Raw genomic sequence first — 60,948 nt, forward strand, 5'->3', positions numbered from 1 at the left:
AACAACCAACTAGGGGAGGAGGCTGAAAAGATCTGCCCATCCTTGGTGATGGAGGAGCCCAGCATATTAGTGCAAAAGACAAAGCTGAAGCAAGCCAAATGGATGATCCATCTTGGTCTTCTCCAGAGTACCCCAGCATCACAGATGCCAGTCTTCTGCCAATTCAATTCATTCCACATGATATCAACAAATGGCAGAAGGCACTAGATAAAGCAAAGGCTACGGGTGCTAACATAGAATAAAGACATAGAAGCTTATAGCGTGGAAACAGCCATTGGGTCCAACTTGTACATGCTACCCAGTTTGAACTATTAAGCTAGTCCCAATTGTCCACATTTGGTCCACATGCCTCTCAATCACTCTTACCCATTTAACTGTCTAAATGCTTTTAAAAGACAAAATTGAACCTGCCTCTACTGCTACCTCTGGCAGCTTGTTCCAGACACTCACCATTCTCTTTGTGAAAAAAATTGCCCCTCTGGACACTTTTGTATCTCTCCTCTCTCACCTTAAACATATGCCCTCTAGCTTTAAGTTCCCCTACCTTTGGGAAAAGATGTTGACTGTCTAGTTTATCTATGCCGCTCATTATTTTAAAGACCTCTATAAGGTCACTTCCAAGGGCTCCACAGAGTAAAGTCTCAGTCTATCCAGCCTCCCCTTATAACTCAAACCATCAAATCCCGGTAGCATCCTAGTAAATCTTTTCTGCACTCTTTCTAGCTTAATAATATCCTTAGGGTGACCAAAACTGTGCACAGTATTCCAAGTGAGGCCTTACCAATGTCTTGTACAACTTCAACAAAACGTCCCAACTCCTATATTCAAAGTTCTGTCCAATGAAACCAAACATGCCAAATGCTTTCTTCACCACTCTGCCCACATGTGACTCCACTTACAAGGAGCTATGAACTTGTACCCCTCAATCTCTTTGTTCTATAATTCACCCCAACGCCTTACTATTAACTGAGTAAGTCCTGCCCTAGTTCAATTTACCAAAATGCATCACCTCACATTTATCTAAATTAAACTCCATCTGCCATTCATCAGCCCATTGGCTCAATTGATATAGAACCCATTGCAATCAACATAACCTTCTTCAATGTCCACTATGCCACAATCTTGGTGTCATCTGCAAACTTACTAACCAAGCCTCCTAAATCCTCATCCAAACCATTAATATAAATGACAAATAACAGTGGACCCAGCACCGATCCCTGAGGCACACCGCTGGTCACAGGCCTCCAGTTTGAAAACAACTCTCTATAACCACCCTCTGTCTTCTGTCTTCAAGCTAATTTTGTAACAACTGGCTACGTCACCTTGGATACAATGAGATTTAACCTTATGCAACAATCTACCTTGCGATACCTTGTCAAATGCCTTGCTAAAGCCCATGTAGACAACGTTGACTGCACTGTCCTCATCTACCTTCTTAGTTACTTCTTCAAAAAATTAAATCAAATTTGTGAGACATGATTTTCCATTCACAAAGCCATGCTGACTGTTTGTAATCAGTCTTTGCCTCTCTAAATGCCTGTAGATCCTGTCTCTCAAAATACCTTCTAATAGCCTACCCACTACAGATGTTAGGCTTACCGGCCTGTAGTTCCGAGGCTTTTCCCCGCAGCCCTTCTTTAAAAAAGGCACAATATTTGCCACCCTCCAATCTTCAGGCACGTCATTTGTAGCTGTCAATGCTCCAGAACCAGCTGTGCCCCGAGTCAAGCAATGGAAAATTGCCCAGGTATGTCCTGTCCATAAACAGCAGGCCAAATCCAACACAGCCGGTTACCATCCCAGCAGTCTATTTTCAATCATTAGCAAAGTGATGGAAGGGGTCATTGACAGTGTTTTCAAGCAGCACTTATGCTCCCACTCACCTGACGAAGGAGAAGCGCTCTGAAAGCTCGTGGCTTTTGCTACCACATAAATCTGTTGGGCTTTAATCTGGTGTTGTGAGACTTCTTATTGTGTTTACTCCAGTCCAACACCGGCATCTTCACATCATTTTTAGTTCTGCCAGCTCCTGATCTCATTTCAATCTTGGTCCAAACATGGACAAAAGACCTGAACTCAGAGTGAGTAAGAGTGATTGCCCTTGATATCAAGGCAGTATTTGACTGAGTGTGACATCAAGGAACCCTAGTCAAAGTGAAGTCAATGGGAATCGCAAAGTAACTCTTCACTAATTGGAGTCATATTGGAAAGAAAAATGGTTGTGGTTGTTGGAGGTCAATCATCTCAGTCCCAGGACTTTACAACAGAAATTCCTCAGGATAGTGTTCCAGGTTCAACAATCTTCAGCTATTTCATCAATTACCTTCCCTCCATCATGAGGTCAGATGTGCAGGTGTTTCGCTGATGATGTTCTTTGCACAATGTTCAGCACCATTTGCAACTCCTCAGATACTGAAGCAGTTCATGTCCAAGTACAGGAAGACCACGGACAACTGCCAAGAACATTCACACCACACAGATGCCAGGCAATAATCATAAGAACATAAGAACATAAGAAATAGGAGGAGTAGGCCATCTGGCCCTTCAAGCCTGCCCCGCCATTCAATAAGATCATGGCTGATCTGTCGTGGCTCAGTTCCACTTTCCCGCCCTCTCCCCATAACCCTTAATCCCCTCTCTTATCAAAAACCCATCAACCCGCTTCTTAAAAATATTTAGCGAAGCAGCCTCCACCACTTCAACGGGCAGAGAATTCCAGAGATTCACCACCCTTTGAGTGAAGAAGTTCCTCCTCAACTCCGTTCTAAACCGCCCCCCCTTTATCTTGAGGCAGTGCCCCCTAGTCCTACTGTCTTTTTTGAGCGGGAAGAGTCTCTCCACCTCTATCCTACCCATCCCATTCATCATCTTATACGTCTCAATGAGATCTCCCCTCATTCTTCTAAACTCTAACGAGTACAAGCCTAGTTTATTCAGCCTCTCCTCATAGCTCAACCCCCTCAACTCCGGTATCAGCCTAGTAAACCTCCTCTGCACTCCCTCCAAGGCCAAAATATCCTTGCGCAGGTGCGGCGCCCAAAACTGCACACAGTACTCCAGCTGCGGCCTCACCAATGCCCTATACAGCTGCAGCAAGACCTCCCTACTTTTATATTCAATCCCCCTCGCTATGAAGGCCAGCATCCCATTCGCCTTCCTGACCACCTGCTGCACCTGCAGGCTGGGTTTTTGCGACTCATGCACAAGGACCCCGAGGTCCCTCTGCACCGTCTCCTGCTGCAGTTTTTCGCCACGTAAGTAATAGTCCTTCCTAATCCAACCATCTTCCCATTACAGCATTAAATAGCATTGCCATTGCTGAATGGCCCAGAATCAACAGGCTGGGAATTACCATTGACCAGAAATTAAACTGGACCCGCTATAGAAATACCTTGGCTCTTTTTAATTTTACTTTTTAATGTAAATATGTAAAGAAAGTCTCAACCAGCCAATGCATCAAAATTGTCCACCTCCTGTTAAAATTCAACATTACTATTATCTTCACGTGGCTGAATTTTACAGCTCCCTGCCAGGCCTGTTTTCAGTGCAATGTAAAACACAACGGATGACAAACAATCTATCCTTTTACACATCTCACAGCTGTCCCCAAAGCATGGTAGCTGAGCGGGTACCGATCTTTTCGGCAATCTGCCTGCCATTTCTAATTAAATAATTAAGAGTTAATCGAGCTTGTTAACAAGCCTATCAACTTAGATAATACACTGCCTGTGCCACACTATGGTTGGTGTGGGCAGGTCAGTGGGAATGAGCCTGTAGATGGAGTTTTCCTCTCAAGGCTATGTATAGCTACTAAAGCTGATACAGAGACTCAAAATGCAGTGTACTGATTTTGAAGATGTGATTTTATTTAACCAAATGATCGAATGGGAGAATGATATGAGGAAGCCCTGCACTTAAGGTAAAGATTGCAGGCAGCCGGATATCAGTCTGGTAAACAATGCCCTTGTGAGGGCAATAATACATTTACCAAATTACTGGAAAGGTGGGCATTATCCAGTAAACTTTAACACAAATCAGTCAATGACATCCTGTCATTACTTCCAGCCAATAACAATACACATCCTGACCTCATGGGATTTCATTTGTCATTAGTTATGGATGATACCCCCCTTCAGTGAAATGGGAGAATGATTCCCACTGAATTGAACCCACGTGAACTTCATCCAACCCTGAGAAATTCCTTCCCTCTGCTCGCCACCTGAGTTACCTCTCGGAGTCGTATGACCGTATTCATAAAGCTAGCATCGGTAGCCATCTTGTTCCCGACCATTGCTGATAGCATTACTGTTTTCAGTGGATCTATTGTTTCTTTCCTGTTCCACCAGGGCCTGCTGTATTTTGTCACTGACTGAAGTTCCCAGCCACCTGACAAAGGGACAGCCTGTTCCGAAAGCTTGAGGCATTTGCTACAAATAAATTTGTTGGACGTTAAGCTGGTGTTGTGGGATTTCTTTCTATTTTACCCAAGTCCAATGCTGGCATCTCCACATCATGGCTGCTGGAACTTCCAGAAAGAAAAAACAGTTCACTCAGATTGGCTGGAAGCGTTCAAGGGTAAGACTTCATCCCATGAGCGGGCAGGAGTCCTACTCTTTCCTCATTTACCCTGTCCACAGTATGTTACCCACAATATGTTCTGCCTCAGAGGCAGACTTCTTGTGGCTGCATCAGCTGCTAGGTGACTTTCCTTTGAAAGGGGTTAACGGGCTACCCCATTGTTGTGTAAAATCCAGACTGATGATTTAAACTTTCCTTGTTCTTCTCCAAGGGATGCTGATTTAACAATTTCCTTCTGTGCTAGAAGTTCATTGTTCCCTCCAGTAAAATCCTTTTAACTGCTTTAAGAACCTCATTAAGGTTATTTAAAATATCTTGATACTCTTGTCAGCTCACTTTTTTTTTGTTTTCAGCCCTCCTACTTATCGGGAGCTTTGTTTAATTATTTTCTCACAAAAACAAAAGCTCTTCTTCATTCTGAAGTTTTAATTTGAGTTAAAAAAAATCGTCCCTTGTAGCTCCAAGATATCATTTTCAATTGTAACAGTCTCTCAAAGTTTCAAAGCAATTTTCCTTTGTTTCATCATTATCTTGGAGTGTTGCTGCTATCTGTTTTGACATCTCTTGCTCAGATTCAGTCTGCAGGCTTAATTCAGACAATTGTAATTCAAAGCCAGTTGCTAATAGCCATTTGTTGTCAGTCTGATGCTCTGATGCTTTGGTTACATCTTTTATTGAAACAATAAATTCCACTGTAGGCTCACAGAGAGAGTGATAGATTTCTGTATGTTTGATTTGATTTGACTTCTTTTGTGCATTTTCACTTTTAACAGCTTCAGGTCTTTTTTCAGAATTCACTGGAGACAGCAACACTTATTAATTTCCTAACATAAAATCAACATCTTTAAGGGTGACTTAGACACAATCCCACAAGTGCACTACTGAAAATTAAACCACAATTTAAATTAACTTCAAACAACCTGTATGAATACCTTACATTTCCAGAAGAAAATTTTCATCGCCTGCTACTACTAACAATTGAGCTCACATGATAGCTACAGGAACATTAATATGCTTGACATTGTACTGGCCTAAAATGGGAATACCTCATCCTGGAACACATGTTTTAAATAATCTTCTATGCTTTGAACTATTCCAACAGTAAATACATTCAAAGCTGTCAGTTTGTCATACGCTCCACCTGCTGGTACAGCATCACCTGCAGATTATATATTCCCATATATGCTTCAGTCTTCACTTGTAATTTCCATCACGCTGCCTTCACATGTCCTCTCCCTAACAAATTAACATGTCGGTCCTCTTGAATCGTACTTAGCTTCTATACTGTATTTTTCACAACTCTGAGAAGGATCTATATTTGTACTTCAGCTATCTTCTTCACTATAAGCAGTGTTCTGTTCATTATAAGATCTCTTATCTCCCATTTCTATCCAGGTTTGCAAACAAGGGTGTATTCCTTCTCAAAGGTCTGTGAAGCAATTCACAATTGTCAGTCATTACTGCGGCTGCCTTTAACTTAGAAACCTTCTAAGTGGAAGCTTTTGCCCAAAGGAACATTAGTTTTTAAATTTTTCTAAGATTCTAAGCTTTCTAAGATTTTCAAAATGTTGTTCAACTTACATCACCTATTCAATATTGCTTCCTTTTCTCAAGCAAACTCCAAAATGTGTGATTCTGCTTCTTCGCTACATTTGTATATCCTGCTTGAAAGCTTGCAGAACTAACTCATATGCATTGAGAACAGCAGTTTTCAGTGTAACATATGGGTGGCATGTCAGCACAGTGATTAGCACTGCTGCCTCACAGCTCCAGGGACCTGGGTTTGATTCCTGGCTTTGGTCAATGTCCATGTGCTCCGGTTTCCATCCACAGGACACTAAATTGCCTCTTAGTGTCCTGAGATGTGTAGGTTAGAGGGATTGGCAGGATAAATGTTTGGGGCGGAGGGGTAGGGGTATGATTGTTGTCGGTGCAGACTTGATAGGCCGAACGGCCTCCTTCTGCACTGTAGGGTTTCTATGATTCTACATTCACTAGACTGTGCAGGGAGTTTTCCTGTCCTGCCTGCCAAGGGAATCATGGAGAGCAGGGGACAGACCCTATAAAGGTCCGTTGACCTTAGGCAGAATTTTCTGGTAATGGGGAGAGCGCAGCTGGAAAATCCTACCTGTGTATCTAAAAGAGATGAGTACATCATTCTCTAACAATTTCCCCATAAATACATCTTGCAATAAAACCATCCAACTTACTTTTGGCAATTTCAATTCTGCAGCAATTTTCTCAAACAACACAACACACTCTTCTTTTCTGAATTTAGGCACTGAGTGAATATCCCTTGCCAGATCAAAACAAAGAGTTGAATCTAAGTCATCATCCAGCTATTCTGCCAACCTCTGTTCACATAATCAAGGCATTACTTTGCTGAGATCAAATTTTCTCATTTTTCTTTCCTCTCTGAAAATCAAGATCTTTCTATTCTAATTTTCCTTTCCTCCTTCCCATTCTCTGGAATTAAACGTTTTCCTGCTCATTTGCTCTTTGGAATTCAGGCTCAAATATTTGCATTCCCTTCCTTTTTTAAATTCAAACTTTTTTATTTCTGTTTTCTGAAATCAAGTTGCAACTGAAATCTAGCCAACTCAACTTGTATACAATTGAGATTACCTTTCACTTGTATAGGTTGGTGTTGAGCCAATGTTGCAATAATCTGTCTTTTTAGCCCCTATTTTTAAATCTGTTGTTAACTCATCTGCCTTGTGAACTGTTGCAAGGCACTCACAGTAAGATCCTCTCCCGCTAGAAATGTTTAAGCAATAGAAGTAACCAAACTGACTTTTAAATGAATAAGGCAGAAGAGATATTTAACCTCTGGCAAAGTCCACTGTACTCATTTCCAGCCTCCGCAAACATATCCCAGGCAAACCGCCAATTTGTTATGATCCCCATAAGTTTTGCAGGAGATTGATAACTTTTAGAAAGAGAATTGCCAGGTAGATGTCAGTGTTGTAGCTGTACTTTAACGGCTTGGCTGGGCATGCGGCAAGTTCTGGAGCACAAGTCTTCAGCATTATTGCTAGAATACTGTCAGAGCCTATAGCCTTTGCAGCATTCAGTACCTTCAGCCATTTGTTGATATTACATGGAGCGAATCAAACCAGCTGAAGACTGGCATTTGTGATGCTGGGGACTTTCGGAAGAGGCCAAGATAAATCATCCACTCAGCATTTCTGGCTGAAGATTGTTGTTAAAGTTTCAGCCTTATCATTTGCACAGATATGCTGGGCTCCTCCATCATTGAGGAAGGGGATATTTATGGAGCCTCCTCCTCTAGTTTTTAAATTGTCTACCACCATTCACAGCTGGATGTGGCAAAACTTAGATTTGATCCATTGCTTGTGGAATCGCATAGCTCTGTCCATTACTTGATGCTTAAGCTGTTTGGCAAGCAAGTAGTCCTGTGTTGTAGCTTGACCAGATTGACACCTTACTTTTAGGCATGCCTGGTACTGTTCCTGGCACGCTCTCCTGTACTTCCATTGAAACACGGTTGATATCCTGATTTGGTGGTAAGAGATATGCTGGGCCATGAGCTTACAGCTTGTAGTTGAGTACAATTCTGCTGCTGCTGATGGCTAACCAATAGTGCCTCATGCTTGCCTCGTCTTGAGTTGCTAGGTCTGTTGTAGGGTGTTAGCGTGGATAGAGGATTGGCTGTCAAATAGGAGGCAGAGAGTGGGGGTCAATGGGTGCTATTCGGATTGGCGGTTGGTGACTAGTGGAGTGCCCCAGGGGTTGGTGCTGGGGCCTCAGCTATTTACCATTTATATAGATGATCTGGAGGAGGGAACCGAGTGTATGGTGTCGAAATTTGCTGATGACACCAAGATTGGTGGAACGGCAAATTGCGCGGAGGGTGTGGAGAGTCTGCAGAAGGATCTAGATAGGCTGGGCGAATGGGCCAGGAACTGGCAAATGGAATTTAATGTTGGCAAGTGCAAGATGGTCCACTTTGGTAGGAATAATGGTAGGAAGGATTGTTACTTACTTGGCGAGAAACTGCAGCAGGCGACGGTGCAGAGGGACCTCGGGGTCCTTGTGCATGAGTCGCAAAAACCCAGCTTGCAGGTGCAGCAGGTGGTCAGGAAGGCGAATGGGATGCTGGCCTTCATAGCGAGGGGGATTGAATATAAAAGTAGGGAGGTCTTGCTGCAGCTATATAGGGCATTGGTGAGGCCGCAGCTGGAGTACTGTGTGCAGTTTTGGTCGCCGTACTTACGCAAGGATATTTTGGCCTTGGAGGGAGTGCAGAGGAGGTTTACTAGGCTGATACCGGAGTTGAGGGGGTTGAACTATGAGGAGAGGTGGAATAAACTAGGCTTGTACTCATTAGGGTTTAGAAGAATGAGGGGAGATCTCATTGAGACGTATAAGATGTTGAATGGGATGGATAGGATAGAGGTGGAGAGGCTCTTCCCGCTCAGAAAGGACAGTAGGACTAAAGGGCACAGCCTCAAGAAAAAGGGGGGGCAGTTTAGAACGGAGTTGAGGAGGAACTTCTTCACTCAAAGGGTGGTGAATCTCTGGAATTCTCTGTCCGTTGAAGTGGTGGAGGCTGCCTCGCTCAATATTTTTAAGACGCGGGTTGATAGGTTTTTGATGGGCAAGGGGATTAAGGGTTATGGGGAGAGGGCGGGATTGTGGAACTGAGCCACGACAGATCAGCCATGATCTTATTGAATGGCGGGGCAGGCTTGAGGGGCTAGATGGCCTACTCCTGCTCCTATTTCTTATGTTCTTAAAGTTTACATTCATACTCACACAATCTATCTGTATAAGTACAATAAATAACTATGTCATACTTGCTCACTAAATGCTCCTAGAAAAATGACCCCTGCACATACAGCATTTTACTTTCAGTACAAGTTTGGTACAGCACTTGTGGTGTGCATTATCCTTATTTCATATGGTTTTCAAAACATCCTTACTCTAAACTCATAAAAATAATCAAGAAGTTGTGGAAAGTATCTGAGTATCAGAAATATTTCTTTATAGTGAGCTGTATTACAGAAATGGTTCTAACATGTCATTACAAAACGTAAGGAAATATAACTTCATTGCATTGCAATGACGACACCTTGCATTCATAAACACGCTTTGCAGTAAGCATTACTGGACAATATTTATGAAGTAGAGAACTTATTTACTATAGATTATTTTCCTAATTTTCTGTTCTTCCTCTACCAAAGGCAATAATCTTTGCTTACTGTTCCTTGTTGCAGTCACTCTTCTGCAATCCTGCCAAGTTTTCATTTATGCGTGTCACAGACTACTTTTTTTAAAGTTTATTTATTTGTCACAAGTAAGGCTTACGCTAACACTGCAGTGAAGTTACTGTGAAATTCCCCTAGTTGCCACAGTCTGGCACCTGGTCGGGTCAATGCAACTAACCAGCACGTCTTTCAGAATGTGGGAAGAAGCCCACATAGACATGGGAGAAGGTGCAAACTCCACACAGATAGTGACCCAAGCTGGAAATCTAACCCAGGTCCCTGGTGCTGTGAAGCATCAGTGACAACCACTGTGCTACCGCGCTGCCTTTAACCAAAACTGATCCTGATCCTGCCCTACCTGGATTAATAATGGTATAACACTGCATTCACAATCAAATACAGGAACTTATCCCTGATTGTACCTTCTGACCTTGGATGATTGACAGCTGCATGAATTTCTTTCCTGTTACTTCCCCCACCCACCTGCCCTTCCTTACTGTTCATCTTCTTTGCTCCCTTCCAATTCATTCCATTCCATTTCCCTTCTTTTCTGCTTTTATCCTTTCCTCCCCTTTGCCTGACTGTCCCTTTCAGGATCACTGTCTCCTTGACACGGGGTGGGGTGGGGGGTGTTCAGGATCACTCTGGATCAAAGAGGGGGTTCAGGATCACTGGATCACACAGGGGTATTCAGAATCACTCTGGATCACACTGAAGGCTCAAGATTACACAGAGAGATTCAGGAACACTGGATCAAAGAGGGGATTCAGCATCTCTCTGGACCACACAAGGGAGTTCAGGATCACTGGATCACAAAGGAGGAATTTAGGATCACTCTGGATCACCGGGGGATTCAGGCTCATTGGATTACATAGTGGGAGATTCGGGATCACACGGCGGGGGGGGTCACTCTGGATCACCGCCTCTCTCACGTTCGCCATTTCGGGTTGTTGCTCCGCCCTCAAGTACGATTCCAGGAAGTCGGGGGGTTTCAGGACGCTGCTTGGCGGAGAGAGAGAGAGCTGGGGATCGGAGCTCCGGGCTTCCGCATCGAGCCGCCATCACTACCTGACCGACCCTCTGGAAGCTTCTGGAACGCTGCCGGCACCGCGCGGTGTATTGTTGGAAGCGGAAGCGGGGCACAGGGAGCCGCCCGCCCGGGGCTGGGGCTGGGGCACAGGGAGCCGCCCGGGGCCGGGGCAGAGGGAGCCGCCCGCCCGCCCGGGGCCGGGGCAGAGGGAGCCGCCCGTGGCCGGGGCAGAGGGAGCCGCCCGCCCGCCCGGGGCCGGGGCACAGGGAGCCGCCCGCCCGCCCGGGGCCGGGGCACAGGGAGCCGCCCGCCCGCCCGGGGCCGGGGCACAGGGAGCCGCCCGGGGCCGGGGCACAGGGAGCCGCCCGCCCGGGGCCATGGCTCCCCGGCGATCAGTCGGCATCTTCCTGCTGGTAATTTGTGTCGTTGGAGATCGGGGTTTGGAAATTCCGGGAAACTGTTCACAGCCGGTAAGGATCTGGGATTTTGACCGCGGTGCGAGCTTGATCCGGTTGTTAATCTGGAGCAGGTTTTGCTGTTTTATTCTGGCAGGGGATGTGGGCATCACTGGCGAGACCAGCATTTATTCCTCATTCCTAATTGCCCTTAAGTTGGGCCGTGAGCTGCCTCCTGTTTCTGTTGTTTTTGGGATGTAGGTACACCTGCAGTGCTGTTAGGGAGAGTTCCAGCATTTTGACCCAGATACGGTGAAGGGACAGTAATATATTTCCAAGTCAGGATGACTTGGAGGGAGCTTCGTGATGGTGGTGATATCTGCTGTTCTTGTCCTGCTAGATGGTAGTGGTCCTGGGTGCTTTTCTGGTCAGCAGTTGGTGACAAGCGGTTGCTGCAGGGATCGGTGCTGGGGCCTCAACTGTTTACCATAGATGATCTGGAGGAGGGGGCTGAGTGTAGGGTAACAAAGTTTGCTGATGACACGAAGATGAGTGGAAAAGCGAATTGTATGGAGGATGGGGAAAGTCTGCAGAGAGATTTGGATAGGCTGAGTGAGTGGGCGAGGACCTGGCAGATGGAGTATAACATTGGCAAATATGAGGTTATCCACTTTGGAAGAAATAGTAGTAGGATGGAATATTATTTAAATGGTGAAAAGTTGCAGCATGCTCCTGTGCAGAGGAACCTGGGGGTCCTTGTGCACGAATCGCAAAAACTCAGTCTGTAGGTGCAGCAGGTGATCAAGAAGGTGAGTGGAATGTTGGTCTTTATTGCGAGGGGGATAGAATATAAAAGCAGGGAGGTCTTGCTGCAACTGTACAAGGCATGGGTGAGGCCGTAACTAGAGTAATGTGTGCAATTTTGGTCTCCTTATTTGCGAAAGGATATATTGGCCTTGGAGGGAGTGCAGAAAACATTCATCAGGTTGATACTGGAGATGAGGGGCTTAGCTTATGAGGAGAGATTGAGTAGATTGGGCCTGTACTCATTGGAGTTTAGAAGGTTGAGAGGGGACCTTATAGAGACATATAAGATAATGAAGGGGCTAGATAGGGTAGAGGTAGAGAGATTCTTCCCACTTAGAAAGGATAGCAGGATTAGAGGGCACAGCCTCAAAATAAGGGGGGGAGAGTAGTTTAGATCAGAGCTGAGGAGGATCTTCTTCACTCAAAGGGTGGTGAATCTCTGGAATTATCTGCCCATTGAAGTGGTGGAGGCTACCTCGTTGAATATGTTTAAATCACGGGTAGATAGATTTCTGATCGATAAGGGAATTAAGGGTTATGGGGAGCAGGCGGGTAAGTGGAATTGATCCGATTCAAATCAGCCATGATCTTATTGAATGGCGGGGTAAGCTCGAGGGGGCTAGATGGCCTACTCCTGCTCTTATTTCTTATGTCCTGAGTTGTGTGTAAAGAATCTTAGTAATTTCCTGCAATGCGCCTTGTAGGTTTGGTATAGGTGGCTGCTACTGCACATGGGTGGTGAAGGGAGTGAACATTCATGGAAGGGGGTGAAAGTGAAGTGGGCTTTGTTCTGGATGGCATCAAACGTCTTGAGTGTTGTTGGAACTGTAATCATTAGACAAGTGGAGAGTATTCCATCACATTCCTGATATGTGCCTTGTAGATTTGAATCATTTTGAGGAGTTAGGATTCCAAGCCTCTGACCTGCTTGTATAGCCACTTTATTTATGTGGCTAGTCTGGCTCAGTTTCTGATCAGTGGTAACCCCAGGATTGTGATAGTGGGGTATTCAGCGATGGTAATGCCGTTGAATGTCAAGGGACAATGATTAGATACTCTCATGTTGGAGATGGCACTTGTGTGGTGCAAATGTTACTTGCCACTTGTACAGCCCAAACCTGGATATTGTTGAGGCCTTGCTGCATTTAGATGGCTTCAGTATCTGAGGTGTTGTGAATGGTACTGAACATTGTTCAATCATCAGCAAACATCCCCGCTTCTGACCATATAATGGAAGGAAGATCATTGATGAAGCAGTTGAAGATGGTTGAGCAAGAGATCACCCCCTGAGAAACTCCTGCATTGATGTCTTGGAACTGAGATGATTGACCTCCAACAACCAAAGCCATTTCCTTTGTGCTAAGTATAACTCCAATTAGCGGAGAGTTTTCCCCCTAATTCCCAGCAATTTCAGTTTTCCTAAGGGTCTCTTACGCCACACTCAGTTAAATGCTGCCTTTATGTCAAGGGCAGACATTCTCACCTCATCTCACCTTTTGAGTTCAGCCCTTTTGTTCATGTTTAGACCAAGGCTGTAATGAGGTCAGGAGCTGAGTGAACTGGCAGAACCTAAACTGTGTGTCAGAGAAAAGGCAATTGCTATGCAAGTGCCACTTGATAGCATTGTTAACGACCCTTTCCATCATTTTACTGATGACCAAGGTTAGATTGATAGGGTGGTAATTTGATTTGTCCTGGTTCTTGTGAACAAGACATACCTGAGTAACTTTCCATATTATTGAGTAGATGCTTGTGTTGTAACTCTACTGGAATAGCTTGACTTGCTCCTATTTCTTATGTTCTTAAGTCCTCCAGTTCTATTGCCGGCATATTGTCAGGGCCCAAAGCCTTTGCAATATTCAGAGCCTCAGCTATTTCTTGATATCATGTGAAGTAAATAAAATTAGCTGAAGACTGGCATCTGTGATGCTGGAGACCTCCAGAGGAAAACAAGATGGATCACCCACTTGGCAATTCTGGCTGAAGATTATAGCACATGCTTCAGCCTTATCTTTAGCATTCACATGCTCGACTCCCCCATTATTTAGGATGAGCGTATTCATGGAGGCTCCTCCTGTAGTGGATTATTTAATTGCCCACCACCATTTACAGCAGGATATGGCAGACTTTTTCCTTATTATTAAAGCCTGTGATACTGTGTGCTTTATCAACTGCTATCTCCAAATAGTCCTGTGACTTTCAATAACTAGTGCACATATATTGCTCATATCCTTCTGCTCCTGAACACAATTTAGAATTGTAACTTCATTTTTCTCTCCATGTTTATCCTAAAAAATGAATCACTTTACTGTTATCAGTATTGAATTTTGCCTGGCAGTTGTCTGCCCATTCCACCTGTCGAACAAATCTTGCTGAGTTGCTGCAGTGCATTTTACATACAGTTCAACTGCTGTCATTGGTTGGTGTTGGATGTAGTGACAGTCATGCATGCCTGCTCTGTTCGGAATTTGTTAAGCTTCTTGAATGTTGTTGGAGCCACACTTATGCAGACAAGTGGAGAGTATTCTATCACACTTCCTATTTTATGCCTTGTAGAAGGTGGACTGGCTGTGGAGAGTCAGGAGGTGAGTTACTCAGTGCAGAATTCTCAGCCTCTGACCTGCCTTGGTAGACACAGTATTTATAGAGTCATAGTCATGTGGTGCAGAAAAGGCCCTTTGACCAATCGCGCCTCCACCGACAATATCTACCGCTAAAGGTGCACTAATCCTACTTTCCTGCACTTGTCCCATGCCCTTGAATATTATGATATTTCAAGTGCTCATCCAAACATTATTTAAAGGTTGTAAAGTTTCTGGTCTCGCTACTTTCCCAGGCAATGCATTCCAGATTCTTTCAAACCTCTGAGTGAAAAAGTTTTTTCTCAAATCTCCTCCGAATCTCCTTACCCCAAAATTTTCAACCAAGGGGAACAGCTGCTCCCCACTCACCTGTTCATCTCCCCCATACAGCTTGTCCAGTTCAGTTTCTGGTTTGCAGTAACTCCCAGGGGATACTAATGATTGGAGATTGGTAATGCCTTTGAATGTCATGGGGAAATGGTTAGACTCTCTCTTGTTGGAGATGGTCATTGCCTGGCATTTATATGGTGCAAAACTCGCTAGTCACATATCAGCATGAATGTCATCTAGGTCTTTCTGCAGATGGACAAGGACAGTTTCAGTATGTGAGAAGTCACAAATTATACCAAACGTTTTACAATTGTCAGTGAACATCCCCACTTACTGACCTTATGATATACCAAGCAGATGAACTTGCGAAACTCCTGCAGTGATGTCTCAAGACTGAGATCGATATCTAACAACCACAACAATCTTTGTTTGTGCAAGGTATGACTCCAACCAGTGGAGAGTTTTGTCCGTGATTCACATGGATTTTAATCTAGCAAGGGCTCCTCTGTACCACATTTAAGAAAAATACTGCCTTGATGTTAAGGGCAGTCACTGGTGCCCCACTTCTTGAATTCTCTGCTCTTTTGTTTATGTTTGCAGCAAGATTGTAATAAGATCAGGAGGCAAGCGTCCCTTCTAAAGCTCAAGCTAACCGTCATGAACTGGTTATTTTTGTGTAACTTTACTTTATCACACTGTCGACAACACCTTCTACCACTTTGATCAAGAGTAGACTCATCATCTTCACTTTTCCGTCTGCATAAGAAGGTGGGCATGCAGCAAATGAAATCAACAGTGGGTGGAGTAGCTTCATACAATTTTTTTTATCTTTTGAACACTTTGAGAATGTAGATGGCCAGATGTTACAAAACTAACGATTAGACTTGGCCAGTTCCAGCTCATCCTTCTTCTTAATGGTATAAGAGTTGGAGGAACACTTAGCAGCATTGTTGAGCTCATCAGCCAGGCACTCTGCAATGGTTTTAATATTCCTGAATGCAGCCTTCCTGGCCCCAGTACACAGCAACCAGATAGCCTGGTTAACGCACCGCAGTGGGGACACATTGACAGCCTACCGCCTGACTGTACCAGTGCAGCCAATACGGGTGGAGTCTTCGCGGGGACCACGGTTGATGATGGCATTCACCAGTACCTGCAGTGGGTTCTCGCCGGTCAGTAGGTGGATGATCTCAAAGGTGTGCTTCACAATCCATACAGTCATCAGTTTCTTGCTGTTGTGCCCATGCAGCATCATGAAATTGGTCAGACGCTCGCCAGTGGGACACTGGGCCTTGCGGAAACGCTTGGCAGCATAGCACCCAGAACTGTGCGGGAGATACTTGGCATATTTCTCCTTGACAGCGACATAATCCTACAGCAGAATGTCATTGATCTGAACATCATTTGCCAAATAGCTTAATCTTGGGGGTCTCTGCGACTGTGGGCACGCCCTCCCACTCAGTCATTCTGCTCAACTTATGGCTGAAGAGACCAATCTGTGAAAAGCAGGTTTCTGCCACAAGTGCCACATCAAAGTGATTATCAGGTGTTGTGCATTGGTTGCTTTTGGTGTCAGTATCTGTCCCTAAGCCATTGTAGCAACTTATTGACACGTTGGTCCATGCCGACCCACTGATGTTGCAGTTTTCCTCTCCCAGTTTAAGGCTTTCATGCAATGCTTGAAAACATCCTTGAAGTAGAACTTTGATTGCCTGGCTCCAACTACTTCATTATACAGAAAGTCCTTAGGTACGTAACTGCAATTCATTCTGCAAATGTGCCCAAAGCACTGAAGTTGCCTCTGCTTGATGAATGTCGACATACTTAGGAGATTTGCTTTTGAGAGGACTGCCACATTTGTGATTTTTACCTTCCACGAGACAGTTAGAATTGCTGCAAACAGCAAAAATGAAATTAGTGGAGCTTCCTTGATGGCTGTAAGTCATCCATGTTCTACACCCATGCAACAAGGTGCTGAGAAAACAGATGTCATAGCATTCTGGTCTTTAAAGCCAACTTGACTTTTTCTGAGTTGGCCTAAGGTGGTAGCTAATTTATCTGTGTATCAAGTTCTGCATCAAGAGACAGATTGTCACTGTGGACCTAAGGTAGTAGAATTTGATAACCACTTCCAGTAGGGTTTGTTTGAGTGTAGGTATGACACTGATCCATAGCCACATATTTTCAGAAAGAACAAATTAGGGGCATCAGATCCATGAGTCCTTGATTTTCCGTTGAATGACTAGCACAGCATCATCAGAGTAATTCTCTGATCAAAGTGTGTTGTATTTTTGTCTCTTTTGATCTAGACAGATTTTAGAGTTTGCCTTCTGATCCAGAATGCAGGTAAACTTGTGTATTCAAGAGTAGACTGAGGAGGGTGGTAATTGGATGGATTGGCCCTGCTTTCAGTGGGCAGGACGTTTCGTTGCAATTTTCCACGTCAGGTAGATGCCAATGTTAAAACTGTACTGGAATAGCTTAGCTAGGGTGCAGCTAGTTCTGGAGCACAAGTGTTCAGTTGTGCTACCTGCTTACTAGTTACCCACTAAACATGACAGAAAAAAATGACTGGTGCATTCAGATGCAAGTGAATTTTTAACTGTGTGGTAAGTTCTTGCCAAACAACTTGTGGCACTGAAAGTTTAATTTTACAAGCATGGAGATACGTTCCTTTAGTACTTAGTATTATTGGAGAGTTTGCAAAAATTGAAATAACTATTTTGTTCAATCTCTCATCTTTCTTCCCCTCATTTTGTTTTCTTTTGTTAATTTTGCATTGAATTAAGTATTCTAATAATCTAATTGATACTTACTAGTTTACATTCTCATTAAGGATTATTCGGTTTGATTTACTGTTGCTTGCCCTGCTCATGTGTCACAGGTCCCAAAGAAAGGGATCTTTGTGTTGTGATGTTCAACATAAGTCTAACAAAGTAAAAGAACAAAGTTTGTTTAGCTACTAAGAGGAATGTATTATGTTACATATAACAAAGGCAATGCTCCCTGACAACATCTCAGTATAGTACTGAAGACATGATCCAGAACTAGCCATGATTCTAACCAAGTCGTTCCAGTACAGCTACAACATTGGTATCTACCTGATAATGTGGGAAATTCTCAGGTATGACCTATATATTACACACAGAACTAATCCAATCCAGCAAATTATCACTCTTTATTTCATTCTCAATCACCAGCAAAGTGATGAAAGTGTCCTCTATAGTAGTTTCATTAGGGGAAACTTTCATAGAATTATTTGTGACACAGAAGGAAGCCATTCAGCCCATCAAATCCCTGTCAGCTTTCTCTTGAACAATTCAGTCAGTTTTGTTGCCTACTTCAGTTCTCTGGAATTTTAGCCCAGATGTTTTGTTGAGCATAAGGCCCCTTCATCGCTCCCCATGCCCAACCATGCTAATTCATTCCAACTTAGATTGTGCATTATAGACAAGCAGATAGGATTTATAATGCCTTTAGGTAATATGAATAGACATATGAATTTTTAACTCACACAGTTTGGATTACATCCTTTGACACAGCAAAAATGGGGTCTATTTAAAGTTTATTAGTCACAATTAGGCTTATTATTAACACTGCAATGAAGTTACTGTGAAAATCCCCTAGTCGCCACACTCTAGCGCCTGTTCGGCTACACTGAGGGAGAATTTAGCGTGGCCAATGTACCTAATCAACACATCTTTCAGACTGTAGGAAGAAACCAGAGCACCCGGAGGAAACCCACGCAGGCACTGGGAGAATGTGCAAACTGCGCCGACAGTGACCCAAGCCAGGAATTGAACCCTGGTTCCTAGCACTGTGAGGTGCTAACGCTGTGTCATTTGAACAAAGCACTGAGTTTAAATCGCCCAACTGTATATGGGTTTCCATCGTGTTATTGGACCTGTTAGAAATGACCTGTCACTGACGCTTTAAGTTTCTTTCTGTAGACCTACTTGTGAACAATGTTTTGTATGTGTGTGTATTTCCTTATCCATGGAGTGTGAAATTTAATTAAAAATAATCCTGCAGCAAATACTTAAAAAATAGAGGTTATTTTGTTTCACTCCATTGCCCTTGAAGTTGCCTAAGAAAATATAAAATTACCAACACGTAACACACAAAGATAATTAAATATGAAGATATAAACAATACTTCTAAATGTAAATCAAGATTAGCCTATTTCCGATGAAGGCCTGGTATGTTTTGAAATTGTGGTATTTGTTATTGTCACATGTATTAGTATACAGTGAAAAATGTTGTTTCTTGCATGCTATACAGATGAAACATTTTGTTCATAGAATACGTAGGGGAGAAAGAATATACAGAATATAGTGTTACAGTCATAGCTAGGATCTAGAGAAAGATCAGCTTGATATATGGTAGGTCCATTCAAAGGTCTGATTAGCAGCTGGGAGGAAGCTGTTTTTGAGTTGGTTGGCACATGATCTCAGACTTTTGTATCTTTTTCTTGATAGAAGAAGGTGGAAGAGAGTATGTCCGGGGTGCATGGGGTTCTTGATTAGGCTGGCTACTTTTCCTAGACAGGGAGTTTAGATGGAGTCAATAGATGGGAGGCTGGTTTGCGTGATGGACCAGGCTATGTTCACAACCCTATGTTGATTCTTACTGTCTTGTTCAGAGCAGGAGCCATACCAAGTTGTGATACATTCAGCAAGAAGTGTTGAGGTTGTCTCTGTAGCTGTGATGGCTTTCACTGTTGAATTGGCAAAGACTGCTTTAACTAGTAAGCTTAGTAGGTGGAATCAAGGTTTACAGGGAGGAAAGACGATTCCTTACTTCTGTTCTGCAGATGTCATGATTATAGGTGAATCAACTCCATACTTCTCCTCATTGAACTTCATCTGTCACTTGTCTGCCCATTCCTCCAACTTGGCCATCTCCTTTTGAAATTCTACATTATCCTTCTCACAGTTCACAACGCTTCCAAGTTTAATATCATCCACAAATTTGAAATTGTCCCTGTACACCAAAGTTTAGGTAATTAATGGAAAAAGTCCCAATACTGATCCCTGAGGAACTCGACTACAAACCTTTCTCCAGCCTGAAAAACATCCATGAATCATTGCTCACTGTTTCCTGTCACTTGGTAAATTTTGTATCCATGTTAATACTTCTCGTTTTATTCCATGAGCAATAACTTTGTTCACAACTCTGTGGTACTGTATCAAACGTCTTTTAGACGTCCATGAATACTATATCAACAGTATTGCCCTCACCAGTCCTCGCTGTCACCTCATAAAAAAACTCCAAATTACTTAAGCACAATTTTCCCTTAAGAAAGCCATACAGGCTCTCCTTAATTAACTCATTTGGCAGTGTGATTATTAATTTTGCCCCATTTAAGTGTTTTCCTGTCACCGAAGTCAAGCTGGCCTGTAGTTGTTGTGCTTACCTTTACATAATTTTTAGATCGAGGGGGTAAAATTTATAATTCTCCAAGTCTCTAGTACCACCCATGAGTCTAAGGAAGATGAAAATTTATGGCCAGTGCCTTCTCAATTTCCACACTCACTTCCTTGGACACATCTCATCCAGTCCAGGTGAACTACAGTGAGCTTGTCCACTGCCTTCTCCTTACCAATTTTAAATCCTAGTGTCTGAATTATTTTCTTGTCAGAAAGATGTGCTGGTTACGTGCATTGGCCATGCCAAACTCTCCCAAACAGGTACTGGAGTGTGGCGACGAGGTGATTTTTCACAGTAACTTCACTGCACTGTTAATGTAAGCCTACTTGTGACACTAATAAATAAACTTAAACTTGAATTCTTTTCTCCTTGGTCTGGGGAGCTTTTTCTTTCTTAGTTACAACTGTCTCCCCTACAAACTGTCTCAGCAGCAAAAAGTACACCAAATTCCAAGCCAGGGATACATAGATTTAATGTACCTATTTTTGCTGATTGGGTCTAAGAATGACTTTGTTGTAACTTGAATGTCAGTTTAGTAATATTTGTGATGAGGAGTAAGATCTTTTCCCAACGATGCATTCCTGGCAAGTGAGAATTTGTGGCAAAAATGCAGATTTGCATAATGGCACCCTTGTATTTTGTCACACCAGACAAAACGAGTAGGGAATTTCCAAGTCAACAGTGTGTATGAGTCATCAGAGATGATTATTGTGCAACGCATTGTTTTTCTAGAAGATTGCACCTTAGTGACTTTACCAAAAGCTAATTGAAAACTGGCTCATCAAGAAAATTTGAATGTCATAATTAACTTCCTTATTATGATCTTCATATTTCAAAATAATTGTTTCAGGCTGATAATGCGTGACTTCCTTACCTATGGATCTGAAAATTTAGATTTAACCCATTGTCCAGAACTTAAACGCATTATCAAAACTAACATTCCCATACAGTACTGAGAAGGAGGCATTAAACCAAGATCTGATGCTGCTTGGGTTTGTGGACACTAAAGCTTGTGTGGCACTTGTCAAAGGTGAACTAGGGACTTCTCCAGTATTCCAGTCAACAGTCATCCTACAGCCAACAATATCAGGTCCAGGTTACAGGTCCAGAATAGGTTGTTTCATGCCAAAATATGCAATACATTATATACGTCTGATGAACAGAGAAGACAGGAAGTAAATGCATATCATACAAATAATGTGGCAAATATGCTTTCTGTTTTTAAAAATAAAGTCCAAAAACTTAACTAATAGTTCACAAGTGATTCTCTCGGGCAGTTCTGTTCAGGACCCATTCAACATAGCATTGCATTTTATCAGACGTAAAGTATGATTTTTTTTTTGTCTTTTTTCAAACAGGGCCTGGATTGTACTGTTGAAACTGGTAAGTACAATTTAAAATTTCTATTATTTTGAAAGCCTTAAAAGACCCATCATAGTTCCACCATCGCCACCTTTTATGCTTGAGGACCCATGAACCAATACCAATGCACATCCTGAAATACTGACTAGAAGAGGATACTTGTGGAAACTGTGAGGAGAGGCCTGGTCTTTGCTTTTTTACAACAGTTGCGTTCCTGGCTTATAGCACCACATTCAGAAACTGAAGAGTGGCATGTTTTTTAAAAGCAATTGCTTTTCCAGTTAGAATTGACTAACAAAGTGGGAAAAAATGTTGTATTTTCTCATTTCCATGACTAGGTTCCTGTTTGGATATCAGTTGGTTGAAACCTTCCAACTGGACACCTTCATTTCCCAGGGACTTGCAAGTTAATGTAACCAGGAAAGAGAATGCAGCTGGAGTCTTAGAGCCTATGCTAAACATCAGCTGGAAATTGAGAACAGATGGTAAGTGCACAAAAGCGAAAGATTTTTCTTTGAGAGTGATAGATTTTGGTGAGATTTGATTACCTTGTGTTATCTGTCCGTCTTGTTGCCTGTAGTTGAATGGGATAGCTGATGCTGGGCTGTCACTCTCCAGCCAGCTGCAGCTATTGTTCAGGTGTGATTTTCATCTCCATTAGAAACAGACCTTTAGATCTGACCAGTCAGTGCCAGAATTTATGTTCCATTTGAGCCTCCTCCTATCTTTCCTTGTCTAATCCATCAATGTAACTCTCAATTCTCTTCTTTCTCATTCTTATCTGGCTTCCCCTTAAAAGCAATATACCGTTAATTTCAACTACTCATTATTGTAGTGAGTTCCACATTCTCACACTTAAGTAAAAAAGTTTCTTCTAAACTCTGGATTTCTTGATGATTATCTTTTACTTCCTAATAACTAGTTAGAGCCTGTCATTGTTTTTTCCCACCCACCCGCCATTGTATTTTTTCAACATTGGAGCTACAAATTTTCTCTGGGGCGTTACCCACTCCTCTTGGGACCATGCTCCATTTCTATTCTAAGTTTAAGTAGACATTTGTCCCTGTGTCCAGGGTTATACCTGATTTATGTCTGGGTTCTGACCCAAATATTCATAAATTTACAAAATGTGTACCCTTATAATGATCTCCCAGATATGATTCTGCTAACCAAGGCTCCCAGTCCTTTGGCTCTTAAACTATTCGACTTTCCCATTCTACTTTTTGGTACCTTGCATTGAATGAAATGTTTAATCACAGTAAAATACTTTGAAAATGCATTTAAAATATCAGCTTATGTGTCTGAAAATCGTAGCTACTTGCTTTAATTCTCTATCTGCATTCACATGTGCGTAAGTTATCATTCCTCTTCCTACCGTTAGTTCTGTCAGTGTCTGCGTTCTGTCTAAACTAAGAGAAATCTAAAATAATCACTTTCATGGACCTTCAAGGAAACTCTTAGAAAAATAGTTTAATGTTTTTAAACACAAGGTCACTATTAGCTATGTTTTAAAAGCTTCTGAATTTTTAAAAAATTTACTGATAAAGTGATAACTATGCTAACTAATAAATGGCAAAGTGTTGTTTCTGGTGGAAAAAAAACCCAATATGCTTCTCTCCAGAGAAACGATTGGTTTTCACTCCAGATATTAGGATATTCTGACAAAAAAAAAATCAAGGGGTGCTTTTCATGCCAACATACAGGGGGATGGCATTTCAACTTGCTGGCAAAACCCTGCTGCTCAGAGATCTGGCACCCCAATCAGAACCTGAGTAAACCCCTTTCTCCAACCCATCGTGAAGGTCTCAGGGGCCCTCAGTCCCACACTCAATTGGAGTCTGCACTTCTGTACCTGTTCCCCCAGCACTGATCGTCAGCACCTTCTCCACCCCCACTTCTAACTGAATTCTGCCCCCGCACCCCCATGGGGCACCTGTTGAGGCCTGCTCTGTGGCACAGGTTGGCACAACCACGTCCTTTCAGTGGGTGGAAGAGATGTATCTTTATGACCCCAGCTAGACCCCCACGATAGGTTCACATCTAGGTGTGCTGAATATCCAATGAGGGGTAAAGTGCCAGAAATGAGCACTTCCTTATGAAATATATTAAAATGAGCTTTCTGGATCCTGTGATGTTTCACACCACTTTGAGGGACTGATATGATCATAAGGCAGAAACTCACTGGTGCAAACTGCGTAGTCCGGCTTTCGAGCAGCTGCAGCTATTCTTGCAGAGGGAGAGTGTGGGCACAAAATCGTTCCCCAAGTGTCATTTTGGGTGAAAAAACCAATATAATTTGCACTGGCTATAGATATTTTCTGTATGAGTGTTAAGTTTTGCAGTGGTTCTGAAGGGGGTCCTAAATGTGCTGGTATGCCCCGTTTCACTGAGATCAGATGCCCGTTTAGGGCACTCCAATCTTAAATTGAGGATCCTACTCCCTATGACCTTCGGGGACACATGACCCCATTGAAGGGATGTTTGCCCACCCCCTCCCCTCCAACAAAGATCGCTGGTGTTGGAGCATCGGAACCCTCTCGATGGATTCCCCCTCATTACTCCCCTCTTCATGAACTCTCTCCCTCTTTATGACCCCTTTCCACCACCACTACCTCCCCATGAGCCCCCTCATCATTGCATCAGCCAAGTTGGTGCTGCCAGTTGGGCAATGCCCAGCCATATCCCCAACCACTGGAGGCTTCAGTGACCTCCAAGCCCCCCTGTCATGGTCACCACACCTGTTCTCTGTTTATGGAGACCAGTAGTGATTCTCTCAAGCATCCTGCTGTGCCCAAGGGCAGGAAGGTCCCGGGAGCAGGGACGATCCAGCATCGAATGGACTCAACATATTTCAATACTCATTTAAATGTGCTGATCTCATTCCTGCCCTTTTCGGGCGGGAACCAGATTAAGTCCGGAAGCATTTAAATCCGGAAAATTGTGGCCATTATTTTTGTAATAAATTAATTTTCAACTCTGTTAATCAAACTGCACCAAGTTGCACTTAACTGTATCAAGGAATTGTTTTATCTGCTTGTTTTAAAAACTCTGTTCACACTGCCCAAACGTGCACCTGCTGGAGGATTTTACGTTTAACAATTTGCAAAATAGTTTGAATGTAAACTCTAGTGTGTGGAAACAAAACACACCTCAGAATGGCAATCTTGGGTGTAATTTGTACTCTGGCCACTGATTACATCAAAGCAAAACCTCTATCCTGCTGTGTTGGTTATATCACCCATATACGTGGACAGATTGTGTGACCATGTGATGCACAGGATGCTGACCTTCAGGCCACAGTGTGAGGAAAAAAATTACTAGTCACTGATGCCTTTCACTATAATGAATACAAATTTCATCCTGGTTTATTAAAAGCATCCTTAAACCTCCTCATGCTGAATGAAGTTTTGATTTTGCTACACATCTTGACCAGTTTGGTACCTTTGGGTTTTGCAGCCAGTATAAGGTATTCTCAAGGAGTTGAGATCTCTGTGAAAAAGCAGAGCAGTGGAGAAGAAAGATGTGTTCAATACCGGTTCCATAACAAGATAAGCAGCCAAGTAAATCCAAAAGGAGAGAAGGTACGTACCACAAAAAGTCCTGTAGATGTTACAGCTCAGGTTTTCTGTATTTGCATTTTCCATAGCTAACTAAGTCTCCTGTGATCTGAAGCCTGCAGGTTGGCATACACAGCAACAGCTCATGTAGTGCATTAGAGTTGTGAAGGTAAAGGCTGAGGGCTGTTTGACCACTAAAAACAGACTTCTTCAAGATTTGGCTGAATGTCTGGAATGATATTGTTTAAAAAAGGCTCAAAAAGTAATCCGGGAAATTACAGGCTGGTAAGTTTGACATCAGTAGTAGGTAAATTATTGGAAGGAGTACAAAGAGATAGGATCTACAAATATTTGGATAGACAGGGACTTGTTAGAGAGAGTCAACATGGCTTTGTGCGTGGTAGGTCATGTTTAACCAATCTAGCAGAGTTTTTTGAGGTGGTTACCAGGAAAGTGGATGAAGGGAAGGCAGTGGATGTTATCTACATGGATTTCAGTAAGGCCTTTGACAAGGTCCCGCATGGGAGGTTAGTTAGGAAGGTTCAATTGCTAGGTATAAATTGGATTAGACATTGGCTCAATGGAAGAAGCCAGAGAGTGGTGGTGGAGGATTGCTTCTCTGAGTGGAGGCCTGTGACTAGTGGTGTGCTACAGGGATCAGTGCTGGGTCCATTGTTGTTTGTCATCTATATCAGTGATCTGGATGATAATGTGATAAATTAGATCAGCAAATTTGCTGATGATGCAAAGATTGGAGGTGTAGTGGACAGTGAGGAAGGTTTTCAAAACTTGCAGAAGGTTTTAGACCAGCTAGAAAAATGGACTGAAAAATGGCAGATGGAGTTTAATGCAGACAAGTGTGAGGTATTGCATTTTGGAAGGACAAACCAAAGTAGAACATACAAGGCAAATAGTAGGAAGAATGCAGTAGGACACAGGGATCTGGAAATACAGATACATAATTCCCTAGAAGTAGTGTCACAGGTAGATAGGGTCGTAAAGAATGCTTTTGGTACATTGGCCTTTATAAATCAAAGTATTGAGTATAAGAGTTGAAATGTTATGATGAGGTTGTATTAGTGAGACCAAATTTAGAGTATTGTGCGCAGTTTTGGTCACCAAATTACAGGAAGGATATTAATGAGGTTGAAAGAATGCAGAGAAGTTTTACAAGAATGTTGCCAGGACTTGAGAAACTGAGGTACAGAGAAAGGTTGAATAGGTTAGGACTTTATTCCCTGGAATGTAGAAGAATGAGGGAGATTTGATAGAGGTGTATAAAATTATGATGGATATAGATAGAGTGAATGCAAGCAGGCTTTTTCCACTGAGGCTAGGGGAGAAAAAAAGTAGAGGATGTGGGTTGTGGGTTAAGGGTGAAGGGGGAAAAGTTTAAAGGGAATATTAGGCAGGGCTGCTTCACAGTGTGTGGTGGGAGTGTGGAATGAGCTGCCAGATGAAGTGGTGAAAGCAGGCTCACTTTTAACATTTAAGAAAAACTTGGACAGGTACATGGATGAGAGGGGTGTGGAGGGATATGGTCCAGGTGCAAGTCAGTGGGACTAGGCAGAAAAATGGTTCGGCATAGCCAGGAAGGGCCAAAAGGCCTGTTTCTGTGCTGTTCTATGAAAGAAGGAATTTGATATCTGCACGTTGTGAAATTAAGAAGCCTTTTTGGCTACAAAGGGGTCACAGCAGTCTAGAGAAAGCTGGAATGGACTCTAACAGCTGTAACAGTAGCAGAGCAGGAATCTATCCCTGTAAAAGAGGGACTCTTAAAATTCAATTTTGAGATGTGTATGTTGTTCGTAAGGCCAACATTTATTTGCTCTCTCTACCACTCTACTGCCTTCAAAAAATTGGTGCTGAGCTACCTTATTCAAACTGCTGTTCACATGTTCTCATGATATTAGAGTCGTACGACGCAGAAAAGACCCTTCAGCACGTTGTTGCGTACCATATTTCCAGATTTTTAGTCGGTGAACATGAAGAAACATTGATACCTGCCCATTTGGGATAATGTGTCACTCGCAGAGGCAACTTAAGAGATGCTGATGTTTCTATGCATCTGTGACCCTTGTCCTTCTTACTGGTTGAAATTGTGGGTTTGAGAGCTAAAATCAAATGAATTGTCTGTATGGTTAACCCTGGGACAATCTATAGAGCACGTCAACTCCTTCCAAACCAATGACTTTTACCAGCTAGAACAAGGCCAGCCAACACATAGAAAAACCACCACCTGCAAATTTCATGTCTCACACCATCCTGACTAGGAACTACATCGCCATTACTTCATTGTTGCTGGGTCATAATCCACAAACACCCTTCCTGATAGCACTGTGGTTGTATCTATGCCATATTGACTGCAACAGTCCAAAGCTCATGCACCCTGTTGAAGTGAAAATTTTCCTGCTTCTTGACTGGTAGAGAGACTCAACAAAAGTACTTCGGACAAAATAATGTATCTTTATTTACGAAAAACTGCATGCAGTATTGGCAGTAACTTGAGTTTGGAGAGCAGTCGTTACGACTTGCTAATTCCTTCTCAAGTCCGCACTTGCATCAAGAATCAGTTCAGTATTTATACATAATCATTCAGTTTGCTTGACCAGAACTTATTCAGGAATTCGATTAGTAGTAGTGTCATAAGCAATGTCATAAATCATGGTACAACCTGCTGACTTCCTAGAACTCTTTGCCTCATCAGTCATACCTTTATCTTGTCCTTTGATAGAACAGGAGGAAGTCAGTGACTTCTTCATCCCTGACCTTCCCTTGTCGTACTCATGCAGTCCTCGGTTATGCTGAGTCAGCCTTATCAGGTCTTAACCTTCTCCGGTCTTATTCATGTCTTAGGTTATGCGGAGTCAGTTTTCCTTATTTTGTACCAAGTAGTTGACCAATTTTCCCATCATACCATTACTTCATTCGTACAACTTCACAACCCACTGCAAGTAAATTCCACGTCCCAGGAACAAATGAAAAAAGGAGTCTGCTGCATGTTTCAGTTGAGCTTTGTGTGTATGGCCTATATTTGGGATGATTAAAATTTTGATTTTTCTGCCATGTATGACATCCTGAACAATGCAAAAGTCTTAACATAGACAATAGTAGTGAAACAATTAATGTTGATCTTAGTTACTTATTCCATTCTTCATAGAATCCCTACCGTGCAGAAGGAAGCCATTTGGCCCATCGAGTTTGCACTGACCACAATTCCATCTGGGCCCTATTCCCGTAACTCCACGTATTTACCCGACACTAGGAATAATTTAGCGCGGCCAGTCAACCTAAACCGCACATCTTTAGACTGGATATATAAGGAGGATAGAATCATTTCTGAAAGCAGTTGATGTTCTTTTGCAGTGGACCTTCTCACTGGAGAGACTTGTGGCAGAACCAGCGCAGACGTACAGGGTTTCTGCCTGCAGTTTACCAAGAGCCAACATTGATCAAGACAATGATTGTCCAACATACACTTTTACCGTGCCTGGTACGTCTATGCGGTTGCTACTGGTTGTGGTACTACTGAAAAATGTCACGCCTTTTGCTTTCTTCATGTCAAATTCCACAGTTTGCCCTTCTTGCATAGATCTCATTGGGTTGTGAATTTCCTGTGGCCAGGTGAAGAATCTGCTGAGTCTCTACCAAGACTCATGCTAAAAGGATGCATATGGTTTGCTCAATAATAACTTTTTGGGAAGTATTTGGTATGTTCTTGAAACTGCACATGGTGCTAGCTGTGAGGAATTACTGATTGCTTAAGCGTTAGATTGTTATTAACAATTATATAGCAGTTGTGGCATTTCAGTTGTTCTACCCTGTTTTGATCTGAACCTCTTGTAAAACATCACTAACAATTATGTCAATACTCAATTTTTAAACAAAAAAATCAGAGACATGTACATTAAATGTAAATTCATTTATTCATTATGTTCATTGTTATTAAGTGTTGGTGGTGAAACTCTAATTCTAGGTTAAGAATCAAAACAGAGTAGGCTAATATTCTAATTAATGGTTAATTCAGTCACAGGGGTCAGGATCTTTCCTGAAAATGTTTTGTTTCCTCATTGAAGTTTTTTTTTTCATAGTTTACTTTCTTTCACCTATATGGTATAGACTATTTCCAGAGATTTTAGAGTCAGTGCTTGAGTAGATTGGATTTAGTGATTTAGAAAGTTTGAGATTAAGTTAACAAGTGACAGGGAAGATTCACATGTATCGTCCAATCTTGTAGTAATTCTGCAAATGCAATTGTGATGTATGAGCACCAATCTAGCTTTGTGTTGCATTGATGCAAGCAAGTATCTCAAATAGCTAGATTAACACAGAGAGAAATGAGGAATAGGAATTGAGAGAGAGCACAGACGTCCACATTTCTTTTGCTGAGTGATCTATCAGAATGAAAAGTTTTACATAAGAACATAAGAAATAGGAGCAGGAGTGGGCCATCTCGCCCTTCTGAGGGGCTGTTCCTATCAAGTATCATTCATGGATGGAAAGGGATTGGTTTAGGTCAGATGAGGGGAATCCCAGTATAGTCCTTTTAAGGCCTGATTGTGAATTAAATGCAGACAACGAAATTCAATATAACAGCATTTTGTTTCCATTTTGCAAAGTTTCAGAGCAGTTTATAATTTGCTTTTATCCTGGCACTGGGTGAGCTAATCTGAATATACTTTTGCAGATTGTAAGGATGACCTAATCAAGTACACAGAGATCTGCAAACGTAGAGGTGAGTGAAGTTTACTTCAGAGTTCACTTAGCAAATTTGCAGTTGCTCCACTCCTCTCCTCTGCACCTCTCACCTTCTACCTCACCTACTTTCCTCCCCGTTTCTTATCCTCTTTTCATCCTATCTCTGCTCTCTAGCCACTAATTTTTAAAAAATCACAAATATTTGTCATACTAAAGCTGTGCAGGATCGACCCAGAAAATATTTTGAGGCTGGGGTCCTAACTCAAATAAAGATCCATCCCATAATGTCTGATTACAGTAATTTGCTCAGTATTATGCTATGGTATAATAGCTTGGCTGTGGATGTAGGTCAAACAGGGCAGGGAGAAAAGACATGAGGGAATTTGGATTTTGGTAATATGACGTACAGTAACTATAGATATTTGGCAGATACTTCTATTGAGAATTTTGTTATTTTCCCACTCTCTGCATTTACTGCCAACAGGGAGTGCGTGGAACCCCAATATCACATACATCAAAAGTGAGATGATGACAACCATCTTCTTCCAGGCTGGAAAGTATGCGGACAAATACAATGTCTGTTTGCGTAGTCATGGTTCAGATGGCAAGCTCTGTGATCAACTATGTATCTTGAAGGTAAAATTTTGTGCTGGTTTTTATGATGCCTCTGCATTTATTTTAACACAATCAGAAGATTTGTTTGCAAAAAGAAAAGCTTTAGATTTTCAAATTCTAGAATGGGGAGAGTAAGTATGGATATCCAAAATTGCTCAGTCAATATCTGAAAAGATAAAAGATTGGTTAGTGTTTCCGATAGAGACCTCCCATCATAAATTAGCCTGTCTTTTTTCCTTTGGTTGTAATGACCGGAATTTGCTGGCCTTTCTTGCCGGTGAGATCTTCCAGTTCTGCTGCTGGTGACACTCACTTCGGGTTTCCTGGTGGCAGGAGGCATTGAATGAGAAATCATGTTAACAGTGGCAGGAAATGGAAATCTCTCTCCACCATGGCAGGTTGGCTCCGTTACCGCAAACCATGCCATCGGGGCATGGAAAATCCTGCCATTTGTATATGCAGTTGTTTTTCCTTTGCAAAAGGTTTGCTTATTAAGTAGAGCAATGGTCTAAAGATGTGGTGATTTCTCTTTTCTCCAACAATGCTAGTATTACTGATCTTCATTTAACAAGTTAGCTTGTGTTTATCTCTGCTGTTGATTCAGTGGGTCTGTTGCACTATATCAGCTCAATGAAATACTCTGCTTGTCAGTCCACCAGCACAAAAGGGGTGGCACGGTAGCACAGTAGTTAGCACTGCTGCTTCACAGCTCCAGGGACCTGGGTTCGATTCCTGGCTTAGGTCACTGTCTGTGTGGAGTTTGCACATTCTCCTTGTGTCTGTGTGGGTTTCCTCTGGGTGCTCCGGTTTCCTCCCACAGTCCAAAGATGTGCGGGTTACATTGATTGGCCATGCTAAAATTGCCCTTAGTGTCCTGAGATTAGTGGGTAAATATGTAGGGGTGTGGGTAGAGGGCCTGGATGGGATTGTGGTTGATGCAGACTTGATGGGCCTAATGGCGTCTTTCTGTGCTGTAGGCATTCTATGATTCTATGAAAATAAAATTTGAAATAAAATTACCTCTTGATTCCACTGTAAATATGCAGGTCTAAACAAGTTTACAGATTCTTTATTTGCTTTTTATTTTGTAGGTTCAGCACATGAATGTTACAAAAAAAATTTTATAATTTGTCATGGATAAAACAGTATTCTGATAGTCACATCACACTTCTAATTCAGATTCATAAATTTTAATTTTAAGTTCAACTATTACCAAATTCCTTTCACTTATTTTGAACATGTTCCAGCCACCTAGAGGAGAATTAAGGACAACTGAGAATTGATTTTTAGTGAAGTGTTTGATTAAATAATGTTTGACCCTTTTTGCATTTGGGGACAAGGAACAAGTATCATGGTGATATAATGTACATGTGATCTTGTATATTTTGACAGAACTTTAACTTTCACTCAGTTGAGTATGCCCGTCAGCCCCTCAGAGCTGTTTTGTTACTTAATGAGATAGTGACTAATCTGTAAGATTTGCTACTCATGAAGACATTGCTCTTTAAGCAGCTTTGGGAATGAGTTAATCATGGATAAAGTTTAATTATTTTTGTGAGGCAGGTGGGATTATAGAACCCCTATAGTGCCAACCCTCCAAAAGAGCAGCTTACCCAGCCCCCCCTCAAAACAGTCATTCAAGGTTGGAATTGAACTTGGGTTTCTGGCACTGAGAAGCAATAGTGCCAACCATTGTATCAATATGCTTGTGCCTATTATTGGAGCATTACATCCTTTTTCCAGAAAACACAATGGAAGGTCCAGAGATAACAGCAACTCTGGAAATACGTGAAACTTTGAATGAAGGATCTTACTCTAGTCTTATTTTTGTAGAACGGATCTGAACAAAGAGTCAACGTAACTTTTTCTACTGAAAACTGGATGCAAAGTTGCAAGGCTTATAATGTTGAGGTAAGAAATTTTAGAGATCCACTCAATATTTTTGGGTTGAACATGTTCCCTAATCTCAGTATAAAATGCGACTCAGATTTAATAAACTAAATGGAAGTTTGCTCTATCAATCTGAAATTGAATTTTTTTGTAAGGGGGCAACGCTTGAATCCGATTGTAAATTATATCACTTTTCATGAGACTAGATGTTTTATCTGCCTGTCAAACATTATCCCCAAGCGGAGGGCCTAAGTTTTGTCTTTTTGGATAAATGTTGAAATTTAATACTTAAGCTCAGGATCTTCAATCTTGCGTGATCCAGGGGATCACTCAGAGCCACTAATGGTGGATACTTCTGGGGCTAGCTCAGAATTTTACATAGAAGATTGCATATAGAACAGTACAGCAGAGTGCAGGCCCTTCAGCCCTCAATGTTGTGCCGAGCTATGTCCAAACCCAAGATCGAGCCATCCCACTCCCTATCATTCTGGTGTGCTCCATGTACCTATCCAATAACCGCTTGAAAGTTCCTAAAGTGTCTGACTCCACTATTACAGCAAGCAGTGCATTCCACACCCCAACCACTCTGAAGAATCTACCTCAGACATCCCTCCTATATCTCCCACCATGAACCTTATAGTTATGCCTTCTAGTAACAGCTACATCCACCCAAGGAAATAGTCTCTGCACGTCTACTCTATCTATCCCCCTCATCATCTTATAAACCTATTAAGTTGCCTCTCATCCCCCTCCACTCTAAAGAGAAAAGCCCCAGCTCCCTCAACCTTTCCTCATAAGACCTACCCTCCAAACCAGGCAGCATCCTGGTATATCTCCTCTGCACTCTCTCCAATGCTTCCACATCCTTCCTATAGTGAGGTGACCAGAACTGAACACAATATTCCAGATGTGGTCTCACCAACATCCAGAATAGTTGCAACATAACCCCACGGCTCTTAAACTCAAACCCCCTGTTAATAAATTTTCCATGGCAATGGCCCAGGGGCCAGTTCAGGGTCCAGAATTTCCATGTTCTCTTCAGGAAGTCTTTCCATTTCTTCTTCAATGGCAGTGGGGATTCTGTTGAGGAACCCATCTGGCAACGTTGATCTGAGGCCACATTGTGGTTTGTTTCCAGTGCGTGCTTGGTGAGGAGCCATATATAGCCTCGTGGTAACTGCCATTCATTACCCACTGAACAGAATAGACACCGTTGTTCCACTGACAACAGTTGTCGGGCATCTAGGCCATTAGCTTCAGCTTCATATCACCATTACTTGTTACCACAGAACCTTGACTCTAGAAATGTCTGGTGCACTGCTTGACCAACACCGTTTTTTCCCAGTGTTGCCAGAACTGTGAACTCTCTCCCCGTTGTCTTACTGATGGTTATGTCTTTCTTCTTTAGACAGTCCCTTGGAGTTGATGTCGACTTGCTTCCACCATAAAAATGAGTTCTTAGGTGCCTGGTGAATCCAATGTGCAACCTACAGTCTGAAGTGGGTGGAGTGGCTCGGTTGCCACATGCTTCTTTTGCTGACAACAGTTGGCTTCAGCTTGCTGTCAGCGATGAAACTGGAGATGTTCAGCTCCCTCCTAAATGCTTTTCCTCCACTTTTGTCAGTCTTGAGCTAGGAATTCCCAGGTGTCAGTGGGGATATTGCACATTTTCAAGACTTTGATGGTGTCCTTTAAGTGTTTCCTCTGCCCTCCTGGAGTTTGCTTGTTGTGTTAAACTCCAAGTTGAGTGCTTATTTTGGGAGTCACATGTAAGAGATGCCAACAAGGTGGCCCACCCAGCGGAGCTGATCGAGTGTGGCCAGTACTTCGGTGCTAGGAATGTTGGCCTCAGCGACCATACTGACATCGGTGCACCTATACTGCCAATGAATTTGCAGGATCTTGTGGAGGCAGTGCTGTTGGTATTTATCCAGGGTTTAGAGATGTCTTTTGTACATAGTCTGTACCTCTGAATCACATAGGAGAGCAGATGTCATTGCTGCTCCATGAACTTGGTGCTGGATCTGATGTCCTGGTCTTCAAACACACATTTCCTCAGGCAATTAAAGACTTTGCTGGGCACTGAAGGTGGTGTTGAATCTCATTTTCAGTGTCTGTTCTTGTTGACAGTGGGCTGCCAAGAGATAGAAAGTGGTCCATGTTGTTCAAGGCCTTGTAATGAATTTTGATAACTGGGGACAGTGCTGTGTGACAGGGACGGGACCTTTGTCTTACTCTGTTCTTGGTCAGCTATGACTTGGACACTTGGGCAGTAGATGGTCTTGACTGCACTAAAGAAAGCTTGCACATTATGGTTGTCAGCTAACTGCTGGATCTCGTGCGCTTTCACCAACCACCACCTGTTCGTAAGGTTGCAGATTTTTTCCTGGACCTTGGCCTTCAGTCATCTACAGAGCTGCTTTTTGCTGTTGAATTGGGTTGCAGTTTTAGGTTCAGAAAAGCCTTGCAGCTCATCAGCAACTGGACCTCTTGGTTGTTCTCATCAAACCAACCTTTGTTTTCCCGGTCAAATGACCAGGCGTCTCTTCACAGGGTGCTGATAATGGTGGCCTTGAGTGCTGACCATGCGCTGTAGACACACGTGCACTGCTCTACATTGGGTTTGCGCCCTCTTCCTGCACTGTTCCACTCCGAGTTCATTTGCCCTGGGTTCGCTAATCTCCTCATGTGCTGCTCCACAATAGGTTTGCAACCCTCCTCTGCACTGCTCCTGACTAGGTTTATTGCTGTCCTCCATTCTGGGTCCGTTACATTCCACACCTCCTGGATGACAGTAAAATTCAGCCCAATAACACAACACGTGCTCTGAATTGCAATGAACACTATTTGATTTGATTTATTATTGTCACATGTTTGTATATAGTAAAAAGTATTGTTTCTTGCGCACTACACAGACAAAGCATACTGTACATGGGGAAGGAAAAGAGAGAGGGCAGAATGTAGTGTTAGAGTCATAGCTAGGGTGCAGAGAAAGATCAACTTAATGTGAGATAGATTCATTCAAAAGTCTGAAAAGCAAGGAAGAAGCTGTTTTTGAGTCAGTTGGAATGCGATCTCAGACTTTTGTATCTTTTCCCCGACAGAAGAAGATGAAAGAAAGTATGTCTGGAGTGCGTGGGGTCCTTGATTATACTGGCTGCTTTTACAAGGCAGCGGGAAGTGTAGACAATGTCAGTGGATGGGAGGCTGGTTTCAGTGATGGACTGGGCTTCATTCACGACCCTTTGTAGTTTCTTGCAGTCTTGGATAGAGCAGGGGCCGTACCAAGCTGTGATACAACCAGAACGAATGCTTTCTGTGGTGCATCTGTAGAAGTTGGTGAGAGTTATAGCAGACCTGTCAAATTTCCTTTGTCTCCTGAGAAAATAGAGACATTGGTGGGCTTTCTTAACTATAGTGTCCACATGGAGGGACCAAGACAGGTTGTTGATGATCTGGACACCTAAAAACTTGAAGTTCTCAACTGTTTCTACTTCATCCCCATTGATGTAGACGGGTATGCCCTCTACTATGCTTCCTGAAGTCGATAACTACCTCCTCTGTTTTGTTGACGTTGAGGGAGAGATTATTGTTGTCACGTCAGTTCACCGGATTCTTCAACCAGAATTCTCCCAAAAGAATTCTACGTGATAAATTTGCAGGAAAACTGGAGTAATTCACGCTGGTTTGTTCAGTGGTAGTTCAGAGATGAATCTCCTGTGTTCTGTGCGCTGCAGAGGCCATCACCATGAATATTATTAAATTTCAAGGAGCGGGGCCTATTCCTGCCCAAGAGACAAAAACCAGTGGGCCTCTGCACATGCACAGTGTCCCTGAATTGTCAGCGTCCCATTCGCTGGCCAGCTAAATCACTAGTAAGCCTGGGACCCCCGCAGTGCTGTCCCCCATGGCCTTATCTCACATTAAGTTGATCCCAGTCTGACTGCCCACCCCCACTGCCCCCTAAGCCCCACTCCCCGTGCACTGCCTCATGCCAAGGTGCCCCTGGCTAACTTTACCTGCCCCTGCCCCCTGATTGCTGGCCTCACTTCTGTCGCAACCAATCCTATCTGCAGCATGACCCTAGCCCCCCTTAAGCCCCACACCCTGGGCACTGACGTAGGTGTCTTTGTTATCTAAGTGTTCTAGGGTTGAATGTAGGGCCAGGGAGATGGTATGTGCTGTGGATCTATTGTGGCCATGGACAAACTATTGGATCCAGGCATTCTGGGAGCAGGAATTGATTTGTGTCATGACTAACCTTTCGAAACGCTGTGTAACGATGGATGTCAGAGCCATTGGAGGATCGTCATTGAGGCATGCTGCATTGCTTAAACATAATCCTTTTGCTCTCTTTATGTGAACGTATACCACTTCCAGCATATATAAATGAGCCATGTTACAAATTTAAATAATTAGATTAAATTGGCTCTTAGTGCAACTAGCAGCACACTTGGATTATTCAGAAAGTGCTGCCCAACCGCAGAATGACATCTAACATGATCATCTTTGTGAAACGAGTAAAGTATTAGAAATGGTACATTTACATCTACGGGCATCACTGCAGATTCTACACTATTGCAGATGTGACACAGTTTTATCACACCTCCTGAGTTGGAAATGTAAACTGACAAGCATGTTCTAATTTGCAGAGTCCCTGACCATAAAATTAAGTGGTAAGTCTGAATGATCTGTGGTGGATTTTTAATTATTGTTTGAAATTTGTGGCCTTGATGTGGATACTGTCCCACCTCCTAGCAGAACACTATTTGCATGGTGCATGCCAAAATAGTGCATCATCTGACTTACTGTGAACAATATCTTGAGTTTGGAACAAAGAGCAGTGGGTCACCAGGATAACCCCAGTATAAATTTCCCCGCCCTAGTAATCTATTAACAAAACTAAACCTGTAATTAAAATAAAACGCAACCAATTTGCTGTTACATAAAAGTAAGTTTTGAGAGCACTGTAGGTGCCGTGCAAACAAGTTTCTGGCACCCATTTGGGAAAAGGAGGAAAACGAATCTGACTGAATTAATCTGTTGGGCCCAACCAGCTCCAATTTGCTTTCAAAAGCTAAACTAACCCAATTCATGACTTTAAAGACATATCACTTGCTACAGAATTATGCGTTCTGTGCTGCCTGGGTATAGATTTTATAGATCAGTGATTCTGTCAAAGCTTACCATCATGTCATTTCTAAGAAGTATCATTGCAATAAGTTTTCTTGCTTTTCCCCCTCAGTGATCCCAAATGCTACTGAGAAATACTTTTTAGCAAGTCTTCAACTTAATTTTAAGAGGCTTTAGCCTTTTATAAAACTGAAACTAGGAGTTTTCCTATGATATAAAATTGGCAGGGACTGATGAAAGGCACAAAATGTCAACATGCTGGATTTGCAAGAGAAAAGAATTTGATAAATTTCTATTTGTCCTTGATCTCATTGGCACCTATAAATCTTCAGAATTATTTCATTGCGCACCCTGATACAGCTCACTAGTCTATCCTTTTGAACTTTGGTCAGCTTAGACTCATAGCTGGCCCGTTGGTTTGCCCACCTTTGTTCCATGTCTCTGGAGCTTGTTTTGCCATTCTATTAGATTATAGTTAACCGTGAATTCCATTCATTTGACTTTGTTCCATCATCTTTGGTGTCCTTACCCTTCAAAATTTCAGTTTGGCATTTACTGTCTCTTGGAGGAGTGAATTTACTTTTTCACTGCTCTTTGCATGAATGGATTTAATTTCTCAATGACCTAACTCATCAGGTTAGAAATGGGGATGTCACTGATGACTTCACAATGTTCAGCACCAATCTGCAGATTCTGAAGCAGTCAGTATCCATATGCCATTTTCTGCTTCAATCCCCACCTGATTAAATGGTTTCTCTGTATCCGTACTTAAAAGATCTTGATTATGATAACCAATTAATCACCTATTAAGCCATCAACTTGAAGTCTTACCTCATGAAATAACATTTTGAGCCTTGCCTTTGATGAAAGGTTAATTCTGTTTCTCTCCACAAATGCAATATGACCTGCTAATTATTTCCAGGACTTCTTATTTCAAAAAAGCTTTAAGGCTGCTTCATTTTTTAAATTTATTCTTTCATGGGATGTCACTGTCTGGGCCAGCATTTATTGTCTATCTCTTATTGCCCTTGAAAGGGTGGTGATGAGTCAACTTCTTGAACTGCTGCAGTCCAAGCAGTTTAGGTACATCCACAGTTAGGAAGGGGGCTCCAAGGTTTTGACCAAATAACAGTAAAGGAATGACAATAATTCCAAATGAGGGTGGAGTGTAGCTTTGTGTGTTCCCATGCATTTGCTGCCCTTGTCCTTCCAGGTGGTTGGAGGTCATAGGTTTGAAAGGTATTGTTGACAGAGTCTTGGCGAATTGCTGGAGTGTATCTTGTAGACGGTACATATTACTGCTACTGTGCAGTGGTGATAGAGGGTGTGATATTGTGACTATAAGAAATATATCATGTTTCTTTTGAGGGTTATGTTTAAAATTCAGCTGTTTTACGTGGTGCTGATATATAAAAACAGGCAGCTTGCATCCCGAGTATGCGGGCTAATGATTGATTTTAACTAGGGATGTGTTTACGTTAAGCTGAGTTAATGCATTTTTGTTTATTTGCTTTTTCCCGAGATTTCAGAGTAGGGTTTTGATTAGGTTGTTTAATAGACAGTCATGTGCTTGATGGGAAGAGCTAAGCCTGCAGAGGAAATGCCCAGTTCTATTTTGTTTTAAAACTGGCAGCTTCAGCCTGTTGAAAGAAACAAGAGGCTTCTCTTTCTCTCTCTCTCCCCCTCCCCCCCCTCCCCCTCTGGAGGCTGCTGTTTGGGACCTGATATGAGAAATATGTTTGTCCGTCAGGAACCAATAGAGACACGTTAGCAGTTAAGAATTGTATCTTGTCATGTTTAAGTATTTCAATTGGTAAACATTAAGCTAATTCATTCATTATAGTTAAGCTGTATTGTTAAAATGAAATTTGTTTTGATAAAAGCTTCCTAATATGTCATTAGAATCACACCCTGGAGTGAAACAGATCGTCTCACTAATGCCAAAATAGAAAAAAACTTTTGGGGCCTAGTCAGGCTTTAAAATGTACTTTGGGATTTCTGTTCTGGTACCCTAACAAGGGAGTAGATGTTTAAAGTGGTGACTGGGATGCCAATCGAGCGGGCTGCCTTTGTCTTGGATGATGTCAAGCTTCTTGAGTGTTGTTGGAGCTGCACTCATCTCAGCAAGTGGAGTATTCCATCACATTGCTGACTTGTGCCATGTGGATTGTGGATAGATTTTAGGGAATCAGGAGGTGAGGTACTCGCCACAAAATCCCCAGCACTTATAGCCACAGTATTTTTATGGCTGGTCCTGTTCAGTTTCTGGTCAATGGTAACCCCCCCCAGGAACTTAAAGTGGTAGATTCAGTAATCAAAGGGAGATAATTACATTTTCTTTTGTTAGAGATGGTCAATGCTTGGCACTTATTTGGCGTGAATCTTATTTGCCACTTACCAGCACAAGCATTAGTGTTGTACAGGTTTTACTGCATATGGATACTGACTGCTTCAGAATCTGAAGATTGGTGCTGAACGCTGTGAAGTCATCAGCCACATCCCCATTTCTGACCTGATGATTGAGGGAAGATCGTTGATGAAACAGCTGGGCTTAGGACTCTAAACTGAAGAACTCCTGCAGCAATGTCCTGGGACTTAAGATGTTTGACCACAACCATCTTCCTTTGTGCTAGATATGACTGATCAATGGAGAGTTCACCCCGATTCCCAGTGACTCCAGTTTTGCTATCACTGCTTGATGCCTGCTCAGTCAAATGGTGCCTTAATGTCAAGGGCAGTCATTCTCGCCTCACCTCTAGAGTTCAGCTCTTCTGTCCACATTTAGACCAAGGCTCATAATATGTTCAGGAGCTGAGTGGCTCTGGCAGAACCCAGCTGAGTATCAAAGAGCATGTTATTGGTGAGGAACTGTTGCTTGATAGCACAATCAATCAGACATTCCATCACTTTGCAGATGTTTGCAAGTAAACCAAAAGGATGGTATCAGGTCTAATTGCATTTCTCCTGCATTTTATGTGCAGGATGTACATGGACATTTTCCACGTTGCTCGGTTAATGCTAGTGTTGTAGCTATACTGGAACAACCTGGCTGGGGTGCAGCCAGTTCTGGAGCACAAGTTTTAAGTACTATAATCGGAATGTTGTCAGACATTACAGCCTTTTCAGTATCCAGCACTGTTTCTTGATATCACATGGAATGAATCAAATTGACTGAAGACTGGCATGAGGAAGAGGCCAAGATGGATCCTCCATAGGAGCAGAAACCAACCATTTGGTCCTTCAAGCCTGCTCAGCTATCCAATAAGATTATGGCTGATCTGGTTGTAGTCTCAGCTCCACTTTGCTTCAGGGTTTGCTGTACTTGCATGCCCTCCATTATCCTTGATTCCCTTGCCGGATGAAAATCTGTCTAACTCTCCCTTTACGTGTGGGGGCAGGGAATTCATCATACCAATGACCCTTTGAGAGGAAAGGTTCTCCTCAACTCTGTTTTAAAAGGCAGTCCTGTTATTTTTAAATTAAATCCCTAGTTTCCATCTCTCCCATAGGAGGAAATATTCTTTGGATATCCATTGTATAAAGTCCCCACAGAATGTTGTATGTTTCAATAAGATCACTTCTCGTTCTTAACTTATATCCTGGCTGGGAGTTTTGCTAGAGTGTTTCGGGAGGGTTTAAACTGATGTGGCGGGGGGTGGGGATCAAAACAGTAGGTCAGTAAGCACAGAGGCTGGGGACAAGCATGGGGCCAGGCCAAGGCTAGCTAAGAAGAGCATTCTGGAGGAGGATGAACTAAGTGGGCCTGGAGGTCTGGAGTGCATCTGCTTCAATGCAAGGAGCGTAACAGGTAAGACAGATGAACTTAGGGCTTTAATGCTTACGCAAAATTTGCATGTGGTTGCGGTGACCAAGACTTGGTTAAAAGGACAGGACTGACAGCTGAATATTCCGGGGTATAAGTGTTTTAAGCGAGACAGAAGAGGGGCTAAAAGAGGTAGGGGAGTAGCAATATTAGTTAGGGAGCAAATTACAGCAGTGCAGAGGGTGGACAATTTAGAAGGGTCATGTAACGAGTCACCGTGGATGGAGCTCAGAAACAGGAAGGGCACAGTCACTATGCTGGGGGTATGCTACAGGCCACCCAACAGCCCAAGGGAAGTGGAGGAACGGATTTGGAAGGAGATTCTGGGTAGGTGCAGAAAAAATAAAGTTGTTGTAGTGGGAGACTTTAATTTCCCTGGTACAGACTGGAAAGTGCTTAGGGCTGGGGGTCTGGACGGTGAGGAATTTGTGAAATGCGTACAGGAAGGTTCTTTGGAACAATATGTAGATAGCCCAACTAGAGAGGGGGCTATACTGGACCTAGTACTGGGGAATGAGCCTGATCAGGTCATCAAAGTTTCAGTAGGGGAACATGTGGCAAATAGTGACCACAATTCTGTTAACTTTCGGATAGAAATGGAAAAGGATGAGTGTTGCCCTACAGGTAGGGTGCTGAATTGGGGGAAGGCTAACTATAGCCGGGTTAGGCAGGAATTGGTGGCCGTTGATTGGGAGAAGCTGTTCGAAGGTAAATCCACATCTGACATGTGGGAGTCTCTTCAGGAGCAGTTGATGGGGCTGCAGGACAGGCGTGTGCCTGTAACAAGGAAGGATAGGAAAGGTAGGATTCAAGAGCCATGGATAACCAGGGAAATTGAGGATCTGATCAAAAAGAAAAGAGAGGCATACGTTGGGTCCAGGCAACTAATAACAGAGCACTAGAGGAATACAGAGAAAGTAGGAAAGAATTCAAACAGGGAATTAGAAGGGCAAAAAGGGGTCATGAAATGATCTTGGCAGACAGGATTAAGGAGAATCCTAAGGCATTTTATTCATACGTTAGGAACAAAAGAGTTGTCAGGGGAAAAAAATCTGACTGCCCAGGGACAAAGGAAGTAGGGGAGATCCTAAATGAATAATTTGCATCAGTATTCACAAAGGAGAGGGACGTGTTGACTGGGAGTGTCTCAGAGGGAAGTGTTGTCCCGTTAGAGAATATCTCCATTACAACGGAGAAAGTGTTAGGTTGTTGAGGGAACATTAAAACTGACAAATCCCTAGGGCCTGATGGCATCTATCGTAGACTGCTCAGGGAGACAAGAGATGAAATTACTGGGCCTCTGACAGATATCTTTGTCTCTTCATTGCGCACACGTGAGGTCCCTGAGGATTGGAGGATAGTGAATGTGGTACCGTTATTTAAGGAGGGTAGCAAGGATAACCTGGGTAATTATAGGCCGTGAGCTTGACGTCCGTGGTAGAGAAATTGATGGAGAGGATTCTTTGAGATAGGATGTATGCACATTTAGAATGGAATAATTTCATTAGTGATAGCATGGTTTTGTAAGAGGGAGGTCATGCCTCACAAATTTGGTTTTTTGAGGAGGTGACAAAAACGGTTGATGAGGGAAGGGCTGTGGATGTTGTCTATATGGATTTTAGTAAAGCGTTTTGACAAAGTCCCTCATGGCAGGTTGGTGCAAAAGGTTAAATCTCATGGGATAAAAGGAGAGGTGGCTCGATGGGTAGAGAACTGGCTTGGACACAGGAGACGGAGAGTAGCAGTGGAAGGGTCTTTTTCTGGCTGGAGGTCGGTGACCAGTGGTATTCCGTAGGGCTTTGTACTGGGACCTCTGCTATTTGTGATATATATAAATGATTTGGAAGAAGGTGCAACTGGCGTGATCAGTAAATTTGCGGATGACACAAAGGTGGCTGGACTTGCGGATAGCGATGAACATTGTCGGAGAATACAGCAGGATATAGATAGGCTGGAAAATTGGGCAGAGAAATGGCAGATGGAATTTAATCCAGATAAATGCGAAGTGATGCATTTTGGGAGAACTAATGTAGGGGGGAGCTATACAATAAATGGCAGAACCATCAAAGGTATAAACACACAGAGGGACCTGGGTGTGCAAGTCCACAGATCCTTGAAGGTGGCAGCACAGATGGAGAAGGTGGTGAAGAAGGCATATGGCATGCTTGCCTTTATAGGATGGGGTATAGAGTACAAAAATTGGCGCCTGATGTTACAGCTGTATAGAACATTGGTTAGACCACATTTGGAGTACTGATTCCAGTTCTGGTTGCTGCACTACCAAAAGGACGTGGAGGCTTTGGAGAGAGTACAGAGAAGGTTTACTGGGACGTTGCCTGGTATGGAGGGTCTTAGCTATGAGGAGAGATTGGGTAAACTGGGGTTGTTCTCCCTGGAAAGATGGAGAATGAGGGGAGACCTAACAGAGGTGTATAAAATTATGAAGGGTGTAGATAGGGTGAACAGTGGGAAGCTTTTTCCCAGGTCGGAGTTGACAAACATGAGGGTCACAGGTTCAAGGTGAAGGGGGCGAGGTTTAACTCAGATATCAGAGGGACGTATTTTACACAGAGGGTGGTGGGGGCCTGGAATGCATTGCCAGGCAGGGTGGTGGAGGCAGACACGCTGGGATTGTTTAAGACTAATCTGGATAGTTACATGAGCAGACTGGGAATGGAGGGATACAAAAGAATGTTCAAGTTGGACCAATGAGCGGTGCAGGCTTGAAGGGCAGAAGGGCCTGTTTCCTGAGCTGTATTGTTCTTTGTTCTTTGTGGATAATGGGCCTAACCTGTTCAATCTTTCTTCATAAGACAACTCCTTAATCTACGAATGAGTCCAGTGAACCTTCTCTGAAATGCCTCTAAAGCAATTATATAATTTTTAAATTCAGGAGACTAAAACTGTACATAAGAACATAAGAAGTAGGAGCAGGAGTAGGCCATCTAGCCCTTTAAGCCTGCCCCGTCATTCAATAAGATCATGGCTGATCTGAAGTAGCTCAGTTCCACTTTCCCGCTTTCTCCCCATAACCCTTAATCCCCTTGCCTACCAAAAACCTATCTACCCGTGTCTTAAATATATTTAGCGAGGTAGCCTCCACCACATCAATGGGCAGAGAATTCCAGAGATTCACCACCCTTTGAGTGAAGAAGTTCCTCCTCAACTCCGTTCTAAACTGCTCCCCCCCCCCCTTATCTTGAGGCTGTGCCCTCTAGTCCTGCTATCCTTTCTGAGCGGGAAGAATCTCTCTACCTCTACCCTATCCATCCCCTTCATTATCTTATACAACTCTATAAGATCCCCCCTCATCCTTCTAAATTCCAACGAGTACAGACCCAGTCTATTTAGTCTCTCTTCATAGTCCAACCCTCTCATCTCCGGTATCAGCCTAGTGAACCTCCTCTGCACTCCTTCCAAGGCCAAAATATCCTTGCGCAAGTGTGGCGACCAAAACTTCACACAGTACTCCAGCTGCGGTCTCACCAGTGCCCTGTACAGTTGCAGCAAGACCTCCCTACTTTTATATTCTAGTCCCTCGCTATAAAGGCCAGCAGCCCATTCGCCTTCTTGATCACCTGCTGCACCTGCAGACTGGGTTTTTGCGACTCATGCACAAGGACCCCCAGGTCCCTCTGCACCGTAGCATGCTGCAGCTTTTCACCCTTTAAAAAGTAATCCCTCCTACTATTATTCCTGCCAAAGTGGATAACCTCACACTTGCTAACATTGTACTCCATCTGCCAGGTCCTCGCCCACTCGCTCAGCCTATCTAGATCCCTCTGCAGACTTTCCACACCCTCCGAACAATTTGCTTTTCCACTTATCTTTGTGTCATCAGCAAATTTCAACACCCTACACTCAGCCCCCTCCTCCAGATCATCTATATAAATGGTAAATAGCTGAGGCCTCAGCACCGATCCCTGCGGCACTCCACTAGTTACTAACTGCCAATCAGAATAGCACCCATTGATACCAACTCTCTGCCTCCTATTAGACAGCCAATCCTCTATCCACGCTAATACCTTACCCCCAACTCCTTTCCCCCTAACCTTCTGAAGCAACCTTTTGTGCGGCACCTTATCAAACGCCTTCTGAAAACCAAGAAACACCACATCCACCGGTTCCCCTCTGTCTACCGCACTAGTCACATCCTCGTAGAATTCCAATAAATTTGTCAAACGCGACTTGCCCTTAACAAATCTGTGCTGCGTCTGCTCTATCAAACAATTTTTCTCTAGATGCCTCGCTATTTCTTCTTTGACGGATTCAAGCATTTTTCCAACAACAGACGTTAAACTAACCGGCCTATAATTCCCTGCCTTTTGCCTGCTACCTTTTTTAAACAGCGGCATAACATTAGCCATTTTCTAATCTTCCAGTGCATCCCCAGAATCCAGCGAAGTTTGGTAAATAATCATTAAGGCGTCTACAATCACCTCTGCCATTTCCTTCAGAACCCTGGGATGCATTCCATCCGGTCCTGGGGACTTGTCCACAATCAGTCCCGCTAGTCGATCAAGCGCTACCTCTCTAGTGACAGTAATCGCATTCAGGCCCCCTCAACTCCTACCATCCTTCTATCTTTAATATCCGGCAAACTATTCGCGTCCTCCTCCATGAAGACCGAGGCAAAAAACTTATTTAAGGCCTCCACCATTTCCTCATCTCCCACCACTAAATCCCCCCTCTCATCCTCTAAGGGTCCAACATTCACTCTAGCCAGCCGCCTCCTCTTTATATATTTATAAAAACTCTTACTGTCCTTTTTTATATTTAGTGCTAGTTTAGCTTCGTAGTCTATCCTTCCTTTCTTTATCAACTTCTTAGTCATTCTTTGTTGATTTTTAAACTTCTCCCAATCTTCTACTCACCCACTACTTTTAGCCACTCTAAACGCATCAGCTTTTAATTTAATACTCTCCTTTATTTCCTTTGATAACCACGGCTGATTATCCCTTCTCCTACGTTCCTTCTTTACCATTGGAATATATTTCTGCTGAGCACCAAAAAAGATCTCCTTAAAGATCCTCTGCTGTTCCTCAGCAGTCCTACATAGTACTCCAGGTCTGGTCTCACCAAAGCCCTTTAATAGCTGCAGTGAATTATCCCTTCTTTATATTCTATTCCTTTTACAATAAATACCAAGATTCAGTTTGACTTCCTACTCATTGGCATGCTAACTTTATGACTTTCTGTATCTGCATGCTAACTTTATAACTACACCATTTGGCACATTGGGCTAAAGATGGTTGCAAATGCTTCAGCGTTGTCTTTTGAACTGACGTCATTGAGGATGGGGAAATTTGTGGAGCCTCTTCCTCTGGTTAGTTGTTTAATTGTCCACCATTATTCAAACTGTAAGTGATAGGACTTGCAGAGCTTAGATCTTTCAGTTGATTGTGGGATTGCTTGGCTGCATCAACTGCTTGTCCTGTGTTGTAGCTTTACCAGGTTAACATCTCATAATTTGGTAAGCCCAGTGCTGCTACTGGTGTGTCCTCCTGCACTCTTCATTGTACCAGCTAATACAGGTATAAGTGCATGATAAATCATGATTACTGCCAAACCAACTTCTCTGGCCTGAAAAACTTAGTTTTATAGTGCAGAGTCTCATTCCTTCAGAATGAAATTAGTCTTGGAGTGTTTTAAATAAACAATAAACTACATTTTATGGTATCTTTTCTTCCTTTCTTTGTCCTATATTTCTTTCCCGATCCTTATTTTGCTTTCTGTGCATGATTTAAATTTGATTCATATTTGCTGATTTAGACTCCACTTGATTCAGTGAAGATTCGTCAATCTGGTTGCAGAGCCATGTTGCTGCTTGAATTGCTCATACATATCACCCTATAGAGGGTATCATGCTGGATCAGATACCCATTGGCAGCAAGCCTACTCAGAAGCCCATGAAAACTCTGAGCAGCTGTCATGACAAGCATTGTTTCTTCATTGCTGATCACAAAATGCAGAGGCTTTCCTGAAACACAAAAGCTGGATGCAGTACTATGATGGGATCTGACCAGTTCAAGCATTAATTCTTTCTCGGTGTTAAATTCCAACCATCTTGAGATGAAGGCCAACATTCTGAGACTTTTTGATTGTCTTTATACTTGGGAGTATTCTTCAGTGATTAATGTGTATGTATATCCACCCTTCGCTTCTTCATAAAGTGTTGAGGGCAAGTTATATTCAGTACACTCTTGGACAGAAGTTGTGTATGACGAGGAAACTTTGATTCCTTTCTTGAGCAGGTTGACTCTCAAAATCTGTAATAACCTCAAATAGAAATTAGATCTCAAAGTAGCTTTCAAACACATTTGATAAAAATCCTTTACTCAGCAGAAGTCCTAATGCTTCAACCTCCTCAGCAGCCTGTTGGAAGTCACTAAACATCTCCAAATAACAATTGTGTCTTTGTTTCAGATTCAGCCATTTTTCATTGACTGCTACAACGATTGCACAAGATTTAGACAAATTATACCCCAGATTATTGGAAGCACAGGTATTTATATTATTCTATAATCTTTACGTAGCCTCTCTTTTCCCACCCTACCTTCTGACCTGTTTGAGCAATCACAGAAAGCATTCTCCAAGATTTGATTCTGTCAAATAACCGGGAAGAAAATATCCAGAGCAGTTATTCATTTGGATTTCTGAAGGTTAGTAATTTGCATCATCCCAAAGCAAAGCTCTTTCTCAGTTATATGTTGCTCCTTAACAACATTGTTACATGTGTCTAAAATCGGTTCCCACGTGTATGTTGATGACACGCAACTCTATCTCTCCACTAATTTTCTTGACCCATCCACAGTCTTTGTTTTTACACTGCTTATCTAACATATCCAGTCTTGGTTGAGTTGCAATTTCCTCCAGTCAAACTTTGGGAAGATTGAAGCCATTATGCTTGAGTTTTGCCTCAAACTTCACCAATTCTATCACCTTCAGCCGCTGCTTTAGACAAAACTGTGTTTTGGAAATCTCAGCGTATTTTCATCCCAAGCTGAACTTAAGGCTCTTCGTCACAAACACTTCCGGTTGTTAACTCCATAATGTTTCCCCACTCCATTATTGTTTCAATCCATTTGCTTCCTAAATCCTCATCCATTTCCTGTCCTGATTATTCCACTGCTTCTCTGGGTGACCTTTCAAACTCCACTATAAACTTTAACTCATCTAAAATATTGCTGCTGTATCCATTATAAAACCTGCTTGCTCATTACCCTGGTTTTCCCAGGTATTAAAGTTGTTGTTAGGAAAATCCCTAACTCGTGTCACACTGAATCCTTACAATTCAAAGTAAGACTTTTGGCCCGTCAGTCTGGGTCAATTTCAAGCCCTGAGCCTCTGGCTAAAAGGTCAGTTTGAACTGTGCAGTCCAATTGTAGGTTTTTTTTTGTATGTTTCTAACACTTTGGTTTATACTTCTTCCAGAAGAACCTTCAACAAAATTACCACTTACAGGTGAGTTTCAAAAATCTCCTGTTTTGAATGTATAGCCTTGAATGAGTAAACATAATTTCTTTGCTTAACCTGTTGCATGTGACAGTATTTGAGAGGACTAGTGAAATAGGCATATGGTAGATGAAAGCTCTGGCTAACAAAAAGAGTGACATGGCGATGCTGGCGTTGGACTGGGGTAAACACAATAAGAAGCCTCACAACACCAGGTTAAAGTCCAACAGGTTTATTTGTAGCAAACGCCACACCAGCTTTCAGAACTGGCTGTTCTTTCATCAGATGGGTGGGAACAAAGTAACAGCCAGTTCTGACAGCTAATGGCGTTTGCTATAAATAAACCTGTTGGACTTTAACCTGGTTTTTGTGAGGCTTCTTACTAACAAGAAGAATGGCATAGTGGTAGTGGCACTCAACTAGTAATTCAGAGACCCGGGCTAATGGCTCCAGGGACATGGGTTCAAATTTCTTCAGTCATGGCAGTTGGTGGAATTTGAATTCAGCTAATAAATCTGGAATATAAAGCTAGTTTCAGTAATGGTGACCATTGTCTATCATTAAAAAAAAACCCTTCTAGTTCATTAATGTCCATTAGGGAATGAAATTTGTCATCCTTATATGGTGGCTCCAGATCCACAGTGAAGTGGTTGACTCTTGACTGCCGTCCTAAATAGCCTAGCAAGCTACTCCATTCAATTAGGGATAGACAACAAATGTTAGCCTTGCCAGCGACAACCACATCCCATGAAAGAGTAAGGAAAATTCTTGGCACCACACTTTTGGAAGGATGTCAAGCTTGTAGAGAAGGAGCTGAGATTTATTCAAGAGGCACAAGACATGGCAAGACTAGAGAAACCTGGGTTTTCCCGTTAGAGAAGAGAGGGTTAAGATTGGTGTTCAAAATCATAAAAGCTTTTGATAGTTCTTCATTATTTACTCTCCATCCAATGGCAGAAGAGGCAATAATTGAAAGACACAGATTTCAAAGCAAAAGAACTAGAGTCACAGGAGGGGGAAAAAGCATCACTCAGCAAATTGTATGATCTGGATTGTACTGGCTGAAAGGGCAGTGAAAGCAGGATTTAATAAGTTTCAAGGGGAAATTAAATTTGTGGGGTTAAGGGAAAGAGCAGGGGAATGGAACTAATTGGATAGCTTTTTCAAAAATAGAAACAAAGTGCAAGAAAACTCAACAGGCCTGGCATCTCACCTGGAAAAATACTGGGGGTGATCTCCCAGCCCGCTGCACTGATTTTTTTAGCTTGGCGGGGTAGGAGATACAAGTGCTGGACATCCGTTCCTGAGTGTGTCTCCCAGTTTCAGATTTCCGGCGCAGAGCTGCATTAGATATGCAGTGAATGATTTAAATACAGTTTACATTTTATTGCCCCATTGAATGTGGCATCAGGATTCCTGACAGGCATTCAGGATTCACCTGACTGGCCCCAGTTGTTTTCAATCAGTGGGTAGCAACCCGGTCATTATGCAAATCTGTCCATTTGTATAACAATTAGTGCCCCCCCCCCGCCCCCAAACTCCTTCAGTCAGGAGTATTTCACTCCAGCTGGGTTTACAGTAGCTCCCCACTAACTAACGGGGAGCTGGCAGCTCCACCCCACCCAAGTGAAGGGGGGCACTCGAGGCCCCTTGGAGGGTTGGATGGCAGGGGTGCCACCAGGCATTGGTACTTTGGTAGTGCTAGCCTGAGCCCCAAGGCACTGTCCAAGGGACAAATTGCCAATGCTCAGGAGGAAGAATCACCCCATCATTCTTACTCCAACTCCTAATAGAATTCCTGCAGTGCAGGAGGAGACCATTTGGCCCATTGAACCTGCACCGACAACAATCCCACCCAGGCCCTTACCCTTCAACTCCTGTTAATCCCCCAATACTAAGGGGCAATTTAGCATGGTCAATCTAACCTGCACATCTTTTGGAGTGTGGGAGGAAATCGGAGCACCGGAGGAAATCTATGCAGACACAGGGAGAATGTGCATACTCCACACAGACAGTGACCAAAGCTGGAATCAAACCCAGGTCCAAGTGCAGTGAGGCAGCAGTGCTAACCACTGTGCTACCGAGCCCTAATGGTTGATATAGAGTCAAATGGCGGAGTTCATTTGCTGTCAGGGCATTTTATGTCAAAGACAGTTCAAACTAAACATTGATTTCCGGTCTGTTAGGGAATCTCTCAGTTCAAACCAGTTAGCTGGAAGTTAAGTCCAGTTAAGTCCAGCTAAGTCCTTGTTGGTTCCTAATAGGTAATCTTAATTTGTGGTTGCAACTTTGTATTTTCATTCAAGGAAACTCTTTATTCTTGTCCTCAGTTTCAGCTTGTGTAGGCATTGAATTTCCTCTGATTCTGAATCAATCTTTATTTACTGTCATAGTTTATTTCCAGCTAATCCAGAATTTTTACTAAGGTTATTTTCCAATTTCACTTGGCACAAGAAGTGTTGGGCAGAATTCTCCAGCCTCATCAGATGGCCTGTGGGAATCCCAATGCCCCTCTAAATGGGGCATCAGGATTCCTGATGGACGCAAAGGTATTTGAGATTCTGACTGACTACGATTGAGATTTCACTCAGTGTGGGGAGCAACCCGATTATTATGCAAGCCCTTTCATCGTATTACAATTAGCAGGCTGGATGGCCCATTAAGTGGCCTCCAGCCATTCACCCACTTTCCGAGCAGGAATTGCACCCAGTGGGCTTTGGTGTTGGTAATGACTAGCGTGGACCTGGAGTACTGTACCTCGAGGGAGCTCAAGAAGTTAGATCCAGTGGCCATTTGCCGCTGAAGGCTGCAGAGGGAACATCCCTAAGGTGCTGGGGGTCGAGTCGGCGCAGGCTGGGGGCAAGGGGTTGATCTCTGCATTGCTCCCTCGGATGAGGGCCTGTGGCTGGACTGTCCTTTCCAGACTAATAGACCTGAAGCTCACCCCAGCATTGTGATTTCAGGCAGCTCTGTGATCAACATCTTTATTCCTGCCTGTCAGCAATGAAAACAGCTTTGCCAAGACAAAATGCAAAATTATCTGGCTTGGTAGGGTTCTTGCATTCTTAGCAAGCTATGATCCCATCCATTCATCTCTACAGGTGAGTGTTGCAGTAAAGTTGCTTCAATATTAGAATTACTTTGAGATATGAGATAATATACTCGAGATGTTAGCATGATGGTGTTAGTTCCAGAGTTTTTATTGATAGTGTTACAGTATGATTTGGAAAATTTAACCTTGTTTGTTAATTGCAGGGGGAGCAACTGAGAGAACTGGTTTTTATGCTGCCATTGCTGTTTTGATTTTCATTATCAGCTTTGGCTGTATAGTTTGGGCACAACTAAAATCCAAGCCAAATGGTAAGGAATGATCTAATCCAAGAATTTTTACATTTATTTCGTGTTGTTTGTATCATCATGACGTTTCCCCTGCCTCCACACCCCCCCCCCCCCCCCCCCCCAGGTGTCACTAAGCCAATGTACCCCAGAAATTAATGTATCTCAACTGAAAAAAATGATTGAGTTTTGCTTTTGTGGGGTGATGACCAAGAACTATACTCCTTGCCTCCAGAGTTACGGAAAGGGACAAAACTGGTCCACAGGTGCAACTTCTAAATTGGGGCAAGGTGAATTTTGATGAAATTAGACAGGAGCTTGCAAGTATTGATTGGGGTAGCTTGTTTGAAGGCAAAGGGACCTCCAGCAAGTGAGAGGCCTTTAAAAGTGAAGTAGCTAGGATTTATGTTCTATACCTTCCTGTTAGGGTGAAGGGCAAGTCAGCAAGTGCAGGACACCCTGGATGACAAAACATATTGAAGTTTTGGCCAGGAAAAAGGAGAAGGTATGGCTCAGGTACAAGCAACTGGAATCAGGGGATTTCCCTGGAAGTGTACAAGGGATACAGGAGTATACTCAGGAAGGAAATGAGAAGGGCAAAAAGGGGGGATGAGGTAACTTTGGCTGAGAAGATTAAGGTGAATCCAAAGGGCTTAAGTATGTTAAAGGAAAAAGAACAAGAGAGAGAATAGGACCCCTCAGGGACCAAAGTGAATATGTGTGGAACCGCAAGAAATGGGTGTGGTTCTCAATGAATATTTCTCCTGACTTTACCATGGAGAAAGACATGAAGACTTGGGAACCTAGGATAGTTAGTGGCAATATATTGGGGACAGTTGGCATTACAGTAGAGGAGATGATGGACATATTAAAATATATGAAAGTGGATAAATGTCCTGGCCCTGATATACCAAGAACACTATGTGAGGCTAGGAAAGAAATTGCGGGATCCCTGACTGAGATATTTGCAAGATGGTTAGCATGGGTGAAGTACCAGAAGATTGATGGGTAGCAAATGTTATGCCTTTATTTAAGAAAGGTTTTTCTTTGCAGCCTGGGAGTTATAGACCAGCAAGTCTAACATCTGTGGTGGATAAGTTACCAGAGAGAATTCAGAAGGATAAGATACACAGGCATTTGGAAAGACAGGGTTTGATTAGAATAGTCAGTGCAACTTTGTGCATGGGAGATCATACCTTACAAATTTATTAGAGTTCTTTGAAGTGACCCGGAAGGTTGATGAGGGCAGTGCGGTAGAAGTGGTCTATATGGACCTTGATAAAGTTCGACATGGTAGGCTGCTCTAGAAGGTTGATCACATGGAATCCAGGAACAGCTGGCAAATTGGATACAAAGAGCAAAGAAAGTTACAGCACAGGAACAGGCCCTTCAGCCCTCCAAGCCAGCACTGTCCATGCTGCCCGACTGCACTAAAACCCCTACCCTTCTGGGGACCATATCCCTCTATTCCCATCCTATTCATGTATTTGTCCAGATGCCTCTTAAAACTCACTATTGTATCTGCTTCCCCTACCTCCCCAGGCAGCAAGCTCCAGGCACCCACCACCTTCTGTGTAAAAAAAAAAAAACAACTTGCTTCGTACATCTCCTTTAAACTTTGCCTTTCGCGCCTTAAACACATGCCCCCCAGTAATTGACTCTTCCACCCTGGGAAAAAGCTTCTGACTATCCACTCTGTCCATGCCTTCATAATCTTGTAGACTTCTATCTGGTTGCTCCTCAACCTCCATCCTTCCAGTGAGAACAAACCAAATTTCTCCAACTTCTTCTCATAGCTAATGCGCTCCATGCAAGGCAATATCCTGGTAAATCTTTTCTGTATCTTCTCCAAAGCCTCCACGTTCTTCTGATAGTGTGGTGACCAGAAATGAACACTATATTCCAAGTGTGGCCTAACTAAGGTTCTATAAAGCTGCAACATGACTTGCTAACTTTTAAACTCAGTGCCCCGGCCAATGAAGGCGAGCATGCCGTATGCTTTCTTGACTACCTTCTCCACCTGCGTTGCCACTTTCAGTGACCTGTGTACCTGTACACCCAGATCTCTCTGCCTATCTATACTCTTAAAGGTTCGGCATTTACTGTATATTTCCTATCTTTATTAGACCTTCCAAAATGCATTACCTCACATTTATACACAATTGGCTTGATGGTAGGAAGCAGAGAGTAATGGTGAAAGGAGGCCTGTGACTAGTGGTGTGCCTCAAGGGTCTCTGCTCGGCCTATTGCTGTTTGTTATCTATAAAGAACAAAGAACAGCACAGGAAACAGGCCCCTCGGCCCTACAAGCCTGTGAGTGCCTCCTTCAAGTCTTTCATTGACCGACAACGCTTTTGTCTACCTCTAGTGGACTCCACAATAAAAGGGTGCAAATTTAGGGAATTATATGTGTGCCAGATTAAGGGAGATCCAATTTAGGGACAATTTATTGACACCAATCAGCCTAAAAAGCACATTTTTGGGATGTGGGAGGAAACCAGAGCATCCGGAGAAAACCCACGCAACCACGGGGAGAGTGTGCAAACTGCCACAGACGTTGACCCAAACCAGAGATCCGACCTGGGTCTCTGTATCTGCACAGCAAACAGTGATAGTCACTGAGCTGTCGTGTTGCCCGTCAATTGGTCCAGTTTAAGCGTACACTAACGGACGTGACGCACGAAGCAACATCCGAGAGCAGCCCTCGCATGACCCACCACGTGTATGCCCCTTGTTGGCCAACAAGGTGGAACGAATCACCTGTGGATGTAAAAAGGAGACATCAATATCTATATCAAAGATTTGGATCGATAAGTTTGTAGATGATACTAAAATAGCTGGTATTGTAGACAATGAAAAAAGTTATCAATAATTGTAGCAGGATCTTGATCAGCTGGGGAATTGGGCTGAGAAATGGTAAATGGAATTCAATACAGATAAATGTAAGGTGTTGCATTTTGGAAAATCAAATCAAGGTAGGACTTTCATTGTGAATGGTCGGATCTTGGGGAGTATCAGGGAACGGGGGACTTTGGAATTCGGGTGTACGGTTCTCTAACAGTGGAGTCACAGGGCAGTGAAGAAGGCTTTTGGCATGCTGACCTTCAGTCAGGGCATTGAGTATAGAAGTTGGGAAGTTATGTTGCAGTTGTACAGAACGTTGGTGAGGCTGCATCTGGAGTAGTGTGTTCGGTTTTGGTTGTCTTGCTATAGGAAAGATGTTATAAAATTGGAAAGAGTGCAGAAGAGATTTACAAGGATGTTGCCAGGACTGAGTTATAAAGAGAGACTGGACAGGCTAAGACTTTTTTCTTTGGAGTGTAGGAGACTAAGGGGTGATCTTACAGAAGTGTATAAGATCTCAAGAGGAATAAATGGGGTGAATGCACAGCCTTTTTCCCAGGATTGGGGAATCAAGAACTAGAGGGCATAAATGTAAGTTAAGAGAGAAAAGAATTAAGGGGAACCTGAGGAGTAACTTTTTTTACACAGGGTGGTAATTATGTAGAATGAGCTGCCGGAGGAAGTTGTTGAAACAAAGATGTTGACAACATGCAAAAGGCAGTTGGACAGAGACATGGATGGAAAGGTTTAAAGGGATATAGGCCAGATGCAGGCAAATGGGGTTAGCTTAGGTGGGCATTTTGATTGGCTTGGACCAGTTTGGGCTGAAGAAGCCATCTCTGTGCTGTAGATTCTGTGATCTTTGAATGGACAAGGGCAGCAGGTGGATGGGAACACCACTATCTCCAAGTTCCCTCTAAGCAACACACCATTCTGACTTAGAACTTCACTATTGCTGGGTCAAAATCCCAGATCTCCCACTCTAACAGAACCCTGAGCGTACCTACCCAGAGTTGAGCCAAACTGGAATGAAGAACTTCTTCTATCAATTAGGCAAAACATCCCACAGTATAGGTCCATTGATGTGTCCCGTGCAGTGAATGAAGTGTATATGGCCGAATCCAGCAATGAGGTACTAATGCGATGTGCAGTGGATTTGAGCATAGTGTCCAAGATTTCAATTTGTCCCAAAATATGATTGGAATAGACTGCAGTGAGGCACAGGTGCTAAAGCTGACATATACCCTTGGACCGTTGTAGAGCATGTCATCGTCTGGCTGCAGTCAAAGCATGAGAAACTGTCCTGACTTCCCTGTAACATAAGGGGAACCACACTTTCAGAAGGATTGGGTACTGAGGAATGATGTTGCAGACTTACCTCGGCATAGTTGTGAGGGTGACATTACAGTGAATGGAATTGATGTGAATTCAGGTGGTGATCAAGTCTCATCTACTTCTCATGATGTAAAGAAGAGACTGGAAGAGTTTCAACAGATGCTGTTCCTTCAGGGTTTAATGTCTTCACAGAACTCAGCTGAGCTATCACACTTGCAAAGTGAGGTTATTGGAGATCCACAATCTATCTCCCGTGAGAAAGAAGATAATGTATATTCAGACCAAGGCTATAGCTCCAAACAGTCCCAACTGCAAATGCGAGCATATCTTCTGAAGCATTAAGTGAATTAAAAATTCTGCAGATGACTTTACTTAATGAAAGCATGCGTAACTGAGTAGAAGGTGAATGTATGCTGCAATCTTGCACAGTGTTTGTGACTTACAAACAAGTTATCTTAAAAGATTCAGGACGGTAAATAAACCACAGTGCCTATAGATGAGGCAAGTCAAAGGGTCTTTTCCTGTCCTTCCTTTCTCAAGTTGTGTGTCACGCATGAAATTACCATGTAAATAATTTTAAACGTAAGTAATTTAAATGGCCTGCATTTTCCAGGGCAATTAGGGATAGACAACAAATGATCTCACTAGTGTACACCCATATTCCATAAAATAATTTTTTTTAAATTTCTTAAGTTAGTAACACTAAGGTTCAAATGCTGATGTGCCAAAGTATCTTCAAATTATAGGATGGTACTCGGTTATAGTATAACCAGTACTAGTTGTAGGTAAACTGCTTGCTGATTATCAATTACTTCAAAATCAGTGACTCTATTTGACATGGAATGTTAAGCCATTTCATGCTGTGGGGTGAAGTAAATATTTCTCTGTATATGTCGGATGACTTTTATCAAAAAATCACATCTTCTATAGTGCTGTGTTTAGGAAGGATTTTTACTCGCCAATTCTTGCTTTTCTTTGTCCTTCCTATTCCCCATTTTTCACTATTTTGAAATTGTAATGAAGTGTTTGCCAATGCTGCAATGCGTGGTTCAGCCAAAGAAATATTCTACACAATGTACTGAATCTGTCTGATTACACTATTCATTTGGTAAGTAAGGAAAAGGAGAGGAAGGGGAAACAATTGTTTGGGGATGGGATGGGGGGGAAGTGGTCACGGACCTCAGCATTCTGCTTGTAGTTTAAAAATGAACAAATTTTCACTGATGGCATTAACACTAAGAATTCTAAACTGTTTATTGTTTCTTTTAGAAATAAAGTCCTCATCTGACAAGTCACTGAGTAAGTTAAACTAATCAAACTAGTTATTTTACCTATGTAATACCTGTGCATCTGAAAGATTACATTTGTGCACACTTGATCTCAGTGTTTTCATTATAAGTTCCTATGTTCAGATTTATAATGGAAAGTATCTATATATGCTTGATACGCTTTCAATGTTTAGTTTCTATCCTGGTGCCTAACACCAAGCAAGAGGGTGCAATTACAGTGTGATAAAGGAAGTTACATTCTAAATTTGGATATAGGAATTAAAATAAAATAAATTAAATAAGGATAGAATGATAACTCTAAAATACTAACTGATGTTTGCAGCCCAATCCAATTTCCCTCTGTTCTTTAACCCCTTTGTTTCCATGTGTGCATTTGATTCAAATTTACTTAAAATCTTTGTGCCAGGTAAACATGCATTGCAACAATTCATCTTCGTGCTATACTTTTAGATCAGTAGGACATGTCTGTGACAATTATTTGTTCCCATTTGCCTATTCCCGCTAAAGGTTATAGCATACATACAGGTAAGAAAAGTCATTCAGCCCATCTTAAATTATTCCAGAATTATTGCCTTGACATAGTAACCAGAAGGCCACTTGTTGATCTCTTTGAATAGAACTTTTACTATTTTCAACTTATGTCCTCTTGTCCCACTGCTCTTTTTTAATATTAAATGATGTTCTGCATTTTACCACTTACCACTGTCTGTGTGTCAGTGAAAAACAACTTTTGATCATTCCTTTTATTCACTTTCCCCCCTCCTCCTGCTTTACACCCTTTAAAACGCATCTTGATAAACACTTGGCACATCATAACATTCAGGACTATGGGCCAAGTGCTGACAGATGGGATTAGGTGGGAGATCAGATGCTTCTAATGTGTCAGTGTGGACTCCAAGGGTCGAAGGGCTTCTTCTGCACTGTATGATATAATTCCCATTCCTTTAAGCTATTGGTGCAAAGCCACATACAGGTACTTAACTACAGGGATTTCAACCCTTATAAAATAAACTAACAACATTTGTAGATGTCATGTGATCAGGAATGCCTTCAATCAGAGATTGGCAAATCTTGTCTGTGGTTCCATTTGTCAGTGTTCATGAAATAGAGAATTCAGTCAAATTTATTCTCTCCACCTTGCATCAGTCTGACTAGCTGCAGCAAGTTCACTCATCCAAAATCAGTCTGGTTTTATTTAACTGGTTGACAATTTCTCATTTGCTTCTGTTTTCAATTAAATGGACAAACTATCTTAATTGTTCCAGATGAAACAACAGTTGTACCTCCAGAACTTCCACAGACGAAAAAGAAAGTACTAATCATTTACTCGTTGGACCATGACCTCTACAAGAATGTGGTTCTGGCATTTGCAGAGTTCCTAATGACTGCCTGTGGTACCAAAGTAACTTTAGATTATTTAGAGATTAACAAGATTGCGGAAGTTGGACACATCAATTGGCTCACATTGCACAAAAATGAGTCGGATAAGATTATAATTTTATGTTCCCGAGGGACAAGGTTGAAGTGGGAAGCCATGCTGCAGGTTGGACAAAACCAGGTTTTGCTGAAAAGTGATGAACGCTCACCTATGCGTGATATGTTCACTCCTGCCATGAACCTGATTTTGCCAGACTTTAAACGGCCAGCTTCGTTTGGAAAGTACATTGTTGCATATTTTGATGACATCAGCAGTGAAGAAGACGTACCTGATTTATTCAATGTTGGTGTGAAATACAAACTGATGAAACAGTTTGAGGAAATACACTTCCGAGTGCAAGATCTGGAGAAATATGAACCAGGTAAAACTTATCGTGTGGCGGGAATAACAATAGATGATTACCACGAACACCCATCTGGTAAAATGTTGAAAAATGCAATTCAAAAGTTTAAGTTGTTGCAAATGGAGCAGCCGGACTGGTTTGAGAAAGAATGTATCTTTTCTCCAGAGGAAGCAGGAGTCGAACCAAACTGGAATGAAGGACCTTGTGATCTATCAATTAGGCAAAACATCCCACAGTGTAGGCCCATTGATGATGTGTCCTGTACAGTGAATGAAGTGTATATGGCTGAATCCAGCAATGAGGCACTAATGCGATGTCCAGTGGGATTTGAGCATAGTGTCCAAGGTATCAATTTGTCCCAAAATATGATTGGAATAGACTGCAGTGAGGCACAGGTGCTAAATCTGACATATACTCTGGAACCATTGTACAGCATGTCATCATCTGGCTGCAGTCAAAGTGTGATAAACTGTCCTGACTTTCCTGTGACAGAAGGGGAACCACTCTTGCAAAAGGATTGGGTACTGAGGAATGATGTTGCAGACTTTCCTCAGCATAGTTGTGAAGGTGACATTATAATGAATGGAATTGATGTGAATTCAGGTGGTGATCAAGTCTCATCTATTTCTCATGATGTAAAGAAGAGACTGGAAGAGTTTCAACAGATGCTGTTCCTTCAGGGTTTAATGTCTTCACAGAACTCAACTGAGCTATCACACTTGCAAAGTGAGGTTATTGGGGATCCACAATCTCTCTCTCTTGAGAAAGAAGATAATGTACACTCAGATCAAGGCTATAGCTCCCAACAGTCATGTTCAGTGGATGAAATCCCGACAGCAAGTGTGAGCACATCTTCTGAAGCATTAAATGAATTAAAAATTCTGCAGATGGCTTTACTTAATGAAAGCATGCGTAACTGAGTAAAAGATGAATGTATGCTGCAATCTTGCACAGTGTTTGTGACTTACAAACAAGCTATCTTAAAGATGCAGGACAATAAATGAACCACAGTGCTTATGGATGAGGCAAGTTAAAGGGTCTTTTCCTGCCCTCCCCTTCTTAAGTTGTGTCACGCATGAAATTACTACGTAAATAATTTTAAACATAAGTACTTCAAACTGCTTATCATGTTTACACACTTCTTCACTGTAAGCTAAGTGTAGAAATGCAAATTAAGACTAATAAAATGGACTTATTAAAATCAGTGATTAAAAAGTGAATTCTGAATAAAAGCGAGTGCAAATCTGATTATGTAGCAGAATTCATTCTGAATTTCTGAATGGATCTCTGTGAAGGATGACAACAGATGTTAAAACATTAGAATCCCAAGCTTGTAAGTTTAAGGTATTGCCATTAAATATTGCAGCAAGATCATTATGTCAAAAAAAAATTCTCAAGGATGGCAGCGTGCAAAATGAGTTTGCAACAGGTTCTTCAGAATTTGTGG

General features: G+C 42.5%; 2 protein-coding genes across 3 annotated transcripts; one reads left to right on the plus strand and one right to left on the minus strand.

Moving 5' to 3' along the window:
• The first annotated feature begins 11,057 nt into the window (after positions 1-11,057).
• On the plus strand, positions 11,058-60,733 carry LOC145344096 (interleukin-17 receptor A-like). Of its 2 annotated transcripts, none has more exons than XM_080190925.1 (13): positions 11,058-11,309; positions 21,742-21,766; positions 22,084-22,230; positions 25,202-25,326; positions 28,669-28,795; positions 29,990-30,037; positions 30,485-30,636; positions 32,449-32,526; positions 47,888-47,966; positions 48,896-48,925; positions 52,172-52,276; positions 57,701-57,730; positions 58,986-60,733. In XM_080190925.1, the coding sequence occupies exons 1-13, from the start codon at positions 11,217-11,219 to the stop codon at positions 60,419-60,421; spliced, it is 2,475 nt and encodes an 824-aa protein (XP_080047051.1). In that variant the 5' UTR covers positions 11,058-11,216; the 3' UTR covers positions 60,422-60,733. The 2 variants fall into 2 exon arrangements, with proteins under 2 accessions (XP_080047051.1, XP_080047052.1); XM_080190926.1 differs by having other exon boundaries at positions 48,899-48,925.
• On the minus strand, positions 15,825-16,419 carry LOC145344513 (small ribosomal subunit protein uS7-like). The gene is given in 2 exon segments (XM_080191695.1): positions 15,825-16,356; positions 16,358-16,419. Coding segments are annotated over 2 exon segments (594 nt in total).
• Positions 60,734-60,948: the final 215 nt, after the last annotated feature.

The sequence above is a fragment of the Carcharhinus amblyrhynchos genome, chromosome 6 (assembly GCF_965287045.1).
Source record: "Carcharhinus amblyrhynchos chromosome 6, sCarAmb.v2.hapA, whole genome shotgun sequence".
Classification (NCBI taxonomy): Eukaryota; Metazoa; Chordata; class Chondrichthyes; order Carcharhiniformes; family Carcharhinidae; genus Carcharhinus; species Carcharhinus amblyrhynchos.

Bases quoted from the DNA above. Each gene is read 5' to 3' on its own strand.
- LOC145344096 (XM_080190925.1), top strand. From the start codon at position 11,217: ATGGCTCCCCGGCGATCAGTCGGCATCTTCCTGCTGGTAATTTGTGTC. The intron at 30,038-30,484 runs GTGAGTGAAGTT...TACTGCCAACAG, and splicing joins AGAGATCTGCAAACGTAGAG to GGAGTGCGTGGAACCCCAAT. The intron at 47,967-48,895 runs GTATTTATATTA...TACTTCTTCCAG, and splicing joins CCAGATTATTGGAAGCACAG to AAGAACCTTCAACAAAATTA.